The 72089-nt window shown below is 34.3% G+C and overlaps 5 protein-coding genes across 5 annotated transcripts; 3 read left to right on the plus strand and 2 right to left on the minus strand.

Annotated features, from left to right (window-relative positions):
- The first annotated feature begins 15501 nt into the window (after window positions 1–15501).
- LOC131625309 (high affinity sulfate transporter 2-like) lies at window positions 15502–19274 on the plus strand. Its single transcript, XM_058896186.1, has 14 exons — window positions 15502–15558; window positions 15776–16130; window positions 16226–16274; window positions 16395–16599; window positions 16697–16871; window positions 17004–17069; window positions 17156–17269; window positions 17349–17465; window positions 17554–17680; window positions 17781–18067; window positions 18158–18348; window positions 18455–18540; window positions 18624–18700; window positions 18860–19274. Exons 2-14 carry the CDS (start codon window positions 15789–15791, stop codon window positions 18998–19000), a joined length of 1977 nt encoding a protein of 658 aa, XP_058752169.1. The 5' UTR covers window positions 15502–15558; window positions 15776–15788; the 3' UTR covers window positions 19001–19274.
- Window positions 19275–24166: 4892 nt separating this feature from the next.
- LOC131645111 (F-box/kelch-repeat protein At1g22040-like) lies at window positions 24167–26360 on the plus strand. The gene is made up of 2 exons (XM_058915771.1): window positions 24167–24311; window positions 24495–26360. Exon 2 carries the CDS (start codon window positions 24533–24535, stop codon window positions 25973–25975), a length of 1443 nt encoding a protein of 480 aa, XP_058771754.1. The 5' UTR covers window positions 24167–24311; window positions 24495–24532; the 3' UTR covers window positions 25976–26360.
- A 96-nt stretch (window positions 26361–26456) lies between these two features.
- Window positions 26457–29165, minus strand: LOC131645112 (aminotransferase ALD1, chloroplastic). The gene is made up of 9 exons (XM_058915772.1): window positions 29057–29165; window positions 28917–28984; window positions 28678–28794; window positions 28503–28565; window positions 28304–28408; window positions 28143–28193; window positions 27456–27776; window positions 27156–27362; window positions 26457–26962 (listed from the first exon to the last, which is right to left on the minus strand). The coding sequence occupies exons 1-9, from the start codon at window positions 29163–29165 to the stop codon at window positions 26669–26671; spliced, it is 1335 nt and encodes a 444-aa protein (XP_058771755.1). The 3' UTR covers window positions 26457–26668.
- An 18544-nt stretch (window positions 29166–47709) lies between these two features.
- Window positions 47710–48790, minus strand: LOC131598755 (uncharacterized). Its single transcript, XM_058871332.1, has 2 exons — window positions 48312–48790; window positions 47710–48205 (listed from the first exon to the last, which is right to left on the minus strand). Exons 1-2 carry the CDS (start codon window positions 48788–48790, stop codon window positions 47710–47712), a joined length of 975 nt encoding a protein of 324 aa, XP_058727315.1.
- Window positions 48791–61085: 12295 nt separating this feature from the next.
- LOC131598767 (uncharacterized mitochondrial protein AtMg01250-like) lies at window positions 61086–61625 on the plus strand. Its single transcript, XM_058871341.1, has one exon. It carries the CDS (start codon window positions 61086–61088, stop codon window positions 61623–61625), a length of 540 nt encoding a protein of 179 aa, XP_058727324.1.
- Window positions 61626–72089: the final 10464 nt, after the last annotated feature.

The raw sequence follows: 72089 nt of genomic DNA on the forward strand, positions 1-72089 counted from the left end.
AGCTCCCATATCCTTCATATCGAACTCCTTATTGAGTTCAGCCTTCACCCTTATTACATCTTCGACATTGTTGCTTTCTATGAGAATATCATTCACATAAAGCAACAAAATAATAAATGAATTACCATGTCGAAATCGGAAGTAAACACAGTGGTCGAACTGGCTTCTAAAGAACGCAGTCATAATCTTGTATTCCATTGTCGAGGAGATTGTTTCATTCCATATAAAGTTCTATTTAGCTTGCACACATAATCTTCCTTCCCCTTTTCGACATACCCTCCAGGTTCCCTCATCATGATCGTTTCATCTAGATCACCATACAAGAATGCAGTCTTTACATCCATATGTTCTAGTTCAAGATCGAACTGTGCCACCATGGCAAGCAACATTCAAATAAACATATGCTTCACAACAAGAGAAAACATATCATTAAAGTCGACACCTTCTTTCTGAGTGAAACCCCTTGCGACCAAACTTGCCTTATATCTTTTCAATGCCACTCCTTCAATTCCTTTCTTAACTTTGAAAATCCATTTACATATGAGTAACCTTGCTCCAACAGGTTTCTTGATTAGTTCTCAGGTGTGATTATCATGAAGATATTTCATCTCATCATTCATGGCCTTCAGCCATTCAGTCTTATTTCGACTCTTCATAACTTCCTTATAGTCTCTTGGTTCTTCGTCTAGAACCTCACTTGCGGAGATTAATGCATAAGCTATAAGATCTGCATACCTAAGTCTCTAATATGGCTTGATGACTCTTCTCGACCTATCTCTTGACTATAGGTAGTCATTGACAGTTTCCTCAACTTCCTCAGCATCTTCTGCTTCTTCTTCGACTTCTTCTGAAATATGCAATTCAGCATGAACTTGCTCCACCTTAACAGGAATCTCTACATGTTCCATCTCTTCGTCAGATATTTCTACACTTCAACCAACATCATCATTTTTCTTGAAATCCACTTCAGCTTCGTTGAAAACTACATCTCGACTGGTGATACTCCTCCTGTGTGACATGGCTCTAGGAACCATAGCCTATAAGCTCTGATTCCTTCAGGTTATCCCATGAACATGCATTTCAGAGCTCTAGGTTCGACCTTGTCTTGTCAAATGTGAGCATAGGCTACGCATCCAAATACTCTCAATTTTTCGAGATCTGGTGTCCCGATCAAACTTCTTCAGGTGTCTTCATATATAATGCAGTCGAAAGACATCTATTTATCAAATATGTTGATGTCGAAATAGCCTCAGCCCAAAACACCTTCTTTAACCAACCCTAGTCAACATACATCTAACTCTCTCCAAAATAGTTCGATTAAACCTTTCAGCTAAAACATTTTGTTGTGGAGTATCTGCAGCAGTTTTTTGCCTTGCAATACCACAGGTAACTGTTAGTTACCAAATTATGTTAATATTTAGGTTAATTTTTGGTAATTTTCAAGTCTTTTTGTGCTAAGTATTAGTATTTCATATTGTCGAATAGTTCTTATCTCTGCAATTTTTGTTGGAATTTGTAGTTTTGCTAGATAGATGGAAGCTTGAACCATGAAAAATGAATAGAAGATATTTCAAGACCAAATGCTAGGAATTCTGGAAAAAGGTACCGCGCTAAGCACGGTAGTAGCGCGCTAAGCGCGGTTTTGAAGAAAAGATGGAAGTTCTGGCAGAAACTTCCACGCTAAGCCCGGTCTAGAGCCCGCTTAGCGCGGTTGGGCGGTTTGACTATTTTGGGATAGCGCGCTTAGCCGGCTTCATGGCGCTAAGCGCGGTCTGAGAAATTCTGTTTTTCTATTTAAGGAACAGAACAGAAAATGTGTGAGGTTACACCATTTTAAGAGCCAAAGAACCCTAATTTTAGTATTGCAACATAGAATCAAAGAATCGAAGCATTGATCGTCGAGAAATCACCGTTGATGCTTGCTTTTCTTCCTTCCTTCCTTCTTGTGCAAGCTACCATGTCAATGGATAGCTAAACACTTTTGGTGTCAAGGCTTTGATGTAATCTTCCTTACTTTTTGTATGTTTTTCTTATGAATATTGTGTATGAACAAGTTGTTAATCAATATAGATGATCTAGTTTGCTTTATCTTAACTTTCCGTGGTTTAAATGTTTGTGAAATACAGTATTTCAATCTTGATCTAACTCTATCATCTATCAAACATTAATTCTAGACATAGAATTAATGGTTGATAATCACTTTGTATCGGTTTATAAACGTTATTTGTATTATTCAATCGGTTGAGAAATTGTTGGTTGAACAATAAGGTAAATCTTGTTATAACGTTGCAGAAACGAACGGTATAGACGAACGATACGTGAAGTATTGATTGATAACGACTTCATACGCATGTTTGTAGGAAGACATACAATTTTAGGTTGATCTAATCAAGTCATGATACTTTTCTTTAAAACTTAGAACTTTCCTTATTTAAATATTTGCTACTAAACTTGTGAATGATCTTTTACCAAACCAAACCCAAAGTAACTTTAACTCAAGACAACATAAACTATAGAACGGCGGTGATATCGCACCAATCCCTGTGGAAACGATAAACTAAAAGTACTCCAATATACTTTCAACAGTAACACAAAAATGTCGAACGCCTCATTGCAAAATTCAAGACCATTATCAGTTCTTAACCTTTTGACCTTTCTGCCAATTTGAACACACCAGTATCCGTACAAACACACGGGTGTTCATATCAAAATTCCTGTGAACTAACGGATTATTACGTTTTTTGTATAATTTAGAAACATACGAGTGTAATGGGTCAGTACCCATACGAACGCATGTGTGTATATATCAGAATTTTTGTGAATCCACGAGTTATTAGATTTTTTTTGTCTAATTCAAAAAAATAAAAATAAAAATATTTTAAAAATATATAAATCCAAACCCGAGAAAAATTTATTGTTTTTTTAACTATTTATATTAGTAACATTATTATTTTGAATTTTTTAATTTAAAATACAACATTTTTTATGATAATATATACAAATTTGAAATATATATTATTAATGTAAGACAATTTTGGTAAAAATATTTTATTTTTCTTTTAAAAATATGTATTTTTTTTAAATAATAAGCTTTTTTGGTAAAACATTTTGTTTTCCTTATGTACATTTTTATTAAATTTTGAAAGAAAAGTGTGCATATCACACCAGTACTCGTGCGAACGCACGAGTAACCATACCAGAATTCATGCGAATTCACGGGTTTTTTTTTTTACAATTAAAAAATAATAAAAGTATATATTTAAAATAATGTATGAATCCGAACATGGGAAAATGTGTTATTTTTTAATTATTTATGTTACTAATAGCTTTGTTTTGACATTTTTTAAATTTAAGATACAATATTTTTTAAAATTACATGTAATACAGTGGTACCCGTGCAATTGTTTCACATAAAATTAATGATAAAAAATATTGAATATTAACAGAAATATAAAATTATTGATCAAACTATTTAATATTAACGGAAATATGAAATTACTAATCAAAATATTGAATATTAACGGGAATATGAAGTTACTGGTCAAAATATTTAATATTAACGAAAATATTAAATTACTGATCAAAATATATTAACGGATACATGAAGTTACTGATCAAAATATTGAATATTATCGGCAACATGGAGTTACTAATCAAAATATTTAATAATAACTAAAACATATAATTACTTATCAAAATATTTAATAATAATGGGAACATGAAGTTACTGATAAAAATATTGTATAACAATAGAACAACTTTACTATTAATTTATATGTTTTTTGCAATAATTCCAAAGTAAAAATAATATTTATAATATATATATATATATATATATATGTATATATATATATATATATATATATATATTAATTTAAATATTTTTATATATTGAGAGAATTATAGGCACCTATTTATTATATCTTTTAAAAATATATATTTTATTTTTATTATATTTTTGGAACAAATGCGTGTATCAATCCTCTTTCATATCTTAATATTTATTTTTTCATATAATTTTTATTTAATTTTTTATACAAAATAAATCATTTAAAACAAATGAGCGTGTCATACTAGTAATCGTGCAAACATACAGATATCCGGCTAGTTTATAAACATATGCTTATGTCATATATGTCCTGATGGGAGACTCTTGACATTTTCTTTAGGAATAAATTATAGTGTAGTTTTAGGAGAACTGGATTCATAAATAAATTGTGACTCTTCCTTATAGATAACCTATTTTGATTCTTCTTAATAAACAATGTTGAAACTTTTTGTGATAATTCACCTTGGATCTTAAGATTAACTCAAAGAAGATCACTCTTTATAACTCTCATATTAGTCTAACTATTCTCTCTTACAATCAAATAATCATCTACAAAGTGAAAATGATTTGTTATAAATTCATGAAAACCAATAAACTTGACATTAACACCAACAAGACTAGGATTTTGGATGTTTACCTAAACAACTATCAACAAAAACTTGAAAATATGAAAACCCATATTGTCCAACATGGATGACAATAACCTGAAAACCCATATTGTCCAAAAAGGATGTTTAAATGATTACCCACATTAAACTATTGATAAAAATCATAAATGGAAGAAATATAATAAAAGTTATATTTTGTACTGGAATAATTTTACTAAGCCCAAGAAAGGATAATTCATCACAATAAGTGGCTAATGGCCCAACATATTAATAGTGGGCGAGCGCTCAAAAGAAGTAACAATTGTCATCCAGAAGTAGCAACATTGATCGCCGAGAAACGACAATACAAGTCGCTCCGTTGGGCCATTAAGACTAACTCCACTGCTCAATTACTAAATTGACACGAGAGATGACATATCCAAATGAAAACGGCTTGAGGAGATAGTTAAGGAGGAAAAATGTGTCATCCTTGATTCATGGGAGAATGAATCCTCCTTCTCCATGTTTTTGGAGGGGGAGCTAGTAATTGGTCTCTATCCCAGACCCAAGAAGCCTCTATAAATGTCATAGTCTTATGATAGAGGAGTAATATCCAATATCTCTAGGGGAAATCATATACATGGTTTCGCACAATCCTACGTGACCTAGCTCTCAAACACCCTAAACGATCATACAATCTTACACTACGATGGATTGTTCTCATTGTAATTTTTTAGTAAGTACAATTGGCGATCATCACGTGGCCTCGTGAAATTGACTTGGGCCACATCCATTCTCATTCACTATCGTCTTAGTCGTCATTTTCAACATGGTGGCTGAATTAGGCGCCTCATCTTTAAAAGTTAGTTGTCATTATCAAAAGTTGATGTCCTTAAAGATATATCACTTTAGGTTAACTTAAAAAACAAAGTTCCACAAGGTGCACCACCCATCTTCGACTAACGCACAAACCATTCCTTCTCCATGAAGTAACTTAGCCTTGAAATCTTTTCTTGCATGTATTCTACTAGCGCACCCATGGACCTAGTCTAGCAAGCTTAGCTTGTAGATAAATGGTCTTGGCAATATCTTTGTGTATTGCTTGGTGGTTTTCAGTCCTTATCACCCGTTGTTTATAAATGTGCAAGTAAAAAGTCAAAACAAGTGTTTTATCATTTTTCATTGATAAATTAGATATTTTTATATTGATTACTTGTAAAATAAATTAATAAGAGCCTACATATTTTACGTAATTTTGGCACTTATCAATCGCCTCCTTCATGATCCAATAGAGTTCAAAGTCAAACTGACACAAGACGTGTTAAGAAAACAAGAAAAAAAAACAAGCAAAAGCATACAAATAAATAAAAAACAATTAAAGACTAGCTACTAGGAAACTACTGAAAGAGAAGAAAATTCTAGCAAAAACACCCACTCTACGAAGCATCACTCAATCAATGATCCAGTTAGAGCTCAAACCTTCAAACCTGCATCACTCAATCGATGATCCAGTTAGAGCTCAAACCTCCAAACCCGCATCACTCAATCGATGATCCAGTTAGAGCTCAAACCTCCAAACCCACCATCAACAGGTCCGGGGAGACCCGACAATACCGGGTCAACTAAACACCTTTAGATTAGGTCAGAACTCTTGACCCACTTAAGATTTAGACACATAGGATTCTGAAACCGATTATAAAAAAAGAATGAGTTTAATGTTAACCAGCTGAGAAATCATTGTCAAGACAAAAACATATTTTTATCCTCCACCTCTTTCACATTTGTTGACGTTTCACAAAATAACTTATCATTATACACATCAAATGGTCCAGATGCCAAATCACAACAAAACCCCCACATGATTTGATCTTAGATTCTAAAGATAAGATAAACTCAAAAAAAAAACAAATCTTAAACTCACTAGGAAGAGCCAATTACACCCAAATCTCATTTAAAGATCTTATACCAAATAGTCAAATACTATAAAACAAATTACAGATAAGCCAATTGCCACACAAGATATAGGAGATACCCTTTAGGTTGGCTATGACTTTTTGCTTAAACAGATTCCATAGAAGAAATTTGAATTAACATTTATATCTTTCAACTAAATTTCTTTGCCATCAATATGTTCAAAGGCTCAATAAATAACTTAACCTACTCTTCTAAATTTTCCTACAATGATTCTTATGACATTCCTTCAAACTCAAGTTAATATCTTTAATAATCACCATATAAAAATTCTTTATATGTATGTAAATGTGAAATCATTCTCTCATGATTCTATCGTTTTACAGTTGTAAATATTGACATATCAAAACTCTAATGAGTAATGACTATATCAAATTGTAAAGTACACTATATATATTTTAATATTTCTCAATAATTTACTACATGCAATAATGATAAATATTTAATATAAAAATAAAACCATAAAATATTTAATAATCCATTCTCAACTACATACATGGTACTGAATCATCATTTTCATAACATAGCTTCCCATTCAAATTGCTCCACTACACCCAACCATGTCTACAGTCAACTTAAATGAATAGCAATATAGTATAGCATAATCAATTATCAAGCAAAACCAGCTTTTTTTTTTCTTTAATAACTTGTGACGTGCATTTCAAAGATTAAAGATTAGCTTTCAATTAATAGCACTCCACCTATATGCTACAAATTCAACCCTTTTAAACCTCAATGAACTTAGACGCAATAAAGGTTCAATTCATCTGATTTTGTTCTTATAAAAAATATCTGTTAATTAATTACTAGTAAATGATATCTATATTTTTCAATAGTTTGCATCTCTGGTTTTGATTCTTAGCTGTTCTTGAATCTTGATGTAGACTGTGGGTGGGATCAATAAATAAATATATATTTAATTTAATTTACTTTAATAGTTTTCAGTAGGATTTAATTACTACATCAATATTAAAATATTAAATGTTTTAAATAAATTATGATAATAAAATAATTTAAATTGTGATATTAAATTTATTAATAATTAATATTACATTTACATGTTTATTCTTCAAACAAAAGAAGAATTAATTAATATTTGTAATAATGTAATTTTTACATTTATAGAAAAATAAATAATATCATTAAAATTATATTAGTAGAGCTCTAATTAATAGAATTGAAAATTTGAAAGATATTTTATAGAGAAACAAAAGATTAATTAATTTTCATACTGATGCATATTTAAGGAAGACGTGCATGTCAGTGTGACCACTTGTTAAGAAACAAAAAATTAATATATCATTAATAACTTCAAACACAGCTACTTTATTTTTTTGAAATATCATAATTCTTATATGTTTATATCTACAAAATATTATAATTCTTTTTATTTTTATTTTTGATTCCTAACTTGTTAGCTCACTTTTCATATTAATTAATTAAAATGTCTATGTCATAGAATCATAACAAATGCTTTAAGGGATTCAGAATCCTTTCGACCAACATGAAACTATTAATTATGTATAGAGTATTATGTTAATATTATATTTGATGCATTAAATTAATATTATATTTTCTAATATAGCAGTTTTTTATTACGTCAGTATAAAAAGAAAACAAAAACAAACTCCACATACCCACTGTGTGGAAATAAATAAATTGATGATTTTTGGTCAATCTCAATAATTAAGTTTATCTAGGTATCATGGTTAGTCTACAATATCTTCTTAGTTCATATGAGAAATTCATTTTTAAGACTTAGTATTTTTTTTATATGTTCCTGTTTTTCTTTAATGTCAACTCACCATTTTTCCTAACCACTTGAAATGTGTTTAATAATTTATTTATAGTTGTTTACAGAATCATAAAATAGGTTTGATTTTGGAAAAATAAATAATTTTCATTTTTAATTTTAATTATTATCAATTATACAAATGAAGTTTGGAGTATAAATGATATAGTGTGGAAAATCAAATTCTTGATGTGGAGATGATCCTCTTTTGGTGATATTACATACTCCAAGTGTAACTTTTACGTTTTTTGTAAAGACCCGTTGTCTTTTTTATCGTGATTGTATTTGGTTTGTAATATCACTTTTTTTGTCGGTTTTGTGCCGGTCTTGTGTATCAAAGTTCGAGAACCCTTAGTTCTCCCGTTAATATAATTCTTGCTTACACAAAAAAAATTATACAAAGATTTGACTTTGTGTTTATTTGTTAAAACTTGTGTAAGTATGTAAATTAGATACAAGTTGTTACTTTTACGAGATTTGTGAGGCTTTTGTTCTAAAGAATTTCAAGCCTCCTATTCTAGAGACCTTTGACGAAAAAAGGAACCTTGAGAACACTTGATCGCAATTGAAGTGTAAGCTCTTATCAGTAACCCTAAAGAATGTTGCACTGAAATGGTACACAAATTTACCTCGGCATTCCATTAAAGGATACAATAATCTTTTTTGAAAGATTGGTTAACCATTTTTCGAGAAAAAAAATCAAATGATGACCAATGCAAGTATATATATGTTCAATGTTCATTAAGGTCACTCCAAAACACTAACATATTATATCGCTCGTTTCAACAAAGCCACTATACAGATAGTTAATCCGAACTAAAAGATGTTCGTAAGAGCATTTCAGAACAGGATGAAGGTCGGACACTTCAACAAATATCTATGCTGGACACCAACATGCTAGAAGTCATGAATAGTGTCAAATGCTATATCAAAAAAGAGGAAAGAAGTGATAAAAAAGAAGAAAAATGATAATAAATGGCAACCTAACAAAAATGAAAAACTACTCATCAAGGCGTCAAGATAATCAACAACAGAATATGTCAAAATTTCAACGTCGTCATAGAAGGAAGTAGTATGACTTCCCAACGACTTGGTTGAATGTGATAAGGAGTCAATATTGGAGGAGATTATCCAAACCAGACGAGCCACAAAAACCAAATGGATAGATGGGCCCTAGCCAAAGTCAATGGTACTCCTATCATCATACAATGGGACACGATATCGATAATTGATTTCAATTAAAAAGAGAAATTGAAAGGTTAATATAAAGGGAATATTTGAAGAAGTTTGTACAAGACTTTCGACCAAAAACAAGCATGGAAAGAGATGGGAGACGTCTCCTCGATCTCCTCAAACAAAAGACAGAGAGAGCAACTTAACATAAAAACACCTCTCCTAGATACGCACACTCTCAACACTATTGGTGGAGGATTCTCTAGAGGCAACAAATCAAATTTGTCCATGATTGTCATACATTGCCTTCTTAGCAAAATACCAATAGAGCTTTATCCCTTAGGAAGATGATCTAATGGTTATTGAGGTGAAATTTTTTAATTAGGAAGTGAAGAAACTACTGGGAAAAACCTAAGTCCCACATTTTTTTATTTTATAAGCTCTTGCCAAGTGCTCTTTCTTCACACATTTCAAAACCTCACATATATGGTCAGTAACATCTTTCAAGTTTGTTACATGTACCACGCCCTTCAGCATAACATCAAGTACCATTGATGATCGAGTTTGATTCAAGTGCTTAACGACACTTATATCTCTTTCAACAAACCATACTTTCACCTTAGTGCCATTCTCTGTGTCCTCAATGGCTAAGAAGAAAGAGAGGACCACTAACATTTCAAGAAACCCTACGTACTCTCTTGATGTTAACTGCAGCAATGACTCGAAGAGCGAGTCGCAGTCCGCCATCAAAGTTCGTCGTTGATTTCTTGAGCATTTTTTATAAATTCACACTTGAGGGGAAATTTTGAGAAAAATAAGTTTGGGTTAGAAGTGTTGATAAACAAGTGTGGGAAAGTCCTACATTAGTTAAATATAGAGCCCACAAAGGGTTTATATAGAGTGACACCCCTCACCATACAATCGGGTTTTGTAAGGATAAGTTAGACCAAACTCCAATTATATCATGGTATCAGGAGCCTGTCGATTCGGGCCATCCATCATTTATATGTGCACCAAACCCAATAGTGATGTGTGCAAGGGGGTGTACTGGAAAAACCAAGTCCCACATATTGATAATCCGAGCCACCCATTGTTTATATCTATGCACCAAGCCCAATAATGTTGGCATGAGGGGGTGTATTAGGAAAAACCCAAGTCCTAAATTAGTTAAAGATAGAGCCCACAAAGGGTTTATATAAAGTGACACACCTCACCTTACAAGTCGGTTTTGTAAGGATGAGTTAGACCAAACTCTAATTCTATCAAAAACTAATGATCAAACTTCAAAGATCATTTGACATCTTATGATACAACCAAACTCTGGCACATGAATTTTGGTCATCTCAATGAGTTTGGGATGACTTCATAAGAGAAATTTATTGAAGAGTGTTCGAAGTTTCAAGATAGGTTTATACAAGTATTGTATAATTAAAAAATAATAACGTGGTTGTTTCAAGAGAGGAAATATATAACAGAGAGAACCATATACTATGTGCATTCTGATGTGTGGGGTGTGGATCTATGTGCTTACATGTATAAAGCTTAAAGTCCCGCAAAAGACCCATTCGAAGTTTTGATGATGACAAGGATGATTAAAGTCGATGGAAATAGCTTTCAAACTTGATGATGGTGACCTAATAAGAGAAACATCTCATGCCTTATCAAAAAGAGACTCAAGATTAAAGTGCTTTCATGATCATAAGCAATCCAACAAAGAATCTTGAAGCCTTAGATAAAAATGTGAAAGCCCGTCAGGTCGTGTCAGTCAGTCAGTCAGAGTGAATCGAGTTTTGTAAAAGTAAGGAATAATTCTCAATTAATACTAAGGAAACTCTCTCTCTCTCTCTCTCTCTCTCTCTCTCATACACACACACACACACACACACACACACACCCCTTAAAACATATTTTTTTTCAAAAGTATTTATCTTTAACCTCATTTTCTAGGTCAAGCCAAGTGATTGAGAAATTGTCCAAAGACTTTTAGAACTAATCAGTCGATTGGTACCTTATGCCAATCGATTGAAAAAACTTTTTTGAGTCAACCAATCAATTGGAGCATTAAGTCATTTGATTCGATAAGGGATAATCAATTAACCAAGCAATTGGGATAACACCTTAATGACTTGCAACGACTCTATGTCCAATATTTCCTATTTGGGCATGGTAATCGATTAAAAATGACTTGGCCATTCGATTTGAGCATTATGACAATCGATTGGCTCATCAATTCAGCCCATGGATTGTTTCCTTTTCTAATTTTTCCAACTCCTATATAAAGGAGGCTCGCCTCCTCTTCATTTCATGTCACTTTCCAATGATTAACATTTTCTTTGTACTTTATTGCTCTATTTTCTCTTTTTCTCTCTCTAAAATATTTCTCTTCACTTAAGGTTGCCTTAGTTCTTTTGAGTGAAGCTTTGATTATGAAGAAGAGATTGTAAGTGATCATGTTGGTCGTTTAATTATTAAGAGTGTGATACTCTTAAGAGATCGAATTTGGTTCATGAGATAAACCAGACATAAAATCATTTTGGTTGGTTTCTTGAGCTTTTCCAGAAAAAAATTTGTTTTGATTATTGGGATAAGCCATAAATCTCTAGGCGGTTCGTTAGCTTAGCTTGGGGTAAAAGCTATCATTGGTTGGGATAAGCCTATAAAAATCTCAAGATTAGATTGTATTAAGGTTCGTGAACATAACTAGTAAGAGCTCAAAAGTTTATAGTCAAAATCTCAAGAAGATCTCTTTGGGACCAACATTTTTCCAAACTTGGATAACTCTCTAATGCAATATCTTTAACCCTTACTCTCTTTATTTTTATTTTTTTCTGCAATTTACCATTTATTTTATTTCCGCAACTATTTAATCTTAAAGAAACTATTAACACGATCTTAATTGAAAAAAAGTATAAAGTAATCGCAAATTTTAAATACCACAATTCATTTTTCCATTATGAGGTCCTAGGTATTTATAACTTTAGCCTATGATATTTCTTACACGGTTTGGATATACTTCTTCAAGCAGAAATACCAAGTACAAATTGTGTAAGGCAGAGGTAAAGAATCAAACATGCATAAAAATCAAGTACTTGGAGTCAGATAATGAGACAAAGCACATTGATTCAAACTTTTATAAATTTTATGTAAAATATGGTGTTCATAAGTATTCTTCTATTTGAAACCACAACATAATGGTGTGGCAGAAAGAATGGATATATCTAACTGAAAGGGTATCTCCAGTAATGCTAGACTCTTCATGTGTTTCCGGACAGAGGGAATTAATGTTTTACTATCTCATTAATAAGTCACCACGAACCTCTTTGAAATGGGAGTTTACATAAAAAGTATGGACAAGTAACCCCATTGATCTTGAAAATTTAAGGATTTTTGGATATCGTTCATATGTTCATATATCAAGTAGAAATTAGTTTGAACATGATCTAAAAGTCAAAGAAGTATGTATTCATCGGTCATGCAAAGGTTTGAAGGGTCTTAAGTTATGGGATCTAGTTTCAAAGAAGATGGCATTCAAAACTAATATTGTCTCTGATGAGCAGGTCATGTTCAAGAAATTAGTTGCAACACATGTGTTAACACATGAATGGGAAACTTCCAACAATGAGGCGATTTGAATGGATACTGATACACTACCATTGAGTAATGTTCGGGTAGTACTTGAACCAAAAGTTGATCCAGACTCTTATATTGAAATTCAAATGGTCCTGAAGATTTAGATGGAGTACATGATTATTCTCTTGTACGTGGCACAAAGCATCGTCGAATCAAGCCACCAAAAAGATATGGGTAAAAAAACTTGGCAACTTTTGAACTTATTACTAGTTATAATATCTTATCACCTTTGGCGAGGCTATAGATAACACGAATGACATGGTGGAGGATATATAGTCCTCGAAGAAAAATAAAATGTGGAATCTTTTTTAGCTTCCTAATGGAAACATTCTATCTGTTGCAAGTGAGTGTAAAAAAACAATAATAACATTAAAATAAAAGGAAAATATTAAGGGTCGTCTTATAGAAAAGAGGTACTCTCAACAGAAGGGAATTGATTATGATAATATTTTATCTCCGGTCATCAGACATACTTTTATCAAGGAAATATTAACATTGGTAGCCAAGAGAGACATGTTGTTAGCTCAGATGGATGTGAATATAACATTTCTTCATGGTAACCTAGACGATCATACTTACATGGTGCATCCAAAAGATTTTAGTGATACTTAGAAAGACATGTTAGTTTGTAAGTTGAATAGGTATTTTTATCGTTTAAAATACTCTCTAAGACAGTGATACAAGTATTTTGATATATACATGTTTCAGATAGGTTGTAGTAGGTGTGAGTATGACTGGTGTATTTATGTTAGCAGTCTTGATGATGGTTCTTTTATTTTTCTCTGATTGTACAAGGATGATGTCTTAATTGCTGCTAATCATTTATGTCATGTAAATGAACTTAAAATCAAAAGGAGTTTCACATAGAGGACTTAGATGTTGTTAGTAAGATTATTAGGATGGAAATTCATAAGGATAAAAGTGCTAGAAAGTTAAGACTTTCTCAGAAAAACTATGTTGAAAAGGTTTTAGACAAATTTGACATAGTAATTTGAAGGTTATGAGTACTCTATTCACGAAACATTTTTTAAAAAGTTGTTGATTTATAAATACTAACCACTTATTTACATTAACACATAAATATAAATTAAACAAATGATGCCTCCAGATATTGAACAATAGACCAACAATTTACACCCATTTAACTCAACTACCACATACCAATTGAGCTACCCCACCCACCTTTTGACTAAATACTTTTAAGGTTTCTTATTTTAGGGTTGTTGGTTGTTTAATGTGCTATAGTTTTCACTAGACCAAATTTAGCACAAGATATAAGTCAAGTTTGCAAGTAATTTATGTTCAAACTAGGTAAGCGTTATTGGGAAGCAGAAAAATAGATTTTAAGATATTTGAAAGATACAGCGAGTCATGGTATCACATTTAGTAGTGGGTAGGGTGATCATTTAGTTGTACCATATGTTAATTCAGATATGCATGTGATATGAATGATACGAGGTCTACAATAAGATGTTTTTTTCCTCTTGCAGCTCAATGTATTTTTTGGAAGTCATTAATTCAATCCATATTGGTCATGTCTACAACTAAATTAGAGTACATAGCAGTAGATGAGTATGTCAAAGAAGCCTTATGGGATACATAATTGGTTAGGGAATTGAGTGTTGAACAAGGTGGATTTCAGTTGCATTGTAATATTTAGAGCGTCATTTATTTGAAAAATAGTTAGGTGTATCACTCTAGGACCAAACATTATAATATTGATGTGAGATTTCATAAGATTACAGAGCTACTTGCATCTAAATAGACATTACTTAAAAATGTTCATACTTCAAAGAAAGCATCTAATATGGTGACAAAGTCAATCCCCAATGATAAGTTCAAGCTCTACTCTTGAACATTTTACATGTTTTTTACTGTTAGGCATGTGTTATACCTCCCAGTTGCCAGGATGTAGATATCATGTAAAAAAATATTCATATGAATTTATCAAGATGAAGATTGTTGAGTAAGACTCATAGTCATAGAATAGAGGCATGTGGTGGGTGGAGTCGAGCTACTGTAGTGCCGCGAGGCTCGTGTTTGACACAAATGACTATTAGTCCTAATTGATTGTTGGACGACGGTATGGAATGCATGGGGAGATAGACTCCACGATATGATTCAGGGATGTATATATATATATATATATATATATATATATATATATATATGGTTTGTAGTGATAGAGTATGAATAATTGATCGAACTGGATAAACAAACATATTTATGGATTGTGATTTGTATTTTTATTCTCTTTTGTTTTTAGTTGTTGTTCTAACATTAATCTTTAAGAGTTAACTTTGTGTGATTGATTATTTGAGAGAGAAAATCTAAAAATGATAAAATTTTATTTATGTAATAAAAATGTAAGGTAATAGAAAAACTATTTTCATAGAACAACTTGACCTTAAATTTAATGGTTGACTTTGATATAAAAAATAATTTAGCACACTTGGATCAATTAACAGAATTATAACAATATTTATTTAAAACCTTTCTCATTCCAAACTCTATATATAGCATTGTCTCATTTCAAATGTCATATCCATTCTTGTCTAGTAACATCACTTGCTTTGGTACTTTCACACTTTGGCTTCAATTATATTTCAAAATGATTCATTATTTTAAGCTAAACTTCACATGACAGAATGTGCTTATGCAGCTATCTATACTTTTCTAATCAAGTTGACTTTGCATAAACACAAAAAAGACTTTTCTACTACATTACAAAAGCTACTTTCTTTGTGTTTTCTGCATGATGATTAACCAGTTTATGATAATTTTTTTTTGCAGGTGATTGATTAAAATGAGTCAAGTTTTTAGTGATGGAGTTGTGGCAAGAGTCACTGAGGAGATAAATAGCAATCCTTCTTCACATAGACATGCTGAAAATATTATTCCTCATAGGCACAAAGTTGCATCTCCTCCTAGGCAAACACTTTTCCAAGAGTTCAAGCATAATTTCAATGAAACATTCTTCTCTGATGACCCTTTTGGCAAGTTTAAGAATCAAAAAGGATCAAGAAGGTTTATTCTTGGACTCGAGTCTATTTTCCCGATTTTCGATTGGGGAAGAGGCTACAATTTGAAGAGTTTCAAGGGTGATTTGATTGCTGGACTCACCATTGCAAGTCTTTGCATTCCTCAGGTTAGTATCATATAATATAATATAAAATTGTTTCAGCTTTTGTTCATTGTGTTTTGAATGATCATCACCCTTTGAAATTTGAATGCTTTTAATAGGATATTGCATATGCAAAGCTTGCAAATTTGGATCCACAGTATGGACTATGTAAGCATCTTTGCTTGGTCTATAATCAATTATATGATGATTAATTTCGACTTATTAGTTCGGTTATATGATGATGAAGATGATGATGATGATGATGACTTGGTTTCTTTGTTGTTGTAGATACAAGTTTTGTTGCTCCACTTGTGTATGCTTTCATGGGAAGTTCAAGAGATATTGCTATAGGACCAGTAGCTGTGGTGTCTCTCCTGCTTGGCACCTTGCTAACAGATGAAATCCCTAACTACAAAAGTCATGACTATCTTCGTCTTGCGTTTACCGCGACTTTCTTTGCAGGAATCACTCAAATGGCACTTGGACTTTTAAGGTACTCTTATTGGACTGGTAGTAAAATGATTCTTGTCTATGTGTTGTTGTTTCTTGATTGATTGATTGATTGATTTCATTTGAGTTGAATTTCGCAGGCTCGGTTTCTTGATTGATTTCCTATCTCATGCTGCCATTGTTGGATTCATGGGGGGAGCGGCCGTTACTATTGCGCTCCAACAACTTAAAGGTCTTCTTGGCGTCAAAGACTTCACTAAGAAAACCGATATTATTTCTGTCATGAGATCAGTTTTTAAGGCAGCCCACCACGGCGTAAGCTTTCGTTTTTCTTTTGAATTGGCTTATTTCAGCCTATCTATTGTTGGCATAAGTACTTGTCAGACGAGTTTATGAAAACAACTTATGACTTGTTCAAAATTAACTTGTTTTAATCTTTGGTTGCAGTGGAATTGGGAAACAATATTGATTGGAGTAACATTCTTGGCTTTCCTTCTTACAACAAAGTATATTGTAAGAATATCAACAATTTCCCTTCCTCTCTTCATTTCCATTCATTGAACCTTTGTATATGATTATGATTATGTTGTAATGAATAGGCTAAGAAGAAAAAGAATCTCTTTTGGGTGGCTGCAATATCTCCTATGATATGTGTTATTGTTTCTACTTTTTGTGTTTACATTACAAGGGCTGACAAGAAAGGAGTAGCAATTGTAAGTACTACTTTTTTAAAAATTTCTTGAATTTTTTCGACGAAATGAAGCACAAAGACTTAAAACTATGCTATTTCAGGTGAAACATATTAAAAAGGGTGTGAATCCAGCATCTGCTCATGAAATATTTTTCAGTGGACATTATCTTACTGCTGGTATTAGGATTGGTCTGATTTCTGGTATGGTCGCACTCACGGTAAGGAAGTTTATCGAAACTTTTCGTAGCTCTTTTGTTTCATAAACATTTATAGGACATTTGAGACAATTCTGTTAAATGTTTATAGGAAGCTGTGGCCATTGGAAGAACATTTGCTGCTATGAAAGACTATTCGTTGGACGGTAACCGAGAAATGGTGGCACTAGGAACAATGAATGTTATTGGTTCATTAACATCTTGTTATGTAGCTACAGGTACAATAAAAAAAGGACTAATTCAATCAATCATGTTTTTAGCTTCTATCGAGAACCTTGTAAATCGTCTTAACGAGTGTTTGTTTGTGATATTTTGCAGGATCATTTTCGCGTTCGGCTGTGAACTATATGGCTGGTTGTAAAACTGCTGTATCAAACATTGTTATGTCCATAGTTTTGTTGTTAACCCTATTGGTGATTACACCGCTATTCAAGTATACTCCAAACGCAGTGCTTGCATCGATTATCATAGCTGCTGTGATGAGCCTTATCGATATTCAGGCAGTTATTCTTCTTTGGAAGATTGACAAATTCGACTTTCTAGCTTGTATGGGAGCCTTCTTTGGTGTCATCTTCAAAAGTGTTGAAATTGGCCTTCTAATCGCGGTAATCAAACGCCATAGGTTTTTACAATTTTGAGTATCGCGATGTTATTGCAACTGCGATTTAGATTTAAAACCGTTTTTATTTATGCAGGTGGCGATATCTTTTGCCAAAATTCTCTTACAAGTAACGAGGCCAAGGACCGCGGTACTTGGGAAGCTTCCGGGGACAACTGTTTATCGTAACGTCCTGCAATATCCAAAAGCAGCTCAGATTCCCGGTATGCTCATCGTCAGGGTTGATTCTGCAATCTACTTCTCAAATTCCAACTACATCAAGGACAGGTATATAACCAAAAAGTCGTATATTTGATTGGACCGAAAAAACATATTTAAGCCTTTCTGTTTCGATGGAATCGAGGCTAATGAGCGAGCTAAAAATATTTTACAGAATATTGAAGTGGTTGACTGATGAAGAGGCTCTAAGGACAGCGAGCGAATTTGCCAGTATACAGTATCTCATTGTTGAAATGTCGCGTAAGGCTATCATTGAAACACACTCTTTTTAATGATCGATTTTGATAATCGAATTTACTAATCATGCAAATATATTGTTGCAGCTGTTACTGATATCGACACGAGTGGCATTCATGCCTTCGAAGATTTACTCAAGAGCCTCAAGAAAAAAGATGTCCAGGTACTAATCGATCACAAAATTCAATGAATAACTTAAATCAATGAGTTGCTTGTGCGCCAAGAAATGTATCGATAATAATGATACTATTATAATGCATAAAACAACTTCATCAACTTGTACTAAATAAATAATTTCTTATGTTTGTGATGTTTTTGACAGCTTCTTGTGGCGAATCCGGGGCCGATTGTAATTGAGAAGCTTCATGCGTCGGAGTTATCAGGCTTAATCGGAGAAGATAAGATATTTCTAACAGTAGGTGATGCTGTTGCAACTTTTGGTCCAAAGGGTGTAGGTTCTTGAACAACATGATAAATATTTTAAAATTGAAGTGGTTTTTAATTCAGATATGAAGAAAAAGAGTGTGTGAATAAGGTGTAAATGAAGCTCTTAGGAACAATGAAAGGGCATGTAGATTTGTTTTCCTTAGTTTTTGTTTGATACTCAATTGTTTCTAACTTCAATTGATGTCATGTAAAAAGTCATAGGGAAAAAATTGTGTTTTTTATGTTGATTTTATAATATTATACCTCTTGTTTATATGGTGTGGAAGTTGATATGAATATTCTTTTGTGAATTATATATACTCTATGATTGGATTGAGTTATAAACAAACAATTAGAGTCTTGTTGTTTTTGAACTTCTTGATCACATCATGAGGTCATGAAACTACATGTAAACTTTAGGAAATGAATAATTTATGCTAGACATGCATACCAATTTTGGTAAGTCTCTTCTTTGTGTGTAGCCCCAAGCAAAGTTCAACACCTAGAGCTACTTGTGGAGGATTGATATGAGATCATCATGGTAGATCATTAACGGTTTGTTAGAACAAATATTTTAATATATTTGAAAGTCTTAGTTTATAATAGGACAAATAACTAGTTTAAAGAGAGATAAATAAAAAATTTAATGTACTTATTTAATGTATCTCGTGTCAGAATTAAATCAACACCGATGGATCAACTATACATGATCTTAAATTACAACATATAATTCAGTGCGGAAACTAAATTAAAAAACTACACAAGTCAACGGGGGTATTCGTTGTTTGTTTCTTAACACCTCTGTTTCAGGATTATCGCCAACAGAATTTTTGCCAATGAATTCAGATGTTAAATAAATTTTAATTAGCATTTTGACTTTAATTAATTACTTAATTGTTAAAAACACTTAATTTAATAAAATAGTTAATATAATTAAAATATATATGCTCACATAATAATTATTAAAATATTAAAATTATATTTAAATATAAAATATTCTAACATCTCATACTAATAAAATATAATGTTATTATTTGCAATCTAATAATTAGAGATGTAAAATGGACTGGTCTGGTCCAGTTCGTTTCGGTCCGGTGAATTAAGATGTTTAAATGGATTAGTCCAACCTGTATCCGATTGTTTAATGGACTACCGAAAATGAGTCCAACCCATTTTCAAAGGTCTGTGCGGTTCGATGGACTTGCCCGGCGCGTATTTCATTATTATAGTTTTAATTTTATAAAAAGGAATGTAATGGATAAAAGCTACATAACATAAGTAGAGTGTCATTATAAGCTTAGTTAAGTGTTGTTTAATATATATATATATATATATATATATATATATATATATATATATATATATATATATATATATATATATAACACCAAAACATCCATGTAAAAGTACAAAGTATCTTAATATTATCACTAATACTTATCAAATTTTTTCTTCATCTCACAACCATTTTTTTGATCACATCGTCTTGAAAATATATTTTCATCATCTTTAACTTTTCTTTATCACTTGAAAACACATTTATGCAATCATATCTTATCTCAATCTTTTTCCCCCAAAATTTACCAAAATCTTTTTTAATGGGTCAGCCCGAAGTCCGCTTGCCCCGACCCGACCCATGAAAAACAGAAGTCCGATGGGCTGGGCCTAAAAGATAGGGTCGTGTCTTTAAGGTATTTTACTGCCCGACCCGAGCTAGATTGTTGGGCTTATGGGCCGGATCCATTTTGACAGCTCTACTAATAATTACAACACACTTAATAAATATCATTCATTTCAAAATTTCAACTTGTTTGAATTTGTCTATTTGTAAACTCTTTGTTAACCCACCCATCCGTCAATTAATACCCATCAAGTATGTAAGCGATAGTTATCAATATATTATCCAACTTTTTTCAATGAAATGTTAGTCAATCAAAATGTGTATTGTCATGTCATGTTGAATCGAATTATGGGCAATACTGATGGTCGGTTTATTGTCACAAAAAAACTTCATGGGACTTTCATATTGTATCTTTAAATCTTCAAGCACTTGCTTCATCCATAATAGTTTACAAATTCCTAATGTCATATCACGAGCTTATGATTTTCAGGGTCTTATTTCCGCTTAAATCTTAGTCGTCATCATTGTGATTTATTTTGTTTTCATATAAATCACTGACTATAAAATTTCAAGCAGTATTCATCCATGATCATTCTATTGTGTCGGTATTGTTCATGTGAGATTATTGTTCACGAGTCGGTATTGTTCATCTTGGCGGCACTATTCGTGTGTTTGTACTGTTCATCATGTACTATTCATTCTGGTGCTAACACTTGATATTGTTCATCTACTTTATTTATTTTTTTCAGTTAAAAAAGGAAAAATTAGAACATATCTTTTGTGTCTCTTTGCTATTATTTGCTGGGATTTTTTTTGTTCTCTTGAGAAGACACTTTTGCAATAATCAACCAATAGACACTTTTTTGTTCTCTCAAGCTTTTTTCTTCCAATCGTCTCTCATAAAATCGTATTGGGGGTGAAGCAATTTTGATCGTTGATTATTTAAATAATCATGTGTCATCTCGTATTATAAGTAATCTTACTCATGTTCAGTTTATAATCTCACTTTTCCTTCTTCTTTTTATGTTGCATGATCTCGAATCTCGAATATTTAGTTGTGTAGCTTTTGTCCATGTCCAGAAGCAAAAACAAACTAAGTTAGAGTATCGTGTACTTAGATGCATCTTTTTGGGTTATCATCCTAACATAAGAGGGTACAAATATTTTCATCATCCTATGTTGCAGGGTTTTGAATCTCAAATATTTGGTTGTGTAGCTTTTGTCCATGTCCATAAGCAATTTCTTTTTTGCTTCTATGTTTTAGGGTCTCGAAAGTATTTTTGTGTGTGTAGATTTTGTCCATGTCCATAAGCAAAACCTAACTAAGTTGAACTCTCGTGCACTTAGACATGTCTTTGTGGGTTATCCTCATAACATAATAGGGTACAAATGTTATCACCCTTTTAGTTGTAAGTACTTTGTTTTTAAAGATGTCACATTTCACAAAAATGTGTCTTATTTCACTCGTCATAAGTTTCAGAGGGGTTATAAATGACCCAGACTCTAAGTTTGAGTTTATGATCCTCAACAATAACTTTTCTAAAACACAAGAGTCTATTTCTAAACCTGATCGAGTTATCGCCTATTATGAATGAACCTACTCCTAGTCATAGTCTAGAATCTAGATATTGTCAATTTTTTGTTCCTTCTTTGTCTTCTTTTTGCATGAACTAACATCTTCAGAACCAATAATAGTGTATTAGAGAAAATATAAATTCAATATGCTTTAATATCTATTAGAAAAAATATTTTAATATATTTCAAACCTCTTATTCCCTTAATGAGTTTCATACTAATAAAATAAAATAACTAAAAATATACTAACAAAATAAAATAACTATAAATATTATTATTTAATATCTAATATTTACAATAAGTTTTTATAATGGTCTTGGACTTATACTAAGAGTTTACAAAAAATTCATAACTAACTACACTTTATCCTAACATAACAAGAAATTAGTTATTCATGGTTATCGTTATAGCAGCTTTATAAAGAGATGATATGAAGATGAGAATGTGTCCAAAATTGATGATTCAAGCTTCAAATTCTCCTCCACCATGCCTTACTTTATTTCTCTCTTGATTCTCAATGTGTTTTTAGTTTTCCCCCCACACCAGAACTTTACTAATAAAACCTCAATCTCATCACAACAACTTTTAAGGAACTTGTAGCAACTCATGATATAATTGGGAATAGCTTTATTAACAACTTTTATGAGGACCTCCTTACCTCCCAGTCACAAAAAAACCTTCCTTCCACCCTTTTACTTTCTTCCTAACACGCTTCACAACAAGTGAGAAAACTTTCTAAAACTACGACTCATTGGGCTCTTCCAGGCGAGTGATCTTCCGCATATTGTTAAGGAATTTTAGCGGATCATGTTCCTGCATATATGGCTTAATAAGAATGATTCAAACAAACAAAATTTAATAATAAAACAAACATAGGTTTAAAAGATTAATTCCAACTAAATTTGACCTCTCCGTCTCAGAAATATCTGGCAACATGGTCTGGATAAAGAGGCAGCAGTGATAAGTCTGACCGGCCTCCTTCAAAATTCCGAGGTGCCTCAGGTGCCTGAGCCTAGGTTTTGAATTGAGTTTGTGTGAGTGAGGAAAAGGATGGGGCTCTGGCGTGTATTTGAACAAATAGAGTCTGAAGATGCATCTACGTAAATCTTTCGGAGATGCATCTCTAGAATAACTTTGAGTGAAATTAGGTCATGGGCAAGAATTGTATTGATGTTGGGTGCGTCCAGAGATGCATCTCGTAATGTATAGGTAGATGTATCTTCGGTAAGTTCTTTCCACTGATTCAGAATCTGGTTCAACATTGTGTTAAATTTAATGCGTTTGAAAATGTATTTCTAAAATCTGAGAGTATATAAGTATTTTCACTAGGTGCAATAAAAAATTAAAAAACAAACAAACAAAGATATGAGAATTTATCTTACCACCTCCAAGTAGGGCGTTTTTACCAAATTATCCCTGTAAAATACATGATTTTTTAAAAAATTTCGGTACCATACCGGAGATTTTGTTGGATTTACCAATTTACCGTGTCTGATGCTACATACCGGAAATTTAAAATTTTCGGTATGAGATATTTCAAATTTCCGGTATTTAGCAGCAGTTAAAATTAATACCGGAAATTTGAAATATCTAGTACCGAAAAAAATACCCGATATTTTTCAAATTCCCCTGTGTGACTTCAGTTCATAAAATTATCGGCAATTTAAAATTTCCAGTATATGAAAAATACCGAAAATTTCAAATTTTCGATAAATGGATATCGAAATTTTGTGAAAAAACAAAGAATTTTCGGTATCAGTTAAAAAGATATATCATAAATTTGCTCTATGGTACCGAAAATTTGCTTTTGGATGATTTTTGCCACAGTTGTTTTTTTAAAAAAAATAAAAATTTTGAATAAATAATATCAGGACCATTTTGGGAATAATGTAAAATTGGGGGTGGCATTTATAATTCTCCAAAGATATCTATGAAATGATTTAATCGCCCCAATGAGGTGTGCCTATTAGAAAAAATGATCGGAATGACATGAAACGAACGGACAAGATGATTTCACCACACAATAAGCTCCTGCTACTTCTCACACCCTATAATCCCATTTTCTGGGCGCAACTCTTTCTTCCTCCATCATTCATTCCCATTACCCCCACCCTAATTTCAAAACCTATTTCTCTCTTCTCTTCTCTTCAAGGTACAAAAAAAACCCATTCTCTCTCTTTATCTTCATGCTCTATCATTCTATTTTTCTTCTTCTCTTGTTTCCAAATCCCACGCTCTTACAATTCCTTTGTCAATGCATTCATATATTAATCGAAAAATTGCTTATAATCTGCTTAATTAGCTGATTATGCTTAATAATCACTTTTTTTAACAGGTTTATCTCAAAATCGATTTTGAATTCAACGTGATTTTATGGGGAATGTACTCGGTGCGAACAATACCAAGGCTCGTGGGAGTGTTTTACCCAGCGAGGTTTTGCCAGGTGAGGCATGCAAGAGACAGAGATTGTTATCAACTTCTTATGAGGATAACCCTAGACTGATTCCTTCTCTTCCTGATGAGATATCAGTTCAGATTCTAGCTAGGGTTCCTCGAATTTGTTACTTGAATCTCAAGTCAGTTTCTCGAGCTTGGAAAGCGGCTCTCGCGAGTTCGGATGTTTTTTGTTTGAGAAAAGAACTTGGAACGGAAGAGGAGTGGTTGTATGTGTTGACGAAAGCGAATGATGAGAGGCTTTTATGGTATGCGTTGGATCCGATTTCAGGAAGATGGCAAAGGTTACCTCCAATGCCGAATGTTTTCGTTGAAGATGAAGGTAAAAAGGGTTTGGCGGCTCTTCCGCGTCGGATGTGGAGTATGTTGGGTTCGAGTGTTAGAATTGCGGATGTTTTTATGAATTGGCTTAGAAGGAGAGACGCGTTGGATCGGATGCCGTTTTGTGGTTGCTCTATTGGGGCTGTTGGTGGTTGCATTTATGCTTTGGGAGGGTTTTCTAAAGCTTCGGCTATGAACTCGGTATGGAGATATGATCCTGTTAAAAATGGTTGGACTGAGGTTAGTCCGATGTTGGTTGGTAGAGCGTACAGCAAGACGGGTATATTGAAGGGTAAGCTTTATGTTGTTGGAGGGGTTACTAGGGGTCGCGGTGGATTGAATCCCCTACAATCTGCAGAAGTTTATGATCCGAACACCGGTATATGGTCCCAATTACCAAACATGCCTTTTACAAAAGCTCAGGTGCTACCGACAGCTTTTCTGGCTGACTTGTTAAAGCCTATTGCGACGGGAATGACTTCATATAGAGGAAGGTTGTTTGTTCCTCAGAGTTTGTATTGTTGGCCGTTTTTCGTTGATGTTGGAGGAGAAGTTTATGATCCGGATATAAATTCTTGGGTTGAAATGCCGGTTGGGATGGGTGACGGTTGGCCTGCGAGGCAAGCTGGAACAAAATTGAGTGTTATTGTCAATAATGATTTGTATGCATTAGATCCTTCAAGCTCTCTCAACTCTGCGAAGATAAAGGTATACGACGAAGAAGGTGATACTTGGAAAGTGGTTGCGGGAGATGTTCCTATTCATGATTTGGCTGATTCAGAATCTCCTTATCTTTTAGCTAGTTTACTTGGAAAACTCCATGTGATTACTAAAGATGCCAATCACAATATTGCAGTCTTGCAAGCTGGCATGAAAAATAATTTAGCTTCCTCTCAGTCGATGTCGTCATCATCTGATAGTAGCTCATTCGGCGAACTTGCTGAATCATCAGCAGAATCAGAGACAGAACTTTGGAGGGTTTTTGCTTCTAGGAGTGATAGATCTGCTGAGCTAGTTAGCTGTCAATCCCTTAAAGTTTAATTTTTCAGAGCTAAAATTATCGTGGTTCCGAGATCATTATGCCTGTAGTAGCTGGTATCATTGCAGACAACCCACAATGTTCGTTTCATTGCGGACAACCCACAATGTTAACAACAATTTCAAATTTTAAATGGTGAGCGGTCCAGTCTCACTGCATCATTGATCCATAAGATGTAATTTCACATTAGCTGTGTATATTAGCTCATACACAGACAACTCAAAATTTTACAAATTAAGTATATCAAAATGTACATCGATTATGAATGTTTTTCGAAACATTTCTTACATTTTACATTGTGTATATCTTTATAGGATTACATTTTGTCTTGTTACTCTTGCACCAATGTAGCAGATACTATCTTTATTGAATGGATTTTCAATTTAATATGTTATGTTATCTGTTTTATTTGCTCATTTTCTCCTTATACATTGCTCATTTCTTACTCAACTAACATTAGCTAGTCAATATCAATCTCCCTAGATTACCACTCACCCTGATATTTGTTCTGTAACTTTCTGTTGTGACAATGAAGGATTTAGTTCACATATTTGTTGCACTACAAATACACAATATATTATAAATAGAACTTGAAACTACATTTTGCAGAAGTAGTGAAGCCTCATAGTAGTTATTTTGCTTTATTTTATGAATAGATTATGAAACTAACAGAAGTAAAAGCATTAGAAACCCTCCTAGTAGAGAAGATATTTGAGTCTCTCCGATGCTTCGATGACAGACTCTCTCTGGCCAAAAGCACTAATTCTTATATACCCTTCACCACCTGGACCAAAACCACTGCCTGGAACTGTAATTATGTGTGTATTCTCAAGAATTTCATCAAAGACATCCCAAGATTTTAAGCCAGGAAAACGGACCCAAACATAGGGTGCATTTTTACCTCCGTAAACCGTCAGACCAAGAGAGGTCAAAGCATTGACCAGTATTCTTGCATTCTCCATGTAGTAGTCAATAAGGGACTTCACAGCCTGAGATGAGAAATTTTCCAAATCATTATCTATTTGAAAACAATCACACAATGACAGAACGATTTCATAGAGTTCAAGGTAGTGAATTAAGATACAATATTTTGCACTAGTCTAGGAACTGAACTTGAAATGAAGCACAAATAGGAATGTTGACAAGTTATACAGGTTCTTAGTTAGGGAGCTAGAATCTTACTTTAAGACCCTCTGGTGAAAGGCATGCTAGTCCCCCGGCCTGAGATATGTTAGATGCTCCATTGAAACAGGTACACACGATGCGGTTGAAATCGTGCAAAACAGGGAAGCCGTTTGAATATAACAATTCTTCGGGGACTACTGTCCAACCAAGTCGGACACCTGTAAAGCCGGCAAATTTTGAGAAGGACGACACTTCAATTGCAACCTGAAAGCATGAAACTAAGAAGATCAAGATTACCATTGTAGAGTTGAGAACAGTGCATGCTAAAAACAAAACAAATGCCATGCAAAAACATACCTCTTTGGCTCCGGGAATTTCAAAGATTGATTTAGGACTATCATCAGTGATATAAGCAGAATATGCAGAGTCATAGATAATAATCGATCCATTAACTTTCGCAAAATCCACAAGTTGCTGCAACTGTTTCCTTGTTGCTGCATGACCAGTAGGATTGTTTGGAGAACAGAAGAAAATAAGCTGTGTCCTCGAAGTTCTATGCAGATCCGGGAAGAAGTCAGTTTGAGGTCCACATGTCATGTATTCTATGTTTTCATATTTGCCAATTCTATCTACAAACTTGCCAGCATGACCAATTATGACACTCGAGTCTATGTAAGCCTGTTTCATATGAATTTTCTGTTATTAACAACCTTTGGCAAATGGAATACATTGTTTTAAGCTTGAATATATGTTTTTTTGTTTTTAATTCTTGTAAATATATTATATTTTTCTTCTGATCATTCTTGTGTTTTAGTTCGTCTAAGATTATTCATATTGAATTCGCCTTTGTAATATATAGAATATTTGATTTTAGACTTTTAGTCCTTGCAAAATATACTATTTATTATGTTTGGTCATTATAACTTTCATGACATCAATTCCTTATTAGTGTAAAGGACTTAGTCCAAAGTAGTTGTTGATATTTAGATTACAGATTATTCAATCTTTTGCTGTTGAAAATAGATTATTGAATATTGAAAATACCGGGAAGGATGGATCCTGTACAGCTATCTTCAAATTGGGACCCATTAGCAGCTGCATGTGTTGAGACAAATCAATGTCACATGTGAGAAGGAAGAACAAGAAGAAGAAGAAGAAGAATAGAACGAGACAAATATGATTATGAAATAGTATCTGTTGAATACCTGAAGACGAGAAATATCACATTGCGCACCGTCCGAAACAAAAACTTCAGAAGGTTTTATCCCTAGATCTTTGTAAACTCTATGAGCAATTGCTTTTCTCAGAGCCTGCAAATGTAGTTTTTGCAGAACATGCATCAGAACAGAAAAAATTCTATGTTTTTTTTGTGATGTTTTCTTGCTCAAACATGTTCTAAGATACCTTTTCGCCTTGCTCAGGTCCATATCCTTTATAACCTTCTGCTGTTGAAAGGCCGCGAACAAACTGCAGAACATCATACGAAAAGGAAAATTGTAAGTTTACCTTTATCCATTTTCTGTCTATGAATCAGGATAGTTCATGTGTATTTTCAACAGAAAGAATCTTCGTAACTTACATCAACCATGCTTGATGTTACAAGTGTCGGTAACGGTTCTGTAGTGTCACCGATTCCAAGGTCTATCACGTTTGCATTTGGATACTTCTTTAAATGAAGAAGCTCGTGTCTTTCAATCTGATGCAACATAATAATAGTATAACACATATCACAAAACTCTAACATGTGCCTGTCATATGACATAGTGAATTTCCATGACAGTACAAAATCGAAAATACGAGAATGTTATTGAAGAGTACCTCAGGAAACAAATAACCATGTTGAAGTTTCTCCATGTTTACATTCCTAGGTACTTTTGTGCAGTGTCCTGAACATTATAACAAGCATAACGATAAGTCTAAGACGAAGAAAATAAAATCCATATAAAAATTTTGCATACCAATTTTGACAGTTTGATTCTTCAATGTGCATGAAAACCTGTTCACTAACATCCTAGGCTGCAAAGAATTTGGACTAAACACAGAACTCAAATTTGATGTCTTGTACATTTTATGTTCTCAAAAACCAGAGGCTTTTTCTCTAAGGTTTTGGTTCTTATTTTTTATGACTATGTAGCAATGATGCCACTATACACAAAAACATATTTATAACCAAGAGTTGTGTCATAAACTAGGTCTAGATTCTCTCATCTCAAATGTCAATTTCAACAATTCATTTTCCACACACCTACTTCCAAACTTTTTCTATTATGTCTTCCTAACATTTTACATGTTTGGAAAATATATCGACGATTTTTCATTTTTACCGAATGTATTCTCTCCGTTAACGTGGAAGAATAGTAAAAATTTAAATATGTACATAAAAAAAATTAGAGATTTATTTTTTGTCTGTAGACGAAGTGGTAATAATCACTAAAAACTCACACATACAACTGTGAATACTAGGGTTTGAACTCTTGTGATGTAATCCAATTCAATAAATATCGGCTTATATCAGCTGAACTCAGCTTAATATTAAAAATAAATTAGAAGAAAAAGTTAAATGTGATAATTTAAAAACATGAAAATAGCATGAGAGAAAATAGTGGAAAGAATTCATTCCCTTTTAAACTACTATCTCTCATCCATATTATGATCTATAAAATAATAAAATTTAATTTGCAAAAATAGATATTATTTTTGCTAGCTTCAACATTAAATATGTGGCCTCACGATCTATATCTATATATGTAAAATAATGCCATTTACATAAGAAATATAGTGCTCAAGGACATGACATTTTAGTAGAAATAATTTTGGAAGACATGCTTAATAGAAACACAATAATTACTTTCATAATGTTCCAATTACACAAATGCATCAACATCCAAAATTTTGTATTAAAGATGGTAGGCATCTAAGTAGTTAATGTGACAATTGAACTTTAAATAATTAAATACTTTTAATTTTTTTAACATTTGAGTATTCATGGCTATAACACTTTACTCCATATTTAATAAATGTTATATTATGTGCAAATTGAAAGTTAGTGAATTTTTTTTTTTTTTGATTGTATACATAGTTATAGAGTCCCTATCAAATTTAATGCAATGTATAGTACATTTTAAAAGTGTAACTTCAAAAATAAAAATAAAACTATATTATAAAAGCATGATGTGACAGTAAGCAAGATGGTGAAGGAAAAATATTTTGTCATATGCTAGTGAGAGAATATTTCCACTTTTTTGTTTTGAAAAGTAAAACCTTCGTGATATCTAGCCACGTGTTAAATGAATATGGAACATTAACCAATATCATCTTGATTTACACCTCTTGATTCTTTTCTTTGTTTTTTTGGACGATTTTCTAAAATTAAAACACACCTCTAGAGAACATTAGTGATTTTTCTTAGTATTTTCTTAATTATTTATTCAATAAAAAGTAATCAATAATGTGAATGCCTTAATATTTATTTTTGAGTTTTTGTTGAATAGTTTAAAGCTATAAAATAAGTTTGACTCAAACAGTTTGCACCTAAAATATTCTAACCGCTGATTCATTACTATATAGTTCATGATTCAAAGGTGATTGTTCTTCGCACTCTTAGTGGTGAAGAATCACCTTTATGAAATCCTAAATTATTCTTAGTGTAGTTCGAAAGTTAAGTTTCAGACGTCTCAAATACACACCAAAGCATTTCTATTGAATACTCACATTTTGTCAAAAATAGTCTGAAAGTTAACTTTTAGCCTAATCCTTGGACACATTTGAACTCTTAATAGTATGTTCAGTTCACAATGCACTATGCACTTGAAAGTTAACTTTTTTATTAACTTTCATGACAGTAAATTTCTCTTCTAGTCAGTAAACTTGTTATAAATTTGACGATAAGTTTTCTTCCTAAACAAGTTGGACTTCGGAGGCTTCAGCAAGGGACACATGTTTTCAAGAAGACGATGTCAGACACATATGAACTCAGAAAGATGATTCTTCTGCATCAAATGAAATGACACTAACAGTTGAACGCGAGGGTCTAGCTTTTTTTTCTCCGAACGAAAACATGTTGGGTCACTCTACCATGTCTCACTCTTACTTAATTTTCTTAATTGTCTTATATTTTACCTTTAATTAAATTAGAAAAATCATACTATAATCAAAGAAGTCGGACAAGACATGCAAAATCAAACAAACTATACATATTAGGTAAATCCGGAAGTTAACTTCCGTATCAAACAAAACCAGATGAACACAAAAATACAAAGCTCTAAATTTGAGTGCGCCCGACAATTAAGTTCTGAATTTTAAGAACATTATTGGTTTTTCATCAGAGTAGATGAGCACTTATAGGGTGCAAAGAGCAACCCCTGATTCAAATACTCACATGTTTGCACATTCACTTATCCGTATAAAGCCACCAAAAACATGTCAATGGTTGAGAGCTTATTGAAAAGTTATTGAACTAAACTCACCCACAATCTCATGATATTTAAGAGAGAGATATAATGTTGAGGGGCTATGTTTAGCAAGGATCTATGTATAGTTATAATTTAGAGTTTCTACATTATAAGTTATTTAGATAATGAATGATTATTGGATATAAACCTTGGCATACAAACTATATGTCTAGAAGAGGAGATGCAATTGCAAGACACAAGCATGCATTTGAAAATGACAAGAGCCAATCGATGTGATCTTCCTAGGAACAGTTAATCTAGACTCACATATTTGCATGCAATATCCACACACAATTTGACACAACACAAGTTATTCCAAAACATCGTTGGAAAATCATAACTTGTCATCACTAAAATACAATACACACCAAACTTCAAAGCAATTGTATGATATAAGAAACTACATGGAAATTGAAAGGTGGTGTATATGTGAACAGAAGGAGAAAAGCATTTTGTTGGTCTTAATTAAGCAATATAAACACCAATAATGCATCAAAATGTGAACTTGAAAGTGAGTTTTAATTAACACAAATACAACTGGTTGTTGAGCACCATAAAAAAACATTATTTTAAATAAATAAATAATCAAACAAATAAATAAAAAGAAGGGTGGACAAATAGAAAAGTCAACAAACAAACAAAACTAACCAGAGAATAAGTCATGAACGTTCAAAATATATATTCTTGAATGTCTTAAGTTTAAGATAATGTAGTTTCATGGTGGAAATTTAATGGTCATGTTGAAAAAGACTATAAAAATGATATCAAGTTATCAACCAATTGTATTGATTTATTTATTATTTGTTTGTTTAGCTAAAATGTGTGAATTAAAGTTATGGTAGTGAAACTTGAATGTAGAAGTTATCCACATTTGTGTGAAGTCCTTCATTGATTCTTTGAAAAGAAGAAAAAACAAAGTAATATGCATGTTATGCTTTGCTCATTTACTAGTAGTTTGGACCACTTTAACTTATGGGGAAACAATTGTTGAAAAAACTTACATTATTTATGATTTATAATTTGATCTGATATGATTTATAAAGAGTTGTTAAGGCGGTTGGTGACTTCGTGGTTGATGGTGGTCCTTTTTGGGAACCTTTAATAGAGGGTAATTTCTTTATCTATTAGGGTTTAGGAATTGGGTTTGTACTCAGCAGTAGAGACTGACTCTTACGCTTTTGTGGCTTCAGAGTCCAATTTATTAATCATATATTGAGAGACAACATGGTACATGGTATGAACTTTGATTTTGATAGAGTTTTGAATGATCTTAGTATTGCGATTTCAGATTTTGACTTTAGTACTTTTACTAGCAAAAACACCGTCCCTCCTAAAACAAAACATATTTTGGCAAGTGTCCTTTTTAGTAAAAGTGTTCAAGACATGAATGTAAAGTTTGACATGACCACAAGAAAATAATTTTTCATTGTTTGCTAGCAGCACATGCTCAAAATTTTCTCCTTACTATTCCTATTGATGGACTAGGCCTACATATGTCCCTGGTAGAGTATTGTAGTATCCTTAAATATCGAATTATGATTCTCTTATTTTCTATTGATGAGATTTGTCCTGCTTGTTTAAAACACACGATTCATTTTAGGGAACTTATAGGCTTTAAATACTTATATGACTTTGTTATGAATGTCTTATTTGATATATTTCGGTGTGCTGGAGTATCTATGAAGAAAAATGTGTCTGTGAATTTCTTAATTGACCCATATGAGGGGAGATCGACACTCATTTTTCTCACCTTATTAAATTTTATCTCTATTCTATTCAATCTTTCTCTTTTAAATATTATACATTAATATAATCAACATTCTTTCATCGTATTATATTAATTCTTCTCTTATATTAACTATTCAAGTATTATTTTATACAATTTAAATATATATTGTATTTAGAAACACATTATAGTATTTCTAAGAGATAATATAGTACTTAAAAATATATTATATTTAAAATAATATAATTTTTAATTTAACTTATAATTAATATTATGAATTTTAATTTTAATTTTTTTAAAATAAAAAAGCCCATTTAGGACTAGATAGCCCGAAGTCCATCTAAGGCCAGACTCGGGTAGTAATTCTCGAACTCATATTATACAAGATCTTTTTGGTCCAGCCTTAAAAAGCCGCCCGTCACGGCCAGCCCGTTTAAGGCCGGATAGCCCATTTTGACAGCTCTAATAAATATTATGAAATGTTTTATTAATTTGTTGAGCTAATTTTTTGTAACTCATTTGTAATCTTTTGTTGGGACTTTTTATTGATAATGGATATGATATCTTCTCTCTCCGTTAATTGACCTTGATAAATAATTTATGTGTTCTTGTTTTTATCTTGGTTTTGTTTGCACTTGTTATGTTTGTCTTAATTAAGCCATTAAAACACCAATAATGCATCAAAATGTGAATGGACAGGTTATCACGATGGATAAACATTTACATTGGGTCAAACACACTTCTAAAGATCATAAACTCATCAAAGCAAGTGAGTGATGCACCACATATTCACCTAACATTTTAAGAAGATAGATTTATGAGTTATTTCACTTATAAAGTGTTAAACCTCCACTTTTCTAAACAATATATAACTAACAACTCACACTTGATTCTCATCAAACACCAACAAAAGTACATTATTTTAAATATAAATATACAAACAAATAAATAAAAAAGAAGGCTGAACAAATAGAAAAGTCAACAAACAAACAAATCAAAGAACAAGTCATGAACGTTCAAATTATGTATTCTTTTGAATGCCTTAAGTTTAAGATAATGTAGTTTCATGGTGGGAATTTAAGGTCAGCTGAAAAGAACTATAAAAATGATATCAACTTATCAACCAATTGTATTGGTTTATTTATTTATTTATTTATTTGTGTGTGTGAAGTCCTTCATTGATTCTTTGAAAAGAAATAAAAACAAAGCAATGTGCATATGATGATTTGCTCATTTACTAGTAGTTTGAACCAGTTCAACTGATGGGGAACAGTTGTTGACAAAACTTGTATTATTTATGATTTATATAGTGTTCAATAAGTTATATTGTTTATTGTTAAGGTTTAAAAATTTTATATTGTTAAGTTAAAAATGTTTATTGTTTGATGGTTTATTACTTATGGATTGAAATTTGAATTTGCAGTGATGATGTGGAAGGTTTAAAAGATGACACATGGAAACAAAATTGTCCATTGAATGAGTTATGTGTTTAATAGTATAATAATAATAATGATTATGGTGATAATCAATAATTAAATTCATAGTTAATTTAAGAAATTTTTTTTCAATTGAACTTTTGTAATTTAATTCTTATTGATGAGGAGGGTGACTAAAAAAGCTTTAAAAAAATAGAAATTAGTTTATTTTGCTCTTCCAAATATACGAGGTATCCCGGGTTTTTTTATTTTGCTATCTGTAAACTCGGTTTTTTGAGGCGAACTGACTCCTTGCTTTTTTTTTTATTTTTTTTATTTTTTTTGCAAGAGTCGCCACCGACTTTTATTTTATCCAACATTTAGGAAAGGCATAAAAGAACAGGAAAGACCTTTTGACAGATTTTGGGTTCGGGGGGTTGGTTATACAAAGGGAAGGTTTTAAGCACCCTTTGTATCCATGGTTATCCATGGGCTCTTAGTTTTGCTTAGATCACTTTTGCTCTTGTTTGATTTTTAAAATAAGCTCGGCAAGACATTAAGCCTTGTGCCTACATACCTCCTCGGTGCAATGGAGAAGTCAGAGCTAATGTAGTTCCGCTTAAAAGGGAAAACGGTTTTTTTAAAAGGAATAAACACTTTATCGTCGTCGGAGAGAAATACTCAGCCATTGATCTTGATCATGAGAACAAATAGATTCTTTGCATCACAAATGAAAGAAGAGCTCCAACTCGGATGAAAATCAACGAGTATGACACTATCTCTCTCACGTGGAAAAGATTCCATTATATCAATCAATCTCAAAATCGTGGGGTATCACAACTCACTACAACATTTAATCGTGTCTAAACTTTGAAAGAAAAGCCACTAAGGGCAAAAGGTATTTTATAAGAAAAGATTTTTAAAAGAGGTTTTACAAACATAAGAAGATTTTGGAAAAAGGGAGAAGATTTTGAAAATTTAAGAAGTGGGAGGAGATGAAGAGGCTATCCTAGTGCTTAAAATAAAAGTTTAAGGAGAGAATGATCTGACCAAAATAAGAAACCAACAGTTGACCGACGCATTACCACTTGGGGATCCAGATGAACTTATTATCTTTAGCACCACTTTGCATTAATCACATTAAAATTCTGATGAAAATCGGGCAGAGTAACGGCTGTTTTCAGGTAAAATCCTTATCTCAATGCCTCGGAATTAACCATCAAGGACTTTCAAGGAAATACCTGCATACGCAAACAGACAACAATCCAATGCCAGACAGAACAACCACAGAGTAATAACAGAATAAGGGTCCAGAGGCACTAAGTCCATAAGTCCGAATCTCCAAAATGCTAGGGATAGTAACAAGTAGTCCAAGAGAGAACCTTAAGCGTTTTTTTTAGATTTTTGTTGTTTATTAGTGTTTTAGCATAAAAGTAAAGTATGGTCCAAGTGGACAAAAAGAAAATAGCGGAAACATAACATAGCGTCCAAATGGACAAAGAGAAAATAGCGGAATATAAACGTCCAAATGGACAAAGAGAAAATAGCGGAAACATAAATAATATGTCCAAGTGGACAAAGAAAAATAGCAGAAATATAAATAATACGTCCAAATGGAGAAAGAAAAAATAGCAGAAATATAAATAATATGTCCAAATGGACAAAGAAAAAATGGCAGAAATATAAATAATATGTCCAAATGGACAAAGAAAAAAATAGCAGAAATATAAATAATATGTCCAAGTGGACAAAGAAAAAATAACAGAAATATAAATAATATGTCCAAATGGACAAAGAAAAAATGACAGAAACATAAATAATATGTCCAAATGGACAAAGAAAAAATAACAGAAATATAAATAATATGTCCAAGTGGACAAAGAAAAAATAACATAAATATAAATAATATGTCCAAATGGACAAAGAAAAAATAACAGAAACATAAATAATATGTCCAAATGGACAAAGAAAAAATAACAGAAATATAAATAATATGTCCAAATGGACAAAGAAAAAATAACAGAAACATAAATAATAAATAATAAAATAAAGCATAAAGCAAGAAATATAAAGGACAATATAATAAAATGCGGAAATTAAAGTCAATTGTTAGTATGTTAGCACGTGAATCATCTTGAAGCTAGTCAAGTATATTCACGATGTTAGTGAAGATCGATGGTGAGTGAATGATGATCTCGGATTTAAAGTTAATGAAAATTTATCAGAAGCTTGATAGAATCATAGCGACTACACGATAAATTTCCAAAAGTCTTAAATCAACTGCATACAATCTCTGCCATATTTGATCTTTTATTCTGATTCGGGACAAAGGAAAAAGATAAGAAATAATATCAAATAATATACAAAAATAAATATAAAACAAATTAAACTTAATTCATTCTTTTTGTGATTTTTTTGGAATTGATTTTAAGTTAATTAACAAGCTAATTAAACAAATAATTATACAAATAATTAAACTTAACAAGAAAAATATTATTTTATATGTCAAAAATTAAATTATAAAAAATATAAACCTAAATCTAAAAGGAAAATATTTTTGGAGTTTTTTGATTGGTTGAAAATAATTAAAAAAGAAATATTTACATAATTACTAATTAATTAAGCAAAATAAATTAATTATGAAAAGAAATAAAATATTTTTATGTTAAAAATTAAATAAACATTTTATCAACTTAAAACTAAAATTAAAACTTTTTTTTTTGAGAAATTGAAAATATGCATAAATATGGAGTTTTTAATTCATGAACTCCTAACACTACTACATATTAAAAATTACATTGTACTTACTCTATGATGTCCCAAGAGTGGAATAGTGTGATTGAAATTGATTGAAAGTGGCTATTTGAATGAGCCTTGATTTTTACAAGTTTCTTGAAACTTTTGAAAAATATAAAATGCTTAAACTATGGCTTTGGTGTTTGTTGTTGTTCTTTCTCTTTTGCTCCTCTTTTTTTCCTCCTCTTGAATGAAGAAAATGAAGTTCTATTTATAGGCAAAGAGTTTGATCTTGGAAGCCTTGCAAGTGGAAATTGTCATGATTGATTTTGTGGAAAAAATATGATAATGGAATATTTTCAATGAGTGTATTTCTTAACCATGGTTAAAACACTCAAGTATTATTCTCTTCAACCTTGCAATAATATATTTAAGCATCTTAAATTGGTCTTGATTGGCAACCATAAGCATCTTTGATAATATCTTTGAATTATCTCACTTTAATTAAACTTTAAATGAATAAAATTTAATTAAAATGAAATAAAAATGTCATGAATCATGGATGGGTCGTGGATGCCCTTTAAACATATGAGAATCAAGATTGAATCACAAAAGAATTGGCCTTTTTGAAAAAAAATCAAATTTTGGTCATTACTTGTTTCATGCATTTTTCCAAAAAAGGTCAACTTCATCAAGGCATATCTCCCTCAATTTTGATCCTATGAAAGTGTTCTTTAACTTTTTGGAAAGCCCAAGATGTCCTCTACAAGCCAATTTGGAAGCGTTTTTGCATTTGGAGAAGTTATTTTGATGATATGGGCTTTGACAAAAAACTGCTTTTTGTTGACTTTCAAAATGACCCGTAATGTTTTGGCTTATATCTCTTAGGCGGAAGCATTTCTTGACCTTGGTCCCAACATCAAAGTTGTAGAGAATTGAATTTCCTTGAGAATGAGATTTGGTTGGAATTTTTCTGATAAATTATGAGAGAGTTATGGTCGGTCAAAGTTCAGTTGACTTTTAGCTAAAAAACTCTAATTTTGCAATTTTGAGTTTTGTCGATTTCTGAACTTTTCTTGATGAATTATGATCAACCATTGATCACATGATGAATCTTTTGACAAAATATGGATGTTGACAAAAAATTGCATTTTTGACTGTCTGTTGACTTTTTGGTCAAACTGGTCGTCTGTTGACTGTTTGAGCTGTTGATTGTGCGTCTGAGCGAATCGAAGTTTGAAAATTTGTCTGGTGGTATTTTGAGACATATGGAGATCCATGAAATCCATTTGAGGTCTCAAAAACTCGTTCTCCTGAAAAAAAAAAACAAAAACCCTAGTTAGGGACTGTTTGTGTAGGAGACAATTAGGCGTACCTGATTTTTGTGCAGTGTTGAGTCTCTGTTGACCACGTGATTATCAGAAGACTTCTAGAACAAAATCTTGGAAATTTGAAGTGCGAAAAATTGATTTGACTGATGGTACAAACACGGAGAATTGCGCTGATAGCGGGTTTGACTGGTAACTAGCTGTCCGGGTATTAACGTAACAGTTAAAGTGAAAATTCAACAGTTTAAAGTTAATTTTTTTCTTTTTTTGTTTTTGTTGTGTTAATGGTGAAAAATTTATTTACCTGAGCTGTTAGAAAAACACAAACATAATAAATAAATAAAATATACTGTACGCGAACGAAAATACCGATAATAACCTTGAAAATAAATATTTAATGCACAGAAAAATAAATATTTAACACACATAATATTATCTTGATAATTAAACTACCGTACGACAGATAGTACAACATTTAATACTAACAGTACAAATATTACATAATATAATGAACAGTACGACAAATAAAATAGACGGTACACTATTTGAAAGCGACAGATACAACAAACTTTAAAAATGACGATTAATAATCCATGCTATGAACAACAGAAAATAGATGATCGGAAGTGTAACCATCGCAGGTCCGCATTTTTCAGGACTATGCAGACAGAAGAAGGACATGATCACCGTAAAAATAGTGATGACTATAAGAAAAAGTGTATCCATCCACTTTGCCATTTCTGCCGGGGAAGAAGAGAAAATAATTATGAGATAGAAGTTTGAGAAATTTGGGAGATGAGTGAAATTTGATGTGAGAATTTATGAAAAAAATGAGGAGTATTTATAGAGTGAAAAGAGAGAGATAGAGACGTTGGGAGTGGAGTGTTACCGTTTTGAATAGTAGTAGGATTTGAAAAAAAGTATGGTAGGTTTTTGAAAAGAAAAGGGGTGTAGAATAAAGCTAGAATTTAATTTGAAAGAAAGAGATTTGAAAAGAAAGGAAGATATTTGAAAAGAAAGAAAGAGATTTTGAAAAAAAATAATATAGTATAAAAATAAAAATTAGTGGGAAATAAAACCAATAATAATTTAATTGTTACCAGTATAATCTGAAATCCGGACTCCGCGCCTGCAAATTTTAATTCTGCACAAACTGCGTCAGCATTATTTATCTGAAAATAAATCTCAAATAAACAGTGTATGAAGTGATAAACAGTATTTGGCGTTTATGTAAGAATAAATTTAACAGCGAACCAAAATACTGTATAAAAAATTCTAAAAATTGAGTATTCATAAAATCAGGATATTTATGAAATAAAAATCCAAGATTGTATAAAACTCCAAATTTTTAGACAGAAGTCTTTTGACTTCTCTTTGGAAAAAAAAACGCGGGCAAACTTTGGGGTATAACAATAATGATCATAACACTTAGAAAATGATGGGATCTCAGAGGTCAAAAATTGGGGTGCAACACTATCACAGTGAAGCAGATGAAAGAAAGTCTTTTCCCGAAGCAATCATGTTCTGACTTTTAGTGATAGGGCGGGCGGGCTTTCGAGCGAACAAAAAAGGAGCAAAATGCTTTATCATTCCACTTATTTATGAACTCAGACAAGATTTCACTCGAGTTCAAGCTTTCGTCACTTAGTCAGAAGGGATCACCTCGGCATGTCAAAGAACCGATGCTACCAGACCTTAGTTATCTCTGCTGGGCAGGGCTCACCGCAAACCTACTTCGTCTTGGATCCTTTCCCAGTTGAAATATTTTTAAATATTTAAAAATTGGCTCAAACGTGATTGTTTGTGGGGAAACGCAAAGCATTCTAAAACAGAAATGAAGCCATTTAGGGAAATCACAAGGTGTTTCGTCTCAAATTTTGTGTTATCTTTAAAGTTTTTTTTTGTCATTTTTAATTAAAAAAGTTGTTTTCTAAAGAGAGAAAATAGATAGATTCTTTAGGTTTTAAACCCTAAAGATTGAAAGATCTTTGTAGGGTATATAATATTTGAGAAACACTTTTAAATATATAGAGATTGTTTATGATTCAAGTATTATGAGGAGAAGATATTGTGTCACAAATGAGTAGAAATTACAAAAGTGTTTTTATGAACTTGTTGAGCTAATTTCTTGCAACTCATTTGCAATCTCTTGTTGAGACTTTTCATTGGTAGTGAATATGATATCTTCTCTCTCCCTTGGAGTATATCGATTTGATCGATTTGGATAAATAATTTATGTGTGTTATTGTTTCTTCTTCTTCTTGCTATTGTGGTTTTGTTTTCACTAGTTAGTAGATTATCATAGTTGTAGACTGTTAAATTTTGGTTACAGTTTTTTGTCTCACACATCAAGTTATTGGTGTGTTTAATCTTACTCATTTCATAACATATGGTGCACACCATGGGGAAAAAGGTCTAAGTTTACTAGTGAGCATCATAAGTTACTTAACAAGAAATTTTTCAGAGACAACAATTTTGAATTGTGGAAAGTGAAGATGAAAGAAATCTTGATTGAATAAAAGTGTGCGGTAGTATTGAAAGGCGAGAAAGATAAAGTTTTAGTGAAATTTGAAAGGGAAAAGAACGTGACAAAGATGTGAGTCGATGTTGAATCAATTTATTTGAACAAGTCTTTGACTCATGTGTTATGTTTGAAACAACAAATTTACTCATTTCGAATGGTTAAGAAGAAATCAATAGTGGAGCAATTGTTAAAAATTTGCAAAATTATTGGAATGAATGAACTATCACCTTGGATGAGGTCCATTCGACTATAATAACCAATGAGTTACCAAGATGAAATATATGAAAGTTGATAATGGAAAATGTTTGAATGTTTTAGAAGGGGGTAGTGAGAATAAAGGAAGCCAAAAGGAGTAGAAATTTAGGTGTAAGTGAACATTCAAGGCATTTGACAATTTGAAATTTAAATACTTCATTTTTCAAAAAAATCAATCACTTTAAGAAGGATTGTCTAGAGGGGAGCAAGGATGGTTATGTTCACATTGTGGTTGTCTCTTACGAGAATGGTTAAGAGAGTGATGGTACACTAGTGGTAGAAAGTTTGAGACAGGGAAACTTTGGATCATGAACTCTCAATACTCTTATCACAAATGTTAAATGAAGATATACTTTGAGACTTTGGAGGTAATGGAATGTGGAGTGGTTCAACTCATTGATAGTAAGGCTTGCAAGGTTTATAATATTAGGAAGTTTAGACTCAAGATGTTTGATAAGCGTGAGATCTTTTTATGCAACATGTGGTATTTTTTAATTTAGGCAAAAAAATTTGGCTTTAAACATGTTTGATGATTTAGGATATTGCAATATAATTGAACATGACATGTTGAGAATTTCACAGGGTACATTGATAATTCACTACTACAAATAATACATTTCACGACAAAGCTTTCACCTCATCCAAAAATAAACCGAGGTACAATGCCAAGGCGTGTCATCTTTTATTAAGAAAAAACAACATATTTCCTCAATTTTAAATATAACTGAGGGGACAAACAATTTAGGAAAAGCTTCAAATCCTAGCTATTGTAGTTTATGTTTTTATTTCTTTATAAGTGTAAACTAAGTAATTTATCCCTTTGATTTTCGTAATAACCGAGGGATAAAATAATCATATTTTATTATAAAATCACTCGTTGAATTTTTTTACCATAATCGTAACTTATATGTAGTCGTCCCACACTCGTATGCATCATTCTTTTGGGATGGATTGCAAGACAAAAAAAATCTTCAATATTCTTATATCTTGGACAAAACATTTTTCTACCCTTGCAATTTATCTCACATAATGATGTTGATGTTGTTATTTTTGAAATAACCTTCCAATGTTATTAATCAAAGAAAATAACACTACTTTTCTTGGGTTGACAACATTTAAAAATTTAGTCCTAAAATAGTGTAAATTGCCTACAAATAATGGCGACTGGTAAAAAATTGAAATGAAAACATGACATGTTACTTTCAATTTTTTATCATTCACCATTTTTTGTTGAACCCTATTACCTCGGTTTTTTACTGAGACACAACAATGAATCTCTAACCTACATTCGTAAAGGAACAACACTCAAGAGTTGTCAAGACATCGATCCCAACAAACTATCTACATCCCCCACTATATATCTTTCTTGTGAAATCATTTTCCATAAAAATATTTGCTCAAGATAATGAAATCTTGGAACTTAAAGAAGCTTGGAAAAGTTTCCTGTGATGGATTGTAAGTGCAGAAAAAACATTTTCCACTGTTCAGAACTGAAAACTCCTTAGTTGGAACATATAACTCCTTAGAAGTTGTATGCATTCAATCCTTATAAGTTGGATGCATTCAATCCTTAGAAGTTGAAATAACATCGACTATGATGAAACTGCATTTGTTATAATAATGTATTTTAATATTTTGTGTAAACAGTGTAATGTTAAAAAAAACTTATTCACCTCGGTTTTCTACTGAAACCGAGGGTAAATAAATTTTACCTTGGTTTTTGAAAAAACCGAGGGTATAATTTTGGCGTGATTATTGAGGAAATTGATCACGTCTTTAAACAAATCTTTGTCGCTCATTTAATGAGTATCAATACTCAAGACACTACTATTAGTGATCCGCGTGAAACATAAATAACTTCCATTATAAAATCATTTTGAATATCAAATAATGAAGCATCATGAAGCTCTTGAAACTATCTACATATAACATTTTAAGGTTCCCGAGAGCATTTGCCACAAAAAGATCTATATGATGGATTGCAAAAGTAGAAAATTATTTGGGTTTAAGGTTTGTGTTCTAAAATATTTATTTGAGCAGAAAATAATTTATTTGTCTAACCCTTTTTTGTTTTATATCAGAAACAAATACAAACAAAAGAAATTGAAAATATCTTGGCACCCAACATTAGATTTTCCTCAAAATTCAATGATTCTAAGATCCACCATTTTATCTTCAATGACAAATTAATTTATACTTTAATATTATGTGCATCAGAGTAGAAAACTACCTTCTCAAGCTTTATCGTCTTCGCCAATTCCATCCCCCACTGTATTCAAAGGAGTTCAGCATAGGCAGGGTCAGCTTGGCTAGTAAACTTCTTACAGGCTGCCAGATACACTTCAGCATTTGGATCCTTGATCACACACCCCAACGCTAGCACTCCATCCTCAAAGCAACCCGCGTCGACCTGAACCATCCAGTGGCCCTTTTGGCTTTGATGCTATACGGTTCCCTGTTTGCAGCACCTTGGCATATATTCCTGAGGCATTTAACTCATCAACTATCTCACCAATATCCTGTGGGTTGGGCATGACCTTTTTGAAAATTATCGCATTTCTCGCATTCCAAATCCTCCACAGTCCCGTGCATATCACCTGTATCAATCTCCCATCTTTCTTTTTAATGACTTCAGCCACCCATTCGTAAACACCTCCTGAATCCGGAAGACGCACTCCAAGAGGGGAGGAGAAGAAAACTCGCTTAGAGAAATCGCATTGCAAGAAGACATGATTGGTCGTTTCAGAGTGCTTATAACAAAAGGGGCACAAGTCATCGAGAGGAATACCTTTCTTTGCCAAGTTGCAGTTAGTTGGAAGAATGTTGTTGAGAAATCTCCATATGAAATTCTTGGTTCTCTCCTGTATAGGTGCTTTCCATAGCTGCTTCCATAAATCTCCCTCCCAGCAATTAGAGGATCCCGCCTTCGCACATTGGCCTAGCTTTCGCGATAAGTGGTAGGCAAATTTTACTGAATATTCTCCATCTTTCTCATAATGCCAAATGATTTGATCCTCTTGGGGTGTCCTTGATAAAGGTATGCTCTCAATGTGAATTACTTCCGATGGTGCGAAATTCTCCCTTAAAATTCTAGTATCCCACCTTCCAGATTCTCTTTCAATGAGGCTTGAGACTTTAACATTTGGCAGCACAGTTTCCTTAGCTGTATGAGGCTTGAAGCCTGGGATTGTTGGAATCCAATTGTCCTCAGCTATTCAAACGTTTTCACCATTTGCTATTCTCCATCTACTGCCTTTAGAAACCATCTCCTTAGCACTACATATGTTGTTCCAAGCGTAACTTGGTTTGTATCCCACTCCTGCTTCGGAAATACTGCATCTAGGGTAATGTCTTCCCTTAAAGAACCTCTCAAGCAAGGAACCGTCACCTTTCATTAGTCTCCACCATTGTTTCCCGAGCAAGCTGCTATTGAAATCTTTAATGCCTCTGAAGCCCAATCCTCCACTTCCTTTAGACTTTGACATTCGCTCCCAGCTCATCCAGTGTATTTTCCTATCCCCATTTTTTGCTCCCCACCAGAATTTGGATAATATCATCTCAATATCGTTGCAAATTCCATCGGGAATTCTGTAGCAGCTCATAATGTATGTTGGTATAGCCTGTGCCACTGCTTTTATAAGGATCTTCTTGCCTGCCCTGGACATGAAGCTCTCTTTCCAGCCTTTCACCTTCTTCCATACTTTGTCAACAACCAGGGAGAAAATAACTTTCTTTGATCTACCAAAAACTACCGGTAGCCCGAGATATTTTGCATGACTATCTACTGCTTGGAACCCCAACTGACTGCGGATCTATTCCTTAATGTGACAAGATAGGTTGTTGCTGAAGGAGACTTCTGACTTGTTGAAATTCACCATTTTCCCTGAAGCCCGTTGGTATTTCCCCAGAATATTCAGAATTGTTGCAGCTTCTTTATCATTTGCTCGCGCAAAAATTAGGCTATCGTCTGCGATGAAAAGGTGATAAATATTGGGTGCCTTTCGTGCTACCTTGACTCCATGTAATTCCTTTGATACAGCAGTATCCTTTAGCAAGCTTGAGAGAATATCTGCACAAACAACAAACAGGTAAGGTGAAAGTGGGTTTCCTTGACGGAGACCCCGTTCCGGCCAGATCTTACTGCTAGGGTTTCCATTTAAAAGGAGCTGGTAGGAGACAGTGGATATACATCGTTTGATCAGCATCACAAAATTAGGAGGGAAGCCAAAAGCTTCCAAAGCACCCACCACAAATTCCCATTCGATTCGATCGTAGGCCTTAGACATATCCAGCTTCAAAGCCATGGTACCTTTCTTCCCCGTTTTCTTGTTTTTCATCCAATAGAAGCATTCCATTGCGATTAGCGCATTGTCAGTTATCAACCTTCCTTTAATAAACGCACTTTGTTCTTCGCTAATGACAGAGGGTAGGATGACTTTCAGCCTATTGGCAATATTTTTCGTAACCGCTTTCATTATCACGTTGCAAAGACTAATGGGACGAAATTCACCAGGGGACCGAGGATTTTTTATCTTTGGAATCAAAGCAATTAAGGTAGAGTTTATTTCAGTCAGATCCCTTTGCTTATTCAGAACTTCCAAAGCAGCAGCCACTATATCTTTACCAACCGTGCTCCAATATCTTTGATAAAATAGTGTAGGAAGTCCATCCGGGCCAGGGGCTTTGGTGGGGTGCACCACATAATTTTTTGCTTCCATCATCAATCTCCTTTCCAACGGACCTACAAACCTCCTCGATACCTGTCGGGTTTGATGAAGAAAACAGCTTGGAGAAATAATCAATGAGGATCCTTTCACACTGTGCTGAACCCACACAACATTTGCCGTTAGCATCCTTCAGCCTCTTTATTGTGTTTGTTCTCCTCCTTTGACTTGCTTTTCCATGGAAAAATTGTGTGTTACGGTTTCCGTCCCTCAGCCATGTCGCTCTACTTCGTTGTCTCCAAATTGTTTCCTCAATTGCCAATAATTTCCTTCTTTGAGTCTCTAAGGCTTTGTATTTTTTGATCTCTTCCTCCTCCGGTGACCATCTATTTTTTTCTTTCAGCAAATATTCAATTCGCTTGAGTTCCTTAGCCACATTCCCTGTTCTGTACTCCTTGAAAACCATGTTGAGATCTTGGGCAGCTTTGACTTTTTGAACAACAGAATCTGCAGCGCCTCTCCAAATTTGTTTGATCAACTGTTCACATCGAGGATCCTTCGTCCACACTTATTCGAATCTAAATAGGCGCCCTCTCTTATCTTTCATTTGGTCTTTATCAATCACTATACGCAGAGCCGCATGGTCAGATCCATGTCTAGGCAAATGAACAACTAAGGTGAATGGAAAGACATCCTTGAATAGAGATGAGGATAAGGCTCTATCCAATCTACATTGAATGTTTTCACTACCTTGCCGACCATTAGACCACGTGAAGGGGTAGCCCGCAAAGCCCAAATCTTGCAACCCACATTGGTCTAACACATCCCTGCTCCAAGGCAGCTGTGAAATAGATCTGGCATTTTCCCCCCATCTTTTCGCTCTCGTGAGTGATATCGTTGAAATCACCAAACAACACCACCCTTTCGTTAGCCTCACTAATACAATCCTTAACCAGTTGCCAAGTATCCCTCTTCTACTGCTCTTCCGGGAAGCCGTAGATACCCACAAAATCCCATGACTCTTCTTCATTATCCATCTCGCATCTACCCCCAATATGGTTATGAGAGTGTGAAGTAATTTCGATAGTGACATCCTCATTCCACAATAAACTCAGACCTCCAGCTCTCCCGCGACCCGAACCCCTTCATCCCACCGAAAATTCATTTTTGAAGCCCGATACCATCCGAAAACGATCCACTTCATAATAATTCAACCTGGTTTCCATGAGGAAAACCAGTTGGGGATTCTCTAAACAAAAGAGCCTCTTAAAGGATCGAACTTCACGAGGGTTCCCCAAACCCCTGCAGTTTCAGCTTAATATTTTTATTGGGCTAGGCGGTGTTGGTTCTCCAACACCACCTCTGATAATTTTTTCTGTTCACCTTGTTCCTTTGTTTCTTGCTTTCTCTTTTTCTCTCCGCTTCCGCAAGCCTCAACAAGTCCTTCCGTGATCATAACATCCACCAACTGTCTCTTACTATTTTCTACACTCCTTACTATACTCTGGGAGGTTATCCTTTTATTTGAAACTTTTTTCCTAACCCACTTCCTTTTTTGTCCGTTGGCCCCTTCGGTTGCTTGTCTTGTTCTTCATGTTCAGTTGATAATGCCACTGCCCCTAGTGATTCTGCAACCTTTTCTATTTCAAATACTTTTTGTTTTGTTCTTTGTTGGTTGCTATGTTCTCCTTCCACCTCCCCTCTATCCTCCTTTGCTTCTTGACGATTCTGAACTTCTGGTTCTTCACCCTTGCCTTTTCTATTTGGATCGCATCTACTGTCCCCGGATGAGACATGAAACAAACTCTTGCTGCAGATACTTGAGCTTGAATCTCTCTTTTTCTGATCTTCACTAACCTTCGGTAGCGGGGATGCTCTGAGCCATTGTCCATAGTTAAGATCCTGCTCTTCAATCTCCTCAAAACCCTCTTCAGAAAGGTCTTCTAAAGATTCACAATCCTTCATTTGGTGTCCTAATCGACCACAAACGAAACAGAAGGTGGGCAACCTTTCGTATTTGAAGTGGACTCTTAGACTCTTTTTCTTTAACTTTCACCATTGTTCCTCTCTTCAGAGGGTTTTTCAGATCCAGTGTGACTTTGACTCGCAAGAACCTTCCATTTCTGCAGACTTCTCGGGTATCCATTTCTTCAAACTCTCCAAGCACACTCCCTATCTTTCTAGCCATCGATTCTGATCTTAAGTTAAGTGGGAGCTCATAGATTCTTACCCAGAAGGAAGCAAAATGCATGTTGAGTTCGGCCGATTGTTCTTCACCAGAGATGCGATTCAATACTAGCAAGGACCTGTCGAAGCTCCATGGACCGCTTCTAAGAACGAACTCGAGATCTCTTTTCGTTGCGAATTTGAACAAGAATAAATTCTTACCCAAATCTTGAGTTTCCACCTGATTCTTTAGCTTCCAGACGCTTACCATTGTACTCTTAAAAGCTTCTGCGTTAAAGCTGTTTTCGGTCCACAATTTGCCAGCTAAAGTTCTCTGAAAAGATTCCTCCTCACATACTTCCTCTTCCGCCACCACCATTCCTTCTTCTTCCTTCTTAGAGAAAGGTATACTTCTCCACTTGTCCATGGAAGAGAGCTAGCTACCACTGTCGTAGACGAAGTAAACACCACTACTTAAACAATATCGCAATCGCCATACACAGTGGGAGAGGATCCAGGAAAAACTGGGGATGGGAACAGACTAGCTGATAGAGAAAAGACCACCACAAAACCCTAGCATGGAGATTTGGAAAAAAAAACACGATAAGTTCCTTAGAGAGAGAAAGACCCTCTTCTCTCTAGAAACACGTGAAAACGAATACATGCACCCTAGTCTTAGATATCAACAAGAATGTTAAATTTTATTTGGAGAGCTTTGCTACCTATATAGGATACAAAGTTTCTACTCTAAAAAATTCACTAACAAACTAGTACTAGCAAGCTAACTCTTCGAAACATTTAAGATAATTGAATCATTAGTGATTCAAAATATTTATCACTAAATTTGACCCAACAGATAAAATAAATATATGTGTATAGCTCTATAGAAAAGAATATATCATTCACCATTTATCAAAATTAATTAAATGTTAGTCAATGTTTTTTATATTATATTCTTAATATTTTCTGAAAAAATAAAATAGTTTATATTTGTTGGGTTTTTTATAAAAAAAAAAAAAAAACAAAGCCAAATAGTTCATTCAATAAAAGATTTGAACAGTAAAGAAATCACTTATAAATATAAAAACTCATCATTTTTCTTTTACCAAAAAAGCCTTTAAATTTAAAAAAAGAAAAAAAACTCGAAAATTCTTTAAACATCATTTTTCTCCCATCCCTTTCTATGTTTAAGGTTATCAACATTGTCTTCTTTTATAAAAACAAAATTTACAAATTTTATTTTATCAAGTTACAAAATTCAATGATAAGACACTTTAATGTGAAATATGTCTAGACATGCAAAAACAAAACACGTCTAAACCAATTATTGTTGATAAATTTTAATAATTTAAATTTAAGAAAATGCTAATATGCACCTTAAGGACTCTTGTTAGTGTAATGTACATTTTATATACTAAAATGTTTAAAAAAATTGTTGTTTTCAAGATATAATTATCACTACTGGAAGCCTTGATATGTTCATATAGTACAAGTTAGCACAACTATTTATATTATAAAAATATATATGTTCATCATCTTTCAACGTAACATAAATTAATAGTTTTTTAATATATATATATATATATATATATATATATATATATATATATATATATATATATATATATATATATATATATATATATATATATATATATATATATATATATATATATATATATATATATATATATATATATAAAAGGAATGAAATGCATAATTTCAAAAGTTATATTGAATTTATAAGAGTGAAGAAACATCACTTGTATCAAAAGATGGAGCTAGAAATATTATATATTAGGAAAAAATTTATGTGTAAATCCATATAATTAAAATTACAATATATATTTTTTCAAATATTAATATAATTTTTCTATCTTATAAAATTTATGTCTTAAATCAATTGTCATTTAAAAATATAAATACAACATTTTTTCACTATTTCACTCATTTATTGAATTTCACTCCACTAATTAAATTACTTTATTAATTAGAATTAATAAGAACATTTTATTAAATATCTCTTCACTTATATATTTAAAATAACAATTCATCTTCGACTTACTCTATATAAATCGACATTTTAGGTGCGGCTACTAATCAACTACATAATATATAGACAAGAATATCTTGTCAACATTGATTTTATTTTCCAGTGATAGAAAAAGAAAGAAAAACAATGAGTCATCGGTAAAAAAATTCTTTTCACAAATTTTTTAAGATTAAATGGATTATAAAGATTTTCACAAAGATTTAAAAAAAAAGTTGAAGTTTAAAAAACACTTATGCATATACACATTATTTACAAAAAAAATTCACATACACAAAAAAAAAAAATCAAAATCAGTATCATACTAACTCGTTTTACTAATTCAGCACCTTCAGCGGTCAAGAGGAGGATGCCCAAGAATCTCAAATTCCACCATTTGCTAGAACTCAGTGGGAGGTATGTTGGAAAATCTCATCGTCCCAGTGCGAAAGGTAAACGGAAGGGGAAGCTGCAATCATGGGAAGTCGTATTTTCTGATCCTGCTGGTACCGGCTTGGTGTCTTCTGCTTCAGCGGATAAAGCGGATTCTCTTTTGCCCTTGACTGATAATTGTTTGTTACACGGAGATCAATCTGAATTTTCGGACATTTGTAGGAACAATTATAGAAAATGGGAACATTTGAAGGATGTTGGAGGCGAAAGAATCTTGGAAGCTATTAAGGTTCTTGGGGTGGTGGCACCGATCGAACATAACCTCTCCTTAAAAAAGAAAGAAGTTGTGGATAGTGTCAAGGGCAGCAGTAAGGCAGGATTGTTGGAGCATTTTTGTTTATCTCAATGATTATCGGATCTTTGAACATTAGAGGGGGCTGTAGTAATCTGAAAATAAGGAGGATTAGCAACATAATTAAAAAAGGTAACGCCGATGTTTTTCTTATCCTGGAAACCAAATTTGTTGACATGAAGGCCTCTATTGCTAAAAGTTTTTGGAAGAATGAAGATGTAGGATATTCTTTCTCTAACTCGGTCGGGTTGTCTGGAGGCATTATTACTCTTTGGAAGGAGGCTACAGTATCGGTGTTGAATAGTTTTTCTGGTGCGGGTTACTTGGGAATTAAGGTGATGTGGAAAAATGATCTATATTACGCTTTTAATGTTTATTCTTCGTGCGACATCCATAAGAAAAAATAGCTTTGGAAAGTTTTGTTGGATCTTAAAGGCAAATATACGGATGGGGAATGGAGCATTGGTGGAGACTTCAACACCATCGAGCATAGTAGAGAGAGGAAAGGGAAGTCCTCTATTGTAAACTCATCCGAGTGGAATGCTTTTGTGGATTTCATCGATGATTGTAATTTGATTGACGTTCCCTGCAAAGGCAAAAGTTTTTCTTGGTATAGTGGTGATGGTCTCTCAATGAGTAGATTAGATCGGTTTCTTGTTGAGGATTCCATTATTAACAAGTGGGGAGTGATGGGCCAAAGTATTTGTTCTTGGGATATATCCAACCATTGCCCTATTTGGATTATAATGGATAAGGAAGATTGGGGGCCTAAACCTTTCAAAGTCAACAATGAATGGTTCACCTTCAAGTCGTTCATTCCCTTTGTTGACAAAACATGGAAAGAAACGGTAGTAGAAGGAAGGAGAGATTTTGTCCTAAAGAAGAAGTTCTGATTTCTTAAAGAGAGACTTGGGTGGCGGAATAGAGAGATTTTTGGGAGGATTGATTTGGAGGTGGAAGAGGAGGTGGAGGAGATAAACAAGAGAGACACAATATTATAGGAGGATGACGAAGGAGATTCGATTAATATTGTTAAAGGTAGGAAAGAGGCTTCTAGTCGGGTTTGGCTGAAATTGAGGATCAAAGAGAATATGCTCCTCCAAAAGTCTATATTGTCATGGCTTAATGAGGGTGACTCTAATAGCGGTTTTTTTAATAAGGTGATGAAAGAAAGGAGAAGGCATAACCATATTGGTCCCATCAATACTGCTAGGGGCGTGATAGAATCGGTTAAAGAGGTCAAGGAGGAAGTGTTTTCTCACTTTGCGAGCAAATTTAAGGAGCCAGATTGGAATAGGCCTTTTTTAGAAGGTATTCCTTTCAAAAGGATTAGCATGGAGGAGAGATCTTTTCTTGAAGCGCCATTTGAGGAAAGTGAGATCAAGGAGGCAATATGGGGTTGCGGAGGCTCTAAAAGCCCGGGTCCGAACGAGTTTTCTTTTTTATTCATCAAGAAATGTTAGCCCATAATTAAAGAGGATTTCATTAGTTTCTTCAAAGGCTTTCATCCCTGGGGTGTCTTATCTAAGGCGGTGATTTCCTCTTTTTTTACATTGATTCCTAAATCTTATAGTCCGCTTGGATTGGACGATTATAGACCCATTTGCCTAATCGGATGTATGTACAAAGTTATATCAAAGCTATTGGCGGGAAGGTTGAAGTGTGTTTTGAATTCTATCATTTCTTCTAATCAAAGTGAAGGATAGAAAAACACTTAGAAAGGGGGGGTTTGAATAAGTGTAGCTTTAAAAACTTGACAGATAAAAATAAATGCACAATTATTTTTATCCTGGTTCGTTGTTAACTAAACTACTCCAGTCCACCCCCGCAGAGATGATTTACCTCAACTGAGGATTTAATCCACTAATCGCACGGATTACAATGGTTTTCCACTTAGTCAGCAACTAAGTCTTCCAGAGTCTTCTGATCACACACTGATCACTCCAGGAACACTGCTTAGATACCCTCTAAGACTTTTCTAGAGTATACTGATCCACACGATCACTCTAGTTACAACTGCTTAGTTCACTCCTAAGACTTTTCCTAGAGTATTCTGATCCACACGATCACTCTAGTTCCTTTACAACTTAATGTAATTCTAAGAATATTACAAATGCTTCTTAAAAGCGATAATCACAACTGTGATATTTCTCTTAATCGTTTAAGCTTAATCTCACTAAAATATTACAACAGCAATGTAGTGAGCTTTGATGAAGATGAAGATTCTGAGTTTTGATTTGAACAGAGTTTCAGCAAGTTGATATGAGTTGTTTTCGTTCAGAGTCGTTAACCTTGCTTCTCATCAGAACTTCATATTTATAGGCGTTGGAGAAGATGACCGTTGAAAGCATTTAATGCTTTGCGTGTTCCGTACAGCATCGCATTTAATGTTATACGCTTTTGTCAACTACCTCGAGCCTTGTTCACGCTGTGTCTACTGACGTAGCCTTTAGTAGCTTTTAACGTTCCTTTTGTCAGTCAGCGTAGCTTGCCACTTGTACTTCCTTCTGATCTGATGTTTGTGAATACAACGTTTGAATATCATCAGAGTCAAACAGCTTGGTGCATAGCATCTTCTGATCTTCTGACCTTGAAGTGCTTCTGTTGCGTGATACCATCTTCTGAGCTTCAGTGCTTCTGATCTCATGTTCTTCTGATGCTTCCATAGACCCATGTTCTGATTCTGCTTCGACCATCTTCTGATGTCTTGCCAGACCATGTTCTGATGTTGCATGCTGAACCCTTTGAGACAAAGCTTCTGAGCGCTGAATTATGCGTACTCTTTATATATTCCCTGAAAAGGAAATTGCAATGGATTAGAGTACCATATTATCTTAAGCAAAATTCATATTATTGTTATCATCAAAACTAAGATAATTGATCAGAACAAATCTTGTTCTAACAATCTCCCCCTTTTTGATGATGACAAAAACATATATAAATGATATGAATTTGCGATCAGAAAGAATAGACGGCAAAAGACAAATTACACAGCTATAGCATAAGCATATGAATATGTCTCCCCCTGAGATTAACAATCTCCCCCTGAGATAAATAATCTCCCCCTGAAATAAATACTCGAAGAACTTTAATAAAAGACTTCCCTGATTATTTCGGTAGAGACGATCATATAAGCTTCTTTCTTCAGAGAATTCATAGCTTCTGACTTCTGCTTCCATTGGACAGCTTCAGAACTAGAATTTCCTTAGATCCCTAGAACACTCACTGCTTCTGATTCCTGCTTCCATCTAGGACAGCTTCAGAACTTGAATTTCTTTGATCTTCTGAACATTCACAGCTTCTGACTTCTGCTTCCATCTAGGACAGCTTCAGAACTTGAATTTCTTTGATCTTCTGAACATTCACAGCTTCTGATTTCTGCTTCCATTTAGGACAGCTTCAGAACTTGAGTTTTCTGGATCTTTAGAACATTCGCAGCTTCTGATTTCTGCTTCCCTCGGATAGCTTCAGAACTTTGAATTTCTACCAACATCACTTCATGCTAGATTTGTATCAGAACATTGTTGAATGTACCAGAGCATCATCTGAGCATCTCTACATCCTGAAATGTTACAGAACAAAAAACTAAACGACAAAAGTCAGCATGAACGAGTCAGAACATAAAATGTATATTCTAACACATTATATGTATCAGAGCTATAACATTATATGTATCAGAGCCATATAGGCTAAAATAATGTATCAGAGCAAATAATATATCAGAGCAAATAGAATTTTGTCAAATCAAATAGACAAATATGGATCAAATTCTATTATCAGTGCTTCTGATTCATTCTTCTTTCTTGCTTCTGATTTCCGAAGCTTGATAGCACTCAGCTTGCTTCAGTTTCCATGGTTTTGCTTCTTGTGTTTGCTTTGAAGATTCTCTTCACTTCTTTATACCTGCAAAACACTTAAACCATATAGAACTTGCAGTTCTTGTTAGTAAATGTGTGGGAGCTTTACCCAGCAACTGATAGATTAATCAAATCATTTATCATTTATCTTCTCCCCCTTTTTGTCATAACATCAAAAAGAATATTTCAAAAGATTCAGATGAATAAAAACGACAAATAAAACGAAACACACGGAGAGAGAAGGTGATTTCATTGAAGGTTCAAACAGCAGGTACAGAAGTACATGAAGATAAGAAAGATTAGATGCACAAAGACTGATGCAACGAGAAGAAAGAAACAACACAGACTCAATCTAAGATGGCCCTAGTCTTGACAAGATCTTGGTCAGCATCTCTTGAACCATATTGTTGTGTCCTTCTTGCCTCACCATGAAAGCGCTATACTCAGCATTGAGTGAGCTTTGCTCATCCTGTCTCCTCTGAATTTCTTCCAGGGTCCTTGCAAGACGAGAAGGTTCACCAGAAGAAGTTTCAACGCTTTCAACTACAGGAATAGCAACTTGATCTGTAGCTTCCATGGATAGATCATTTGCAGGGATTTCCTCAACAGGAACAGTTTTAGCAACATGATCTTCAACATCTGCTTCTTGCATAGAAGCATCTCCATATTCTGCAGCAGGAATTTCCGAGTCTCCATTCTCAAGTGCCTGAAGAATGGCAGCTAGATTCCTTGGAGCAGAAGGACCTTCAACTACTGGTGGGTCAACAACTTCTGGAATGACCAAGGTTGGGTCTTTCTCAGACGGGTTTTCCCTCAGATAGTCAAAGAGAGTCTTGAAGTCTCCTAGCAGAACAGGATATTGAGGAATCCAGACCACAATCTCCCTGCAGGGATTGGCTTCCAATGCAGCAGCGAGTCTTAATTGTTCCATCTCATCCAAGAAGGGCTTTTCTTCTAAAAGATATCTTCCTTTGAGACGAGCAAACCAGAAGTCTTCGTAATTCCTCAGAATTCCACGAGGCCGTGGGGCAGCAGCTACACAGGCTTCCTGAAGTTCTAAAAACAGAGCATCTGATTTTCTGCGAAAGATCCTCCAGAAGTTCCGCATAGCAACATCGTTCAATCCAGAACTTTCAGCAATTCTGAGAGTATCAAAGGTACTTCTGAGATTCCTCTTTATGTTTTCAAAAACTACACCAATAGGATATACGGGACGGGATTTTATTTGGGTTTTTGAAAAGGCAGGGTTGGAAGTGAAGTACGGATGAGGTTCTCTATCCAACCTATAAGAAGATTCTGCTTCAGTATCAGAATCTAACACTACCACTTCAGCTTCAGGACGAGGCTTGGGAGTGTAGTTGCAATCACGGAGCAGCTGCTCATGTGATGCAGAGGTTGGAAAAGGAGAATCACAAGGATTGTTTTGAGAGGTGGAGGGAGTATGTTCAAGAGTGGCATTGAGATAAGGTTGAGATGGAAAGAGAGTTTGAAGGGGTGGTATATCCAGAACAGGATTTATGGTAGGTGGAGAGGAAGGAATGGTTAAAGGAGAAGATGGAGGTGTAAGAACATGGACAAAAACAGGTGATTCTGATGTGGCTTTTTCTGGTTCAGGTGTAGGGACAATCTCTATTGGTGCAGCTTCTGAACAAACAGCAGGAACAGAATTAGGTTCAGAAATGCATATACCTTTGGAACCTCTCAGAAAAGCTTTGGCCACATCCTCAGTCTTTTTCTGCTTCTTACTCTTCGGTTCTTCAATAACCTTTGCTTTGCCGCTAGCGATTTCTTTCCTTCTGACATAAGCCAGAACTTCTGGTTGATTCTCAGCCTTTTGAGCAGCATTTTCTTCATCTGAGCTTTGAATAATCATCTTCCTTTTTCTGATTTTCTTCTTCTCAACAACTTCAACAACTTCAGCATTGTTATTTGACTTCTTCTTCTTTTTCTCAGCTTCCTTCTTTTTCTTCTCAAAATCAGCAGAGACAGCCTTAGCAACCTTTGCAATGACTTCTTCTGGGATCACTTCTTTATTGGTGGTAGCAGCAGGATGATCAAACTTTCTTTTGGTCCTTTCTTCCTTCTTACGATTCACTTTAATAGGAGCACCTTTGTCTTGATCTTTAAGACTCTTATCCTCTTTTTGTGACTTCAGATACTTAGTTCTGACTTCAGGTACCTCACTATTGAAGAAGGTTTCAAAGTCAGCTAGTACTGGTTTTCTTCTGATTCTTGTTCCAGCTAGAGGTTTAGGAACTTTGAGGATAGTGTCAATTATTTTCATCTTCTTTAGAGAAAACGCATTCAGACATGCTCCAGAGGCGACAGCAAGATCTTTGATGATACCTTCAGACTCCAGACTCTCAACAATCTTGGAATGCACCAGAAGGTTTGTAATAATTCTACCAAAAGGAATGATTGTTCCACCATTTTCTTTTCTGAAAGCGTTTCTGGAATCCTTTACTGCTTTCCACATATGGTTGAAGATAATGTAAATCGCATCAACCTTCTTCTGAGTGGCAATGCAATAAAGAATATACCTTTGATCATTACTGATGAAATCCGAGGCATGTGTTGATTTCCTATGGTAGAAACACCCAAGAAGGATCTTTGTCCAGATTCTGTAGACATCTCTCAATTCCTTGACATATTTTGTTTTCTTGACATTTGGATAAAGAGTGGATAGAACATCTCCCATATCTGCCCTTTGATCCAACTCAAAAACCCCTTCAGGGTTTTTCAGGTCAAACATCATTCTTAGGATGTTTTCAGTAATAACGACAAACTTTCCATGAACGAAAGAAATTATAGATTTTGGAGCAACCACAGCATGTACCCAGAACTTGGAAGACAATCTTTCTTCCCTTCAAGTGTTGAGACCAACTTGAGTCCAGGTGACATGTCATGTTGATTTTTATCTTCCTTGTCGCCAAGAGAATCTGCAAAAGAAATAGTCTTTTTCTTTGGTACCCACATTTTCTTGGGTCCTTTCTTGTTAGTTCTCCTCAAGTTCTGATTGAACTTGGGTTTAACATTGTAAGCAATAGGAGGAACAGCATGATAATTCTTAATGTGAGTTTCATGATATTTCCTAGGTTGTGTCACATGCTTTTTGGTGTGTGTTATGTGAAAACTTTGAGCATGTGAAGTGTGCCTAATATCATGGGAGTGGCCATGCTTGAACTGATCATACAATGGCTTGTATGTGAGTTTCATTTCATCGACAGGTTCAAGTTTGTATGGGGTTTCACCCTCAAAACCAATGCCAACTCTTTTGTTTCCAGACACAGCATATATCATAGAAGCTAGCTGACTTCTGCCAATACTTCTAGATAAGAACTTCCTGAAACTTAAATCATATTCTTTCAGAATATGGTTTAGACTAGGAGTGGATTTTTCTGAATCAGAAGGAGATCCAACATTATTGGATAATTTTAAAAGTTTTTCTTTTAATTCAGAATTTTCCAACTCAAGCTTCTTTGTTTCAAATTCAAATAGCTTTTTCAGCTTTTTGTATTTGAGACTAATCTGAGACTTGAGTTCCAGAAGTTCAGTTAGACCGGAAACTAACTCATCTCTAGTAAGTTCAGAAAATACCTCTTCAGAATCTGATTCTGATGTAGATTCTGATCCGTCATCTTCTGTCGCCATCAGCGCACAGTTGGCCTACTCATCTTCAGAGTCTGAATCATCTTCTGACTCATCCCAGGTTGCCATAAGACCTTTCTTCTTATGAAACTTCTTCTTGGGATTTTCCTTCTGAAGATTTGGACATTCATTCTTGTAGTGTCCAGGCTCATTGCATTCATAGCACATGACCTTCTTCTTGTCAAATCTTCTGTCATCAGAAGATTCTCCACGTTCAAATTTCTTTGAACTTCTGAAGCCTCTGAACTTCCTTTGCTTGGTCTTCCAGAGTTGATTTAGCCTTCTGGAGATCAAAGACAGTTCATCTTCTTCTTCAGATTCTGATTCTTCAGGATCTTCTTCTCTAGCCTGAAAAGCGTTAGTGCATTTCTTGATATTTGATTTTAATGCAATAGACTTACCTTTCTTTTGAGGCTCATTTGCGTCCAGCTCTATTTCATGACTCCTCAAGGCACTGATAAGCTCTTCCAGAGAAACTTCATTCAGATTCTTTGCAATCTTGATTGCAGTCACCATAGGACCCCATCTTCTGGGTAAGCTTCTGATAATCTTCTTCACGTGATCAGCTTTGGTGTATCCCTTGTCAAGAACTCTCAATCCAGCAGTAAGAGTTTGAAATCTTGAGAACATCTTTTCAATGTCTTCATCATCCTCCATCTTGAAGGCTTCATACTTCTGGATTAAAGCTAGAGCTTTAGTCTCCTTGACTTGAGCATTTCCTTCATGAGTCATTTTCAAGGACTCATATATGTCATAGGCCGTTTCCCTGTTAGATATCTTCTCATACTCAGCATGAGAGATAGCATTCAGCAAAACAGTTCTGCATTTATGATGATTCCTGAAAAGCTTCTTCTGATCATCATTCATTTCTTGCCTTGACAGCTTTACGTCACTGGCATTTACTGGATGTTTGTAACCATCCATCAGAAGATCCCATAGATCACCATCTAGACCAAGAAAGTAACTTTCCAGTTTATCTTTCCAGTATTCAAAGTTTTCACCATCAAATACCGGCGGTCTAGTATAACCATTGTTACCGTTGTATTGCTCAGCAGAGCCAGATGTAGATGCAGGTGTAGGTGTAGACTTTTCACTTTCATCAACCATCTTTTACTGAAGCGTTTTTCTCTTCCTGAATCTTTTCTAAACACGGTTAAGTGCTTGCACCTTAGAACCGGCGCTCTGATGCCAATTGAAGGATAGAAAAACACTTAGAAAGGGGGGGTTTGAATAAGTGTAGCTTTAAAAACTTGACAGATAAAAATAAATGCACAGTTATTTTTATCCTGGTTCGTTGTTAACTAAACTACTCCAGTCCACCCCCGCAGAGATGATTTACCTCAACTGAGGATTTAATCCACTAATCGCACGGATTACAATGGTTTTCCACTTAGTCAGCAACTAAGTCTTCCAGAGTCTTCTGATCACACACTGATCACTCCAGGAACACTGCTTAGATACCCTCTAAGACTTTTCTAGAGTATACTGATCCACACGATCACTCTAGTTACAACTGCTTAGTTCACTCCTAAGACTTTTCCTAGAGTATTCTGATCCACACGATCACTCTAGTTCCTTTACAACTTAATGTAATTCTAAGAGTATTACAAATGCTTCTTAAAAGCGATAATCACAACTGTGATATTTCTCTTAATCGTTTAAGCTTAATCTCACTAAAATATTACAACAGCAATGTAGTGAGCTTTGATGAAGATGAAGATTCTGAGTTTTGATTTGAACAGAGTTTCAGCAAGTTGATATGAGTTGTTTTCGTTCAGAGTCGTTAACCTTGCTTCTCATCAGAACTTCATATTTATAGGCGTTGGAGAAGATGACCGTTGAAAGCATTTAATGCTTTGCGTGTTCCGTACAGCATCGCATTTAATGTTATACGCTTTTGTCAACTACCTCGAGCCTTGTTCACGCTGTGTCTACTGACGTAGCCTTTAGTAGCTTTTAACGTTCCTTTTGTCAGTCAGCGTAGCTTGCCACTTGTACTTCCTTCTGATCTGATGTTTGTGAATACAACGTTTGAATATCATCAGAGTCAAACAGCTTGGTGCATAGCATCTTCTGATCTTCTGACCTTGAAGTGCTTCTGTTGCGTGATACCATCTTCTGAGCTTCAGTGCTTCTGATCTCATGTTCTTCTGATGCTTCCATAGACCCATGTTCTGATTCTGCTTCGACCATCTTCTGATGTCTTGCCAGACCATGTTCTGATGTTGCATGCTGAACCCTTTGAGACAAAGCTTCTGAGCGCTGAATTATGCGTACTCTTTATATATTCCCTGAAAAGGAAATTGCAATGGATTAGAGTACCATATTATCTTAAGCAAAATTCATATTATTGTTATCATCAAAACTAAGATAATTGATCAGAACAAATCTTGTTCTAACACAAAGTGCGTTTGTCCCGGGGAGGCATCTCCTTGATGGAGTTATGATCGCAAATGAAGTGGTTGACTATGCTTATAAGGAAAGGAGAAGTTGCTTTCTTTTTAATGTTGATTTTGAGAAGGCCTACGATAAGGTGAATTGGAATTTTCTTAGGTTCTTGTTGAAGGAAATGGGTTTTGGGGAGGTTTGGATGGGATGGATGGAATTAATGGTTTTTCAAAGCAAAATGCCGATTCTTGTAAATGGGAGTCCGACCAAGGAATTTAAGGTGGAGTGTGGTTTGCGGAAAGGAGATCCTCTCTCTCCGTTCCTTTTTGTCATAGTGGCGGAAGACCTCACGGCTTTAGTGAAGAAAGCAATCGTCATTGGGGAATATGAAGGTTTCCTCATTAATGGTAAGTGTGAGATGGACATTTTACAATTCGCAGACGATACTTTAATGATTGGTGAAGGTAATTGGAAGAAAGTTTGGGCCATCAAGACAATTTTGAAGGCGTTTGAAATGGTTTCCGGTCTCGGTATCAATTACCACAAAAGTAAATTGATAGAAATCAATGTTACCAACAATTTGCTAGAAGCATGATCATCTCTTTTGTCTTGTAAGGTGGAAGGAAAAGTTTTCACTTTCCTTGGTATTCTTGTTGGATCAAATCCTATGAGGATTTCAACTTGGAACCCGCTTTTGGAGAAATTCAAGAAGCGTCTTATGAGTTGGAAAAATCGTTATCTCAATTTCGGAGGGAGAATCACTCTCTTAAAGTCTATTTTATGCTCGCTTTCTATTTTCACGATGTCATTCTTTAGGATGCCTGTGAAGATAGTCAAAGAGTTTACTAAGCTCCAAAGTAGATTTTTGTGGGGAGGTTTGGATGATAGTAGAAAGATACATTGGGTGGGGTGGAATGAAGTTTGCTTATCGGTTGAAAAGGGAGGGTTAGGTGTGAAGAAGATTGATGATTTTAATGTCGCTTTCCTCGACAAATGGAGGTGGAGTATTCTTCAAGGATCGGATTCCATTTGGTACAATCATTTATGTTCTAGGTACGATGATATTTGTTTGCAAGTGACCAACGGTGAAGATTTTATTCCTCTTTGCTCTTCTCAATCTTATTGGTGGAAGGATATTTTATCTTTAGGGAAGAATCCCTACAAGGACGCCATTGTCAACAATTGTAACTTCAAGGTTGAAAAAGGTTACACTACATATTTTTGGCATGCTAAGTGGCTTCTTGATTCTTTGTTAAAAGCTACATTTCCTTCGCTCTTTGCGGCGTCTCTGTTAAAGAATGTCTTTGTAGCTAGCATGGGGGTAGGATGGATGGCCTATGGAAATGGGGGAGTTTCGGCATCTCTAACACTGCTGCTAACAGTGCTGCCCAACCAGCAATTTTTTCGCAGCTGCAAACGGTGATCGCTGCGGCCAGGTGCAGCCAAAGCGGTCGCGATACGGTTGCTTGGGAGATAGGTACCAATGACGTGTTTTCTGTTAAATCCCGTTATAATTATTATGTTGGTTTTTCTGTCCTTTTGGTCCTCATAATTTGCACGATGAAGCTTTAAATCTTGTTTGGAGGATGGATGTCCCGTTTAAGACAAAAGCTTTTGGATGGAGGCTCATGATTAACAGGTTACCAACAAATGACTTATTGAATATTAGAGGTATAAATTTTTTTGGATGATTCGGTAAATTGTGTTTTTTGCGATTTGGCTCTTGAAACAATGGAACATATTTTTTTCAAGTGTTCTATTGTAAAGTTAATTTGGAGGGATATAGCGGAGTGAATTGGTATATTGAATGTAACGGAGGAAGAACCTAAGGGGAGTTTCATGTTGTATTACAACTATTGTAAAAACATAAAAATGAAGGAGGGGAGACTAAGTTGCATTTGGATGGCTATTACATGGAGCATTTGGTTAGTTAGAAGGTATTATTTTTCGGAAAGACTCTTGGAGCGTTCTTAATACGGTTTTGACCATTAAGGCGTTGGTATGGAGATGGTCTTTCATGGGGGAGATTACTTATCCCAATTGCAACTTCTATGATTTTTGTAAGGAGCCGTTGTATTTTCTATCATAGGGTCAATTGGTTTGTAATGTCTTTTTGTCGAGTTTATCTCGTTATCTTGTGTAACGGATTTTGAGAACCCTTAGTTCTCCATCTAATATATTTTTCTTACACAAAAAAAATAGCATACTAACTAAATGAGATTAATTAAATTCACAAGAGGGGTTCATTAAAATGATCTCTTTCTAAATTAAAAATAAATCTTAAATTCTTAATTGTGACAAATTTACATTATAGTGATTATGTTACTTACTAATGCACAAAATTTTCATAATGTTATGGACGTTTATGGTCCTATCACTATTTTCCAATTTTCTTGTATAAGTAATATTTTTTTAAAAAAATTGTTTCTAAATTGCCACACTCATTTCAATATGATTTTAAAATTTTGTTAACAATTTTTTAATTATAATTTATACATAATTATAATTTTTTTAACAATTTTTTGTTATCAAATACCTAAAGGTGAGGGCTCAAATCCCACTGTCAACATTATATTTCTTTTGAATTATGAAATGAAGATGAACAATGGTGAAACATCTAACGACTCTTTCGCCTTTCTTCTTCTTCGATTCAATAGATTTGTCCATGAAAATCCACCACTTGTTTCCAAAAACTTCTAATACACTTGCCCATCCCATAAAACCTCTTTTTCCGGTCATCAATCCTCAAGTCTAAAAACTTAAATCGTTTGTTCAAACTCCCAATGAAAACTCTAATGGGTGTCAGATCCCAACTTCCCAGTTGCCTCAACCTTGCTTCAAAGGGGATCTCCTTATGATTTTTATTTTGGAGGAGGAATATCTAGCAGGGATAGAGGCTTGCAAGTACAACTTGCACGAATGAGTTATTTGGCCCAAAGGCGCAACTTCGATGATGGTAATGGTTCTGAAACACAAGCTCACGCATTTATGGAACAATCTTGGCCGCTGGAGAATAACCTCACTCTTTGGTTAGTATTCTTGATCAGAGGATTGAAAATAGTACCCATTTGTCTAGTTAACATATTCACCATTTTGTTGTTACTTTCATCCAGTTATTGCATCATAGCCATCATGGATATTGTTTTCAACGGTGGTATCGTGTGAGATATATAACTTATTCCTCCAGACGGTTGCACCGTTCGACCTACATTGTTTATCGTCGAAGCAGAGGCATGATGGGTATTGAACGGTGGCAAGGTAACCACTATGTTGTCTGCATATGTTGATGCATTGGTTTTGAGACCCTCCATCATCGAAAATGGCATGCCATATGGGTATTCTCTGCTACCCGTTGGCATCAAAAAAACTAAGGGGAAGTGATGGTATCGGTTTGCTCAAAATAGGTCCCGTAACCACAAGGTTGAAAAGGATATTTCATAGTTATTGTAGAGGAATCACTCCTTGTTGTGGAGTTGACGATTTTGTTGTCGTCAAAACTGTAGGTGAAGTTGTTCGAACAGGGGATGGAACAATCCCATTTCAGTCGACGATGCGACTGGTGGTTCAACTGCATTTTAAGGATTGTTCCGCGTGTTAGAAGTAGGGTTGTCCATATTTGGCCGTGTCATTTTAGGTAAAGATTTTCCATTTCTTAAATGCATGCATATATAAATATCAAAAACATTTTATGCATGGAGAACAATTCACAAAGGAACACACAATGATGAACATTTAAAATTTCATAGTTTAGCATAAAAGGGTCCCATTGGGCGTGTCAATTTGTTTATTGAGAATTTTGGTAAACAAGCGCTAGTCTTTAAAAGGTTTACTTGCAGGATCAACTAGTTAAACCTAGGAAATATGTGTATAAATTCTTGTAATTTTACTTGAATGTTTAGTGTGAAATATAAATCTAGTCTAATTCATGTGGAATCATAAAATGTAAAGTTGCATAAAATAAGGGATTTTGACGTAATTGAAGTCTTGGTTAAAGTAATGCAAAGAAGGAAAAGAAATTTGTTGTAAAAATAAAAGATAAAATAAAAGGATGTTGCTTAAGTGTAAAGAGAGTGGTGTTCAGAATCATACATTTCGCTCAAGTAACTCGTTTCTCACTTTATCGCTCGAGTACTTTGACTGAGTTTTTTTTAATGAATTTGACACCCTGAATCCTAACGCTAGAACTCTTATTTATACTAATATAAGACTAACTTCTTGCTACGGATTTCTCTCTAGAATTTGATAGATGTTTTCTACATGCTTTTCTCCTATGGACTTGCTTCCACGTGTTCTTTTGGATAAGACCAATAGACAGTTATTTGCTCTTCTTCGGGCCAAATCAGGAATGTCAAGACATTCAGTCAGACATTGTCTTCTTGTTGTAAAGTATGACCAACACATCTTCTCCCACCAATCAGGGATGCTTCACCAGATCATACACTTGTTCATACTGGATTCTAAGTGTTCTCCTTTCACTTAGACTTAGTGACACACACTAAGATTTTAGGATGTCACATTGTGACTCCTTAGAGAGTCCTTTCAGAATTCTGTGGAGAGAAATAAATTCCCTCAGACTCATCCATCAAGCTTCCAAGAGATATGTGAACTTTTGATTTTCACCCAACTTCCCATAATTAGATTCAATCATGTCTTGTTAAGATTACCATAACTTCATAATGTCACAACTGACATCATTTTCACAAAGAAACTTCACAAGATTGAACAGTACTATGGCTTGACACTATGTGTACCATTGCAGCACCAATTTACAGATATCCACATGACTCCTCTTGTCATGTAACCAATACTCCAACTGGAGATGACAGCTTCATCATTAATAGAGGGCATATGAAAGTCTTCATTCTTTTTATAGTGACAGATCATCTTTACACATACCTTTTGTACCGACTCCCTCAGTAGAGTCTCTAACAAGAACACATCTGATTCATATCCTTTCAAATCCACACTATGTATCATGACCTTTAGAATATGCAAGAAATCATGCATACATAGTTTGAAACCAACCTCTAGCCATTCCTTAGTGTGCTTAACAACTTTACTAAGATTCAGGCTCTCCCAAAATAATATGCTTATCAATTCAACCTTCGGCTATTTACAATCACTAGTAGTTGCCGATACTAGTGAAGTCTTCAAAGCATCATAGTAGATATGCCTTGCCTGAGCATACTACTCTAAAATAAGAATCTTTTCATTCTAACCCATATATAGGACTACTACTTCTGAACATGGTGTTTGAATATTAAGATTCATGGTCCCAAGTCTCTTCCAGAGACTATTATCAACAAGGATTTCACAACATCATTTGGGATATCAACACCTTTACCATAGAACTTCTCAGCTTTGGTTCTGGAATCATCATCCAATGGACTTATCTCTATAGAGGTCCAAACAGACTCCCCAATTACACAAAAGGATCTCAAGAGATATCATTTTTAGAGTAACCACACAGCAAAATACCATAGAGAGAAATAAACTATCCACCATTTTCTGAAATAGTGTTCAGAGATTTTCATACATACGTCAGACAAACACTTAGCTCCCATTAAAGTATCTGTAGTCAGTTCTCATGCAAAACCCCAGATAAATACTCAGCTCCCATCGAAGTACTTATTATCAGTCAGATAAGACTACCTTGTAACACTAAGTAGGGCAATTTATCTAACAGTCTTTTTCTTCACAAGTGTGGTACTTGATGACTTTTTCTACTTAATATCCAGTCACTGCAGCCAAAACATTCCAGTTTAGGTCAGTGGCTTGACCTTAAACTCTGCTAAAAAACATTATATTTTCTTGGCTGATCACAAAAAAACTGAGATGATGTTCCAACATTTGATACGACATTGTCCATTCTTACTATGGTTCTAGGGGTAACATCCATAGTAACTCACCACTCTTGTAAGGGATGTAAGAGAATCAACCATCAGTAGTTGATCAACCCTTCAAAGACCATATCTCATATGCACAATGTACAAACCTCCTGTCTGACTAAGAGATGCTTGGATGCCATTTTTCCGCACCTATAGAAGAGATTCCCTCTAATAGGTATCTAAAGCATATTTCAATGAACATGGCATTAACTGGTCTTTACTCGTCACAAGAAGACTGTTCAGACTAAGCCTGCTTCTTCAAAGCACAAGGATCCACTTTATTCCATGCACTACCACTGATTCATTATGAAAGGACACCACATAAATGAACCCAAGAAAAAGAGAAGCTTCTCGTAAATACCAGGGAACCTTAATTCTTTGATTCCAGAATAGTATTTCCTCATTGCTTCAACTGAAATGTCCATCCTGGGTGATTTGGATGACATTCCAAAGTTCAGACACACATCAACCACATAATATCGGTTAATGTGTCTCCAATGCTTATCGTCCTTTGGAAGACTTTTCCAATAGAACAAGAGTCCCATGCTCTCATCGAATTGATAATTGTACCAAGTTTGAGTAAGCGACCTTCATTCTATTCTTGAAAATAACTACCAGACATATTGAGAAAATTTAATTCTCAGTATAAAGATGTCAAGTGTCATACCCCAAAATTTGCCCATCATATTTAATCATATTTCAGTCCATTTGACTTTTCAAATGCTCAAGGATATACAAGAAGGAAGCATGCAGCCTCTCTCCTAAACGACAACCCTCAAACTAGGGTTTTGATCTTCTCAAAGTAAAATCAAATTCTGATACCTCAAGTGGACTTCATGGTCTCTCACATGCTTCAAAGGATCCTCATGACAAGTTTCAAGCTCTGATTCATAAGATTGCTCAGTCAACAGTTCAAACGATCAATAATCGTCTGGTTGACCTAATAGTCAAACTACGGTCAAACCACAGTCAAAACTTCTGATTTTTGGTCACCACCCTCATTTTGAAGTATCATTCATCATTTGATCAAGGATTGATCATGATTCATCAAGGAAAGCTCCAAAATCATAAAAACCTAAGTTTCTAAATTAGGGTTTTCATAGGAAAAGTCAACTGAACTTTGACCAGCCATAACTTTCACATGGGACACCAGAAATTTTCCATCCAAAGCTCAATCTGAAGGAAATTGAATTCTCTACAATTTTGTCTCTCACAAGCCAAGTCCAAAAATGCTTCATTTGAGAGATATGAGCCAAAACATTACAGGTCCTTCTAAAAGATCGCAAAAAGTCATTTTTTCTCAAATAATGGTACATGAACATGGTAGACTCAATTGAGATGAAACAAAAAGGAGTGTTTAGAGGACACTTTGAGCTTTCTAAAAAGTCTAAGAACACTAGAAAATATGGAAAATTGAGCAAAATATAAGTTGCACAAGTTGAGCATTTTTGAAGAGGCGCATGAAGAAAATATTTGTCAAAGTCAAAAATCTTCCAAATGGGCTTAGGTTCTTATGATCCAAATTTGTTCCTAATATTATCCATGACCTCTAAGCTCAACTACATGCCCTCCTTCTATTTATTTAATTTATTTTTGAATTAAATCATTAAAATTCATTTTTTAAATAAAATAAAATACAAGGAAAAGTTTAAGGGCGTGTGGGCTTGTTGATTCAAGTATCTTGAGGGCCAAGGAAGTCCACAAAAGCTGCAAAAAACGCACAAGATTTGATTGGTAGTAGATTGGCCAATTTTGAAGGATTGCATTTGATTTCCAATCAAATATTTTCTCCATCAATGCAATATATTCTTGGAACAATTCTTAACCTAATTTCCCCACTATATATTCTCTAACATTCAGACTCAAAAAGGACGAAAATTGGACCAAGGGCTAGGGTTTTGAAAGTCACAAGAATTCAAAGAAAGGTGTAGAATTCGTGCTCTTGGTTACAGCTCTTTCCAGACCCAAGTAATCTTTCTAAATCGCTTTTGAGGGAACATAAGCTCATAATCAACCATCGTACAGGCTATGTAACGTCCAGAACACGGGCATCATACTCACCATGTTCGTTCATATTTAAAGCTTTCATATATCGTGTTTCTCTATGTTTTCATGTAATCTAATGATTTTGTTGAGTTTCTGGAGTAATTTGAGGAAGGATAGAATCATTGTGCGTGAAGAAGGAGGTCGAAACAGTGGGACGCCATGGCTAGGGCATGGAGAAAGAGAGCCTTCAGTCTGCGTATTGTAGGACGATTCAGATCAAAACAACGCCTCCCTCATGTTCGTAGCATGTTGTATGTGCGATCTGGGCACTTTCTTGCTTTAGCTAACGCGAATGTTTCGAGTTTGATTTTTGCAGGAGATAGCTACAAAAGTTCGTAGCTAAATTTGTGGCGACATGGTAGCAATTTCATGGCTGTCTTTTTGTTGAAGATGATGAACAACATTTTTGAATCGTTGACCACGTGTGGATCTCTTTTAGTGGCCAGTCAACAAACTCCCCCCTCTCTCCAATTCTGATTCGCCTACTCAATCAAATGGGGCCCACGCGCGTTCCTTTCTTTGACTTATGCCATTATGTCATTCTTTTATATTTATTTTGTTTAAGATGACTTACTAACAAGAAAAATTCCCAGCGCAGTTGGTTAATGGTAGAAGGTTGGTCACTGGCACGTCCTGGGTTCGAACCTAGGCGTGCTATGTATTTTGCTTGAACTTTCTTTGTTGCAGATTCAATACAACGCATACATGTGAGACCACGATGCACCTTCCAGCGTCACCCTCATATTTTCAGCAAAGACGGATCCAAGGGCCACGAACATGACACCCTACCATGGACATTCAGAGCTGTACTACACCCAATCTGAGCTAAGTATTTTCTATTTTTTTTTTATTGTACAATTCTTTTTTCCATCCTTTTATTCATTTATTTATTATCATTTTTTTTATTTATATAGACTTATAACATAAAATTACATAATAATTTTATAATCCGTTTTAATCGAAAACCCGATTTTTTACAAATTTATCAATAATTGTCTTTTAAACAATCAAAATTATTATTTTTGCATGTGCTTCTAATCGATTAATTTTTTAAGTTTGTTAACCTCGATTTATTTATAAACCTTAGAATCATCGGGTAGGTGTTGTCCACTAACGCAATTTTTTTTTTTTAACCTTATAAACCTTTTGGGTCACAATAAGTTTTCTTTTAAGGTTTATAGATCAGTCATACACTGAAAATTATTTTCTTTTGTGCAAATTTTCAGGGTTATTTCAAGTCCTTCAGCCACGCGCTTCGCCCGACCAAAAGCTAAGTCTTCTACCTTTTTATATTTATTTTTTTTATTTTTTTTTAATTACGTAATTCCTCTTTTATTTATCACAAATGCCTTGTATTTGCCACAAAAAGTTTTCTACCTTTCTCTTCTTTATTTTTCAGGGTTAGCCAAGATCCTCCGACTACGCACCATCAGAGCTAAGTTCCCAATCCTTATTTTATTGTATATAAATATTATTTTACTTTTTGCCTTTTGCCCAAAATAGGGTTTGCCTCGAATAGTCAATACACTCACCCTTATTTATTTTCCTCTTAATTTGTAGAGTTGATCAAGGGTTCGAGGAAGATCAAAGCTCAACACAATTATTCATCCCTCTTATTCTTTATTCTTTCTGTCTTTTAATTTCCCCCATCCCCGCAGGTGTTTATTGTAATAGCATAGGACATTTATCTTTCCGCCTTTAATTTCTGCTCATTTTTAACTGCGTGGTTAGTAATCTTAGGGAGTGCAAGCCTTTAACAGAAGTAGATAACTAATTACAAGATAAATATCTGAATTAACCACCTGATTGTGCCACACACGCACCTTTAGGGTAATCCCTCTGGTTGCCTTGTTGCCTTATATTGTTGCCTTGTTGTTGCCTGTTGCCTCTAAAAGTGTTAATAGTCAAAGTCCCTCGATTCCGAGGATACCTAAAGCAATGTTGCCTGTCGCCTTCAGAGTTATTGAAACTCCCTCGATGTTGCCTTATGAGATGATCGTCCTAATTGCTAAGGTATCCTCGCATGATGCCTTAAATGACTATTATGTCCTTCCCTTAGACTACCTGCCTTCTTTATGGCAAGGGACAGTCTTGTGGCGAATGATAATTTCCCGATGACCCTTCAACATCCAATTGAAAGACTTCCTACCCTTTATGGTATGGATAGACCCTTTCACCCGAAAGACTAAAAGAACAATTTTTCAAACTTAGGGTAGTTGCTATTAATTGCTTGCTCTATTTCAAATTCAAAATCAAATTCAAACTCTTTTTCCACTAATTTTCAAATACTTTTCAAAAGACTACGCTTATTTACAAGCTAAAGTTCTTCTTCAAAGTTTTTACTTTTCACACCTCCTTTTCAAACATTTCAAACAATTCAAAAGTGAGCTAAGCAATTAAGAGCCCATGGATAACCATGGATGCAAAGGGTGCCTTACACCTTCCCTTTGCATAACTTACCCCCCGAACTCAAAATATTTTCAAAAGGTCTTTTTCTGTTCTTTTAGCCTTTCTATAAATTGGATAAAATAAAAGTCGGTGGCGACTCTTGCTTAACCGCGACATTTTCGATTATAAAAGTCAGTTCACCGTATTACAGAACTGGCGACTCTGCTGGGGATGCTTTCGAATAAAAGAGGGGTTACCTTAAAGTTTAGGATCACTAAATGTTTGCTTTGCTTGCTTTACTTTTCAAGGTTGTTTTGGGTATTGAATGGAAGATGAATCCTATACCCGGATTCGAGTGCACCTTAAGATAGGAGTGGCATAGTCATGGCGACCTCCCTTGTGTATGCTTGGGATTGGTCAATATGAGAGTTCACGCTTAAGTTAGGCCTCTATGGGTGTTCGCATGCCTCTTTTGCATGAGAGAGGTTCGTGTGGATATCTGTAGGTGAGTCGGAGCTTAAGGACCTTTAGTCACCTTTAACCCATCTTGGCCTTTAGGAACGTAGTGGGGGGACTACTCTTGATGTATGTTAAGGGCATAGTCGCTACCCGATACTACAACTCAGATAGGTTCTTTCTCAAAGTATCATTGCGTGGTATGCATGTACCATGTTCGAGGGTGCTTTGGAGGGGCTGACAATTCTGAGTAACTTGGTAGAACCCGTTGCCGATATCAT

The sequence above is a fragment of the Vicia villosa genome, linkage group LG1, assembly GCF_029867415.1.
Source record: "Vicia villosa cultivar HV-30 ecotype Madison, WI linkage group LG1, Vvil1.0, whole genome shotgun sequence".
NCBI lineage: Eukaryota > Viridiplantae > Streptophyta > Magnoliopsida > Fabales > Fabaceae > Vicia > Vicia villosa.

Bases quoted from the DNA above. Each gene is read 5' to 3' on its own strand.
- LOC131598767 (XM_058871341.1), top strand. From the start codon at position 61,086: ATGATCGCAAATGAAGTGGTTGACTATGCTTATAAGGAAAGGAGAAGT.
- LOC131598755 (XM_058871332.1), bottom strand. From the start codon at position 48,790: ATGGACAAGTGGAGAAGTATACCTTTCTCTAAGAAGGAAGAAGAAGGA. The intron at 48,206-48,311 runs GTTCTTGCGAGT...CAAATACGAAAG, and splicing joins GAAGTCTGCAGAAATGGAAG to GTTGCCCACCTTCTGTTTCG.
- LOC131645112 (XM_058915772.1), bottom strand. From the start codon at position 29,165: ATGTACAAGACATCAAATTTGAGTTCTGTGTTTAGTCCAAATTCTTTG. The intron at 28,409-28,502 runs GTATCTTAGAAC...CTACATTTGCAG, and splicing joins GACCTGAGCAAGGCGAAAAG to GCTCTGAGAAAAGCAATTGC. The intron at 26,963-27,155 runs GTAAGATTCTAG...TTCTCATCTCAG, and splicing joins TTTCACCAGAGGGTCTTAAA to GCTGTGAAGTCCCTTATTGA.
- LOC131645111 (XM_058915771.1), top strand. From the start codon at position 24,533: ATGGGGAATGTACTCGGTGCGAACAATACCAAGGCTCGTGGGAGTGTT.
- LOC131625309 (XM_058896186.1), top strand. From the start codon at position 15,789: ATGAGTCAAGTTTTTAGTGATGGAGTTGTGGCAAGAGTCACTGAGGAG. The intron at 18,068-18,157 runs GTAATCAAACGC...TTATTTATGCAG, and splicing joins AAATTGGCCTTCTAATCGCG to GTGGCGATATCTTTTGCCAA. The intron at 18,349-18,454 runs GTATATAACCAA...AATATTTTACAG, and splicing joins TCCAACTACATCAAGGACAG to AATATTGAAGTGGTTGACTG.